The sequence below is a fragment of the Schistocerca serialis genome, chromosome 10 (genome assembly GCF_023864345.2).
Source record: "Schistocerca serialis cubense isolate TAMUIC-IGC-003099 chromosome 10, iqSchSeri2.2, whole genome shotgun sequence".
In the NCBI taxonomy this organism is placed as follows: domain Eukaryota; kingdom Metazoa; phylum Arthropoda; class Insecta; order Orthoptera; family Acrididae; genus Schistocerca; species Schistocerca serialis.
The window spans coordinates 145,924,597-145,996,685 of record NC_064647.1 but is presented as its reverse complement, the minus strand read 5'-3'; the positions used below and the strand labels follow the sequence as shown (position 1 = coordinate 145,996,685).

The 72,089-nt window shown below is 42.7% G+C and overlaps 1 protein-coding gene across 1 annotated transcript; it reads right to left on the bottom strand.

Moving 5' to 3' along the window:
* Window positions 1-18,891: 18,891 nt before the first annotated feature.
* Window positions 18,892-51,541, bottom strand: LOC126424915 (uncharacterized). The gene is made up of 7 exons (XM_050087757.1): window positions 51,403-51,541; window positions 30,702-30,759; window positions 27,450-27,502; window positions 26,407-26,442; window positions 25,107-25,233; window positions 24,173-24,255; window positions 18,892-19,198 (listed from the first exon to the last, which is right to left on the bottom strand). The coding sequence occupies exons 1-7, from the start codon at window positions 51,529-51,531 to the stop codon at window positions 19,151-19,153; spliced, it is 534 nt and encodes a 177-aa protein (XP_049943714.1). The 5' UTR covers window positions 51,532-51,541; the 3' UTR covers window positions 18,892-19,150.
* Between the last annotated feature and the right edge of the window lie 20,548 nt (window positions 51,542-72,089).

Below are 72,089 nucleotides of genomic sequence, written 5' to 3'. Positions count from 1 at the left end.
TTTGCTTTACAAATAAACTGTACTTTTGGAAAGGATCCGCTTTGAGCAAAACATAGTTGTTTCTTTTTGTGCTATCACTCAGAGATGTTTAGTTTTCAGCATCATCGCTGGGCTTTCATTTGCTTAGTTATACAATAGGAAAAAGATTCGTTAGTGGTATCTCCTCTACACTTTTACTTGAAGTAAACTTCATTCTTTAGCGACTTCCTAAACTGCATAATTCCTTGAATATGCTCAAACAGATCAAAGATGACTTCAAAGCAGCAATGTTCATGTCAGTTATTTGTAGGGCCTCGTCTCTTAGATCCCAGTCAGTAATTGTGCGCTGCCTCTCAAGAACCGCTCTGTATGGTTCGTGTCCCAAGAAAAACTGCTCCAAAGAACTGCTGTTCATGTTATTTAAGTTTACGAATTTATGGAGGATAATGGGACTTTTTATTTATCCTGTACAGAAAAACTTTGACGTAGTTTTTCTTTCGCAATTTGGCCGCAATTTATTACATCGTTTAAGTCGTTCCTCCATTTATGCTGTTCACGGTCAGATTTTACAAAGTAAAACTGGGTTTGCGCTCTGCTTAACATTAAGCGTTAAACACAATGAATATTAATTCAGTTTTTTCTCCATTGTTATTCTTACACTACTGTAAAAGCAAATCGTTATTATTTTAGATATTAAATGAGTTGCAGATCTGAGTGTACAGTAACAGCAGACAAAGTTCAAGAGAAACCAGTTCATGACGTAACTCTGAACCAGTCATGTGACGTACAATTAGTGGAAACCTCTGGACCAATGGGAGCACATTAAAATGGCGGAAACAACCTCCCAATCTCACTCTCCCAACAGGAGCACTGTGAAATGGAGGGAAACCTCCATGGAATAATTAGATCCGATCTCTCCTTCTACCCCCTTATCGCCCTTTATAATTAGCTCAACTGTGTAGACCTCTCCATTCCAAGTCCAGGCATCATGGGGACAGGATCAGGGGTGTAACTGATAATAACTATAGGTAATTGTTGTGTACATAGTTCCGCGTAGCCAGCGCGTACACAACTTTCCCACTAGAGCGCGCCCCGCTAAGCACAACGGCGCAGGCGCAGCGCTTGTCCGTCTCCGTACTACGAGATGGCGCTGTCTTAGAGACGGACCAAATTCAGCTTCCGCCGATCTGCGTATTAATATGTAACGCAGCCAATGAGATTGCTGCTAACATAGAACCTTTTCTCCTCGCGGATCACACTCGCACAGTGATACCCGAACGCTCGATGTATTATAACGAGTGTACAGACCTCCCATTAGTCAGTCTGCATTAGTCTGTAGTCAAGTTTCAGTCTGCACCTAATAAGATTACCATATTCCTGTACATAGCCATGAAGAGAAATGTATAGACACTTTGTCAAGTATCAGAGATATGTGAGAATAAGATTAACATACCAATACCAAAGGAACTTCAGATTGTCAATTGTAAATAGCATCCAGAATCAAGTTAAGTAATTTTATGTTTTTATTATTTTAATAAATGTGTGTGAAAAATAATCAAGTTCTGTTTAAAGTTGGTCACCGTCAATCTGCTACTCTAAACGTGCAAGTGGCATTTCTATCGTCTGACCAAACGGCAGAAGATAAACACGCCACGATAAGACCACGAGACACATTGCTGACACTCGCCTACTTCGTTAGAGCGACAAGTCAAATAATCTGATGGTGTGTGCACCGAAGGTCTTACTGTACGCACACCACAGTAATGAATCCAGGCGGAAACAAAGATTGAAAGCCAGGTCTCTTGCTCACTAGGCAGATGCACTGGCCACTGGCAACTGGCAACTGCTCCATCCTGGCAGTGCAGTTAACACAACTGCATGGATTTCCCTAGTGCATCTCCCTTCCTGATACAATCTCCAGTTCACGCCTCAGGCCATCTTGATGTTAACTTTTGCAACTCGTGTCAGTACTGTCGAGGCTCTCCTACACTGGAACAGTACTTTAGCACTGAATGAAAAGGGGATAATCCTGCCTGTACCACAGTTGCAGGTGATTCATTAATAATACGAAATTATATGTTACAGAGAAATATTAAGTTCAAAATGGCTCTGAGCACTATGCAACTTAACTTCTGAGGTCATCAGTCGCCTAGAACTTAGAACTAATTAAACCTAACTAACCTAAGGACATCACACACATCCATGCTAGAGGCAGGATTAGAACCTGCGAACGTAGCGGTCGCTCGGCTTCAGACTGTAGCGCCTAGAACCGCACGGCCACTCCGGCCGCCAGAAATATTAAGTCTCAACTTTATCTATGATAATGAACACTGGCTGAAGTAGTGAATTAAAATTTGTGCTAAGGCCAAGGTCATATAATTTAATATGATTAATATATCACCTACATCTGAGGTACAGGCAGAATTATCCCCATTTCGTTTAATGTTAAGATGCTATTCCAATGTTGTAGATCCTTTGCTATGCTGGTAAAAGTTGAGAAGAGGAACATGAAGATGCCCTGAGATGTGAACGGGAGTTTGTATTACAGAGGGATGATTACAGGATAATCCATGCAGGTGTGTTAGCTGCACTGCCAGGGTGGCACAGTGATTAGCACATCTACTAGTGGGCAGCATACCTGTGTTCGAGTCCCAGCCTTCATACAAATTTTAAATCATTGCTTCAGCCTTATTTATCATAGGTAGATTGAGACTTAATATGATTAATAATTGTAGAGTGGCAAGGTTTGGAAATAATAATAGTACAATTAATAAACTAATCGTTTATTACAAACAATTTCTCTTTTGCAATGTTCGAGGGTCGTTCAATAAGTAATGCACAAGTTTTTCCTCAGAACATATTTATTGTTAAAAGTCAGAATTTGGTGACAGTATACATCAACACGTCTTGTCCAGATCCTGTTTTTCTTTGTAGTCTCCATCACGCTCCATGGCTGTACGCCAACGTTGTGGAAGAGCATGTATTCCCTGCTGGTAAAACCTCCTGTTGGTGTAGCCACCTTTCCACTGCATGACTGACACTCTCGTCATCTTCAAAGTGTGTTCCCTGAGGCCTCTCTATCGGTCTCAAAACGCTCCAACAATTCAGATGAAATGGGCTTTCTTTGAATCTTGTGAAACCCATCGTAAGCACCTCTTTGAATATCCGAGAGTTGTGATCACTGCAGATGCACTTCCAATGCTGACCGACAACTGTAACGCAAATTGTCGTGATGCAAATAATGGCATCCAAACGATTCAGCATGCCTGGAGCAGTGGCTGTGACAGAACGTCCCGAGTGCACTTCATCATGAAGCCCTGTTTCCGCATTTCCTGAGGCAGTAACTTTCTTTTCCCATCGCCCAAGTGTACTCCTATCAACTGCAGCATCGTCATACACTGCACACAATAGTTTATGGATTTTCACCACAGTTTCTTTTTCTGCACACAAGAATTAAATAACACGCTGCCTTTTACGTGATTCGTATGTAGACGCCATTTTGACGCTGTACTACGGCTCTGCCATCAGCCAGAAATGTTCGAAACTTCACCTGCGCACAGAACAAACATCAAATGTGAAGCACCAACGGCCTTTTAAAAAGATGTGTGGCATTACACACTGAGCGACCGTCATATTATTTTCAGTTGATTTTCTTTTTCCAAAGCTATTAGTTATAAACAATGTTTATTACTTATTTACTCATTTCTTATTAACACAGACTTTTTACCAAGTTATTTTCGGTAATGACTTATTTTGAAAGTTTTTTTTCTGAAGTCAATGACTATCAGTTACAAGAACAGTAACACTGTTTCCCATGATTTATCTATTTACATTTTTTTCCTCGTTGATTTCATCACTTTTATATATACAGTATTTACTGTTCCTTCGATATGCACAATATTCACATTTAATCAGTGCTAATCTACACATAATATATACATTGTAAGCAAGGATTAGCACCATCAGATGAAGGTATCTGGCTTCCCTTCCGCCCCCCCCCCCCCCCACACACACACAAAACTATGACAAATGGTTCAAACAACTATTCCGCATATACTCGCAAATACACACATCCACTATTTACAAATAAACACACGGCCACACATTCAGTCTCTCCAGTGAGTAATGTAAATATATCCCCACAGATGAGCAGTTTGTCATCAGATGCAACAGCTTTCCTTTCAGACACAATGCAGTATTTACATCATGAACACGTGATCAAAAGTTTACCTGGTGCACCATACGTGGATCTGCGCAAACACACACGAGGAGGCACCCCGTGTAATCTCCAAACATGAGAGCCCTTGGTGTCACATGATGCACACCTTAGCCTGCCTCTGCGTGGCACCTGCTTCTGTACGGTACACTGCAGAATGCAGTAACGTCTGGTAATGTTACTTCATGGAGTCTTGCATCAATCCACGTATTCGGGTGGAAAGGTCACTTCTTCATCACAACCTGACACTTTGCATCATAGGGTATGCAGCTCTGGTGATAACGCATGCCCTCATAATCCGTCGTCTCAACTAATTTCTGAGGAGATGCGTGTCTCAATCGAAGCGAATCCAGGAAACAGCCAATGAATCTTGGATTCATTTTCCTGAAAAATGAAAGGGTTATTGGGGTTGGAGTCATACAAGCAGACAAGTTGATACACTGCTACATACGTACATGACGTCATGTGAAGATAGTGTGCAAGGCAGTGGAGTCATCTTCACGGCACACCACAGAAGCTACGAGGCACTTGAAGTCAGCTTAAACTACGATGGGACATCACTCCTGGTGGTTGACGTTCTTAAACTTTCAAGAACATTTTATCCTCGGAAGGTATCTAAACACATGCTGGTTCCTGGCTAGCGCAATAAATGAGGTGCCTTTCAGGGCAGTCATTCGTGATAAGTGAACTGAGACATCTCTAACAAAAATGTCATTTATCTTCGCCTTCACTCATTTGGGCAGAAACTAGGTGTGACGTCTTTTTGATCTGCACTGTGTTGCTTCTCGTCCCCCCTCCCCCCCTGAGAATAGCAACAAATTTACATGAGTGGCACACTGACTGTCTAACGTTGAAAAGTAGAAGGGTCAGTGGTAAGGCAAAGTTCGTTCTAAGACAGTTTATTTGTGCAGTTTCCCTACATCAGAGGCAAGTATGCAGTTAGGGCAAACCTATTATTTTCCTTTGATTGACAGGGAATGACCCCTTGGAGATAATCTATTCTTTTGATTGACAGGTCCTTAACCTGTTGTTTTCACTCCCCCTCCCACTCCCCTTCCCATTCCTCCTCCTCCCTACCTCCCCAAACTTTCAGGAAACCTTCAACCTAGCCCCTCCCCCTCGCTGATACAGGTACACTTTCAGGTCTGCATTATTCGAATAACCCCTTATCACTCTTATCAGTTTGATTATATTAATCAATTAATTAACCCCTCCCCTCTGGTAATACACCCCCTCTTCCCCCTCCCCCTTCTCCCCCTCTCCCACCCCCTCTGCCCCCTCCCTATTTGAAGATGTGACCACACCTCACCGGCCTGAAGAAACACACATTATTAAAAAATGGCAGCAATATAACCAATATGTGTGGTGTTTTCAGTTAACAAACAAGAGGCAGTACATAAATGGATTCAGGGAATTTATAAACCAAAATGTGATTCCTCTTGATCTGAAACCATTACTGCAAGCTGCGCACAGAGTTCCAGTGTTGACCTCTAAGTGTGATGTAACAAACTCCTTTCATTGGTCCAAACTATTATTATCCTTGTAACTGAAAATGTTATTAATAGCACACCTTCAATTTGTAATTTTTCCCCTTGTGTTACCAGCCAACCACAAATAATGTGACAATAGGAATAATTCACATATGTTAACATTACCCATCTGACAGCAAAATAATGTGTGTAAATCCCATACAATCGTTGAGGTGAGCATGTGTCAACTATCGATAACTGTAGCCACAGAGGAGACCCTTTGGTCAGTGGTGGGTGTGCCTGTAGTGAGACTGTTTGGTTGAGCACTTTGTTCTGAACAGTAGTTGTGTGTGGACAGGTTTTTCTTCATATTGTGATGCCAGTAATAAAGTGCTTATTATCTGAACTAGCTGCCTTTTTGTTCTGTAATTAGTATTCCTTCTCAGATGCACCACACTGGTGACCCTGCAGCAAATGTCAGCAGCTGCTGTTATTAGTTGGTGTACTTTACCTCATCACTCACATTCTGACATTGGAGCTGTCACCCGACTACGGTCCTAATGAACTGTAGGCACAAGACAGAGATTTCCACTATGCTTTGTTTAGGGTCTCAAACCAGCAGAAACAGTCACCATTTACATGTTAAATGTGAAAGTGACGTCTCTATGTGTCATGGCATGAATAACAATGATAACTTATGGTCAGGTGCACATGGAATGTTCCTGACACAGCTGCCCAAAGAAATGCTTTGGTCATGTCACTGCACTGCACTGCTTGTTGGGACTAGCCAGCTGGGCCACGTCAGAAGATTCTTCGATTTTTCTCCAATCCCATGATTAGACTTGTGGAGCTTACGTGCCTCAGTTGCCACCACACATCTAAAACATAGTTTCTGTGAATCATTTGTTCAACCAGGGTCTCACAGCCAAACTAATAACAGACCGTTTTGTATGACCAGATGTCAACTGGTAAATCAAGAATTCAACACAAAATTGTACAGCTCATGTACACTGTAAGGTAAGATGACATATAGAGCTACAACGAGAACAATTTTTGACGTCTAAGGCCCACTTTCAACATATTCACCTGGACTTAGATAGGCCCCTCCCAGAATGAGGATGCTTTCTGTACATTCTCTCTGCAGTTTACCATATCACCTGCCAGGTTGAAGCCATACCTCATCCTGACATCACAGCAGAAATCGTGGCAAAAGCAAATGAAGAATAATGGATCTCACATTCTGGCTTCTCTGCCTCCATCACAACTGAGCAAGGTCATCGATTCAAGTCGTAACTATTTACCAAACTCTGTAAACTCGGGGGTGTCCTTCACTTCAACACTACCTGCATATCACCTCAAAGCGATGGGTTGGTGGAATGCTGACGCCACACACTAAAAACAGTATTCATATGTCATGGTGGTGAGTGGACAAAATCCTTACTGTAGATGCTTTTAGCTATGCTTTCTGTGTGTAAGGAAGCTCTTCACACTTCATTAGCAGAAATTCTATATGATGAACCATTCACCCAACCACTTGACTTCGTCCTGCCGACACAATCGCCAATGAATTCATCTGCAAAGTGAAACAGCTTATCAGAATACCATCTCCACAGGCACATGACTCAACCAAAATATTTGTACACCCATTTCTAAAAAACTGTGACTGTCATATTAGAAGATGATACAGTCTGCCTTGCTCTGCAGCCACCAAATTCAGGCCCCACACAGTGATAAAATGTGGAGCCAACACCTTGCTCTGCAGCCACCAAATTCAGGCCCCCACACAGTGATAAAATGTGGCGCCAACACCTTTGACATTCTTCTCCAAGGAAAACTCAGCACAGTTACAGTGAATATCTTAAACTTGGATGAGCTCTACAGGATACCAGTGGCACAAACGATAAAGATACAACACAAACTGTAGCAGTTCGCCTACTTTTGTTTTATTCATTTGTTGTCCTCAGTGTTAACTTACTGTGTTGCTACACTGGCTGAAAAATGGGGTTTGTAATTTTGACACTGACTATTGTAAATAATGTAGCCGACATGTTGTGCACAGTTGCGTTTCACAGATGTTTTACTTTCACTTTTCACAACTCCCCCCCCCCCCCCCTAATTATGCATTTTTTTGGCTAGTGCACTATTGTTTAACTTTCCATAAGCCTCATTAATAGTTTTCAGGCGAACATCCACATACTGCTACAACTGTTGTACATCTACAAACAGTAAAAAGCTAACCACACAGTTCAGTCTTTCAAATAAATAGAACAGTCACTGTCATTGCTTTAACACTGTCCGTCGACGGGTGTCGTCATCAGATATCATGGGCTGAGAACAAAGCCCACAATATCAAGAAGCGTGCCAGTTTCGTCTTAGTAAAGAAGCACATTCGCTTCACTCGAAGACAACTGGATCTCATATCCAAGGATTTACTTTTCTTGCACTTGGAGTTATCGTTGCTGCTGTCGGCTGCATCCTGGGAATGGGTGGATAGTTCTTGGGCACTATCACATTGGACGCATAGGAGCGCCGTCATGAAACAGTATTCGAAGTTTCAACAGCTTTATTCTCAACCCATATCTGATGACACCCCTCGACGGACAGTGATTAACCTCATGAGTAAAGAACTGGATGACGCCACGCTGTCAGTGTTAGACAAAGGCCTGAATTTTGCCCCTACACCGAGGACTGTGCCTATCATCGAATTCATCTGCGCCGTTGAACAAGCTGTGTCCATCTTTTCTGAGGACCAAGCTGAAGAGATTAGGAAAGAGGTCTTACCTTGCGGCGGGCGCCACCTCCACGGAGTAACATCTCCTCTCTCGAAAGGGCAGCAGTCCGGTCAATTAGAGAAGACGAAGATCTGATAATTCTACTAGCGGGCAAAGGCAACGCAACGGTTCTTCTGTCACGGAATGACTATCTGGGAAAGATGGATCACTTACTTGAGAACTCAGTATCCCGAACATTGCAGGACGACCCAACTGAAAGGATAAAACAGAAAACGCTTTTACCTGACGATGTTTTCAAAAACTTCGTCCTGGTGCTGCTGTTCCTCCGAGATTATACAGTCTGCCCAAGATTCATAAGCAAGGGGTTCCGCTTCGACCGATCGTGAGTAATTTGGGTGCTCCTACCTACAATCTAGCCAAGTATTTAGCATCTGTTCTTGGCCGTCACGTCGGTAAATGCGAACATCACATTCCCCATTCTATGGTGTTTATTCAGAGATTGAAGTCCTTGTCGCTTAGTCCCTGCGATTTGCTTGTGAGCTTTGATGTCGTGTCGCTTTGATGTCGTGTCGCTTTTTACCCGGGTTCCTCTGGAAGAATCCTTGCAATTAATTGGTGAGAAACTGGATGAGGAAACAACCAGGCTTTGTCGCGACATGCTGACGTCGACGTACTTTTTATTCAATGACAAATATTTTGAACAGACTGACGGAGTGGCTATGGGGAGCCCATTGTCCCCAATAGTCGCCAACCTTTTTATGGAAGATTTGGAGGACATGACGCTGAAGACGGCGTCCTTAAAACCAACCTGTTTCTGGAGGTACGTTGACGATACGTTTATGGTGTGGCCTCATGGGAGAGAAGCTCTTGATCGCCTCCTAGATCATTTTAATTCCCTGCATCCTAGCATCAAGTTTACCATGGAGGTGGAAAGTGATGGAAAGCTTCCGTTTCTGGATGTTCTGATGTACAGAATGAATGATGGGACACTGGGACACAGTGTTTATCGAAAGCCTACACACACGGAGCGTTACCTGCATGCTTCTAGCTGTCATCCATCGTTCCAACGTATGGGGGTCCTGTGGACGTTGGTGAGAAGAGCTTATGCCATTTCAGATGGAGAAAGCTTGACACAGGAATTGGACCATCTGAAGTTTGTGTTCAAGCAGAATGGCTATACAGATAAATAGATCCATTGTGCTTTCCAGTTTGGACCTTCGCCTGAACCACCAGAAGATACCCGCAAATCAGTGGCTTTTCTACATCTTGCTGGGAGCATTTCCTCGAAAATAGGAAGAATTCTAAAAAGATAGAAGCATTTTTCGTCCGCCAGCCAAGATTAGAGCCCTTCTTGGCTCAGTTAAGGTTGACTTGGGTTTGAGGAAGTCCGGTGTGTACAAGATCCCTTGCTACTGTGGTCAGGCAATCCGGACCATTCAGGACCGATGTGTTGAGCACCAGTGCCACACACAGTTGCGTCAGCCTTAGAAATCTGCAGTGGTGGTGTGCTGTCACCGCCAGACACCACACTTGCTGGGTGGTAGCCTTTAAATCGGCCGCGGTCCATTAGTATACGTCGGACCCGCGTGTCGCCACTGTCAGTGATTGCAGACCGAGCGCCGCCACACGGCAGGTCTAGAGAGACGTCCTAGCACTCGCCCCAGTTGTACAGCCGACGTTGCTAGGAATGGTTCACTGACAAATACGCTCTCATTTGCCGAGACGATAGTTAGCATAGCCTTCAGCTACGTCATTTGCTACGACCTAGCAAGGCCCCATTACCAGTTTATATTGAGATTGTAATTATGTACCGTCAAGAGCGATGTACACCAATTATGAATTAAAGTTAAGTATTCCAGCAGCAACGTACCTTATTGGCTATATTAATTACATTGTCCTGTTCCAGACCTCACGCCAGTTTGCGTGAGCTTTAACGCGTGCCTTTCGGCTTCCTCCAAACTCCATGAATTGGCACCTGCCAATTCACAACAGGTGGAACACTGTCTTACCGACGGACATAGAATGCTGAATGACGAAACACAAATTGTTGCTCCTGCATCTTGATATTGGGACTGTGTTTTTAAAAGAATCCATAGAGATTCGATTATCTGGTAATCATATTAATAGAGACAAGGGTTACCTTTTAAGTAAGACTCGGAGCTCAGTGTTATCAGACATTAAAAACAACGGTCTGTTTTTCGATCATGGGAATAATTTTTAATTTTTGATAGCTGTATCTCGATTTCGCGTGTTTCCACCACTGGGGCGCTGTATGTTTACTTGCACTAGAGGGCAGTTACGGCACCTTCTCGTGCACGCATTGTGGGCCTTCTGCGGCCCATGCAGGGGCTGCCGCTTGTGCTGAGAAGTCCCCCCTCCCCAGGGCCACCTTTTTCCTCTCCCTTCCTTCTCCCTAAAGCAGATTTTCCTCCCCCACCCCTCCCCCGAGCCCCTGGACACATCCATGCCTCTTTGCCTCCCACGTCCCTCCCTAGCTGGCCCTCTCTGGCACACACCCCACCCATCCCCCCTCTCTTCCCCTCCCTCCCTTTTTCCCTTCTCCCTCCTCTCCTTGCTCCTGGCAGATCCTCCATTTTGATCATCGTCAGTGTGCCACGCCAGTGTTGTGTTTAGTGCTGTTTCTCCTGTGTGTTGAGAGCTGTGATTTTAATTGTGTGCTGGCCGTGTACTTAGTGGTACTGTCAGTGTTTGTTATGTGCTATGCCATCCATTGATACTTTTATGCTCGGATCATTCTGCACCTTGTTTCTATTAATTGTCCCAGTGTTTTTTTTTTTTGTGTGTGCTACTTTTTTATGGTTTTTATCTCAATTTTACAGTCGCCTCCTTTTTTGTCTATTGTCTTCCATGTTGTTCCTCCTTTTTTGTATCTATGTTCATCATGTTTTCTCCTTTATTATTTTTTAAGTTTCTTGTTTGTTCTCTGCCTTTTGGATGAAGAGCAGTGCATATGCTGCTGCAAGCCTGCCCCGATGGGGAATTGAAATACAATAAAGGAAAGAAAAAAAAACGCTGCAAACTCAGTTCTTGCGAGATCATGTACCAGCACCCTCACCTGAAGATGGTGGCCAGGTGGACTGCTGAAATATTGTGTGAAGAAGACGTTATGATCCGGCTGCACACCCGAGAAGAATATTATCATGTAACTCTTTAGAATTGGTTGTGAATAAATAGTTCTATTATTTAAGTTCCAAGCCTCCTCTATTCCTCATGTCAGGGCACCACATGTAGCAGTTCGCCTACTTTTGTTTTTCTTCATTTGTTGTGCTCGGTGTCTATGTACTGTGTTGCTACACTGGCTGAAAAATGGGGTTTGTAATTTGGACACTGACTAAGGTAAACAATGTAGCAGACAGGTGCACAGTTGTGTTTCACCGATGTTTTACTTTCCACGACCCCTCCCCCCCCCCCCCCCCCCTCTCACCCTACACACATTTAATATGGCCAGTGCAATATTTTTTAACTTTCCACAAGACTCATTAATAGTTTTCAGGTGAACATACACATAATGCTACAATAGTGTACTGTTGTACATCTACGAACAGTAAAAAACTAAACACACAGTTAGTCTTTCAAATGAATAGAACAGTCAGTGTCATTGCTTTAACACATGGTCTATTGGTGTAACATTTATTTCACTGTTAAGTTGATGCATTGTTGTCATTCTCACCAACACAGGATTCTTGTCTGCGGACTGACTGTCTTGAGACCACAAACTCGGCCCATATATATCCTCACAATAATAGGTACTTAAACTTCACATTATTTGAAGTTAAATTTACAGAAATTACAATTAAAACTTAACTCATTAAATTAACTTAATACATAGAAAAATTGGTTCCTTTTAACAGTTTCTTCTGCTACGAGGGTTAAGCCGAATTATTTGTTTAAATCATGAAATTAACATATATATGTAAACAATACTTTTGAGAAAACTGTTAAATACTTTAAGAATACTATTAGTTTTTCCTCCAAATGTTTATAATTAATACAGAATTTATATTTGTTTATATGCCAACAACAGAATTTAAATTAAGAAACAATTACTAGTTTCACCCTTTAATGAAAGATACTAACTAGAAATAGCTGAAATAAATTAGAAAATCATTTGCCTACATGAAACTAAGCACAAAATTAGATCTGGTGTTATATTCATTGAAAATGATGGTCAACCTTCCTCATTTATGAAAATGCAGATTATATTTGCGTATGCCAATGGTAATTCATTGGAAGTGAAAAAACGAATTTAAGGAAGCAGATGGCAAATATCCCAGCACGCTTCACCACAAAATGAAGGCCATTCTCACACCCTTCAAGGAGCACACCCGTGCAGTTTACTCGAACAAAAAATACTTTTGTAGTGAGACACAACATGCAGCAATTTCAGCCAAAAGAGGGAACAATGAATGTTGTTGATGACTCCATTGTCATCAAAGGGCAGCACGAGGAATGGCAGGTAGACTACAGGTTCCTCTCCAGACAATTCACTTGCGGCTAGACTCCACCACAATGTCAAACAAACCACTATGACGTGACAGTTCAAATGGCTCTGAGCACTATGGGACTCAACTGCTGAGGTCATTAGTCCCCTAGAACTTAGAACTACTTAAACCTAACTAACCTATGGACATCACAAACATCCATGCCCGAGGCAGGATTCGAACCTGCGACCGTAGCGGTCTTGCGGTTCCAGACTGCAGCGCCTTTAACCGCACGGCCACTTCGGCCGGCCAGACGCGACAGTTATCAGCTGGAAGCACCCCTACCATCAGATGCAGCATCTATTTTCACACACACACAAATAGAGGTTGAGGCAACAGCAACTGTGACCCTGAAACCTAGACCCTCTCCTCTCCCACCTAACTCCAACCCAGACCAAGAGTTATGCTATGGCTGGCCCCACCAACTCCCTCTACATCTTATACAATAACACCTGTTGTGAAAGAGGGGTGAGGGTAACAACATATACTCTCTTTCATTTTCTCACTGGGAAACATTACAGTCATGCCTCGCATAGTAGCCAGCCACCCATGGCACGGCTAGTCACATGCAGCTGTGCAAAGATTACATCATCCACAGCGACTTCAGCAAACTTGCCCTCCCCTACTTCCCTTCCAGTGCCCTGCGCTCCTGGAGGAGAGTAAGGAGCACTGTGGTGACTCCACCATCAACAACCACAGCAAGGGGGAAGGATCTGCTTTGGTCAGGAGTGAGTGCACCTGCAGTGATACTATCTCTGGTAGAATCAGTTCTATCTGGACAATAGTTGTGTGTGCACAGCCTCTTCTCTGTGTCACAGTGTTGGTAATTAAGAGTGTATTACCTACACTGGCTTCCTTAGATATTCAGTTAGGAGTATTCCTACTTGGATCTACTAGGTAATAGGTACCTATTATAAAGTGGTAGCGATGGATAGCATATTCTCCAAATTCTTGTTATGCTTAGTATTCAGCAGCAACAAAGAGTTTCATTCTGTGGCTTCAACGTCAGTGATATTTCAATGGCTGGTATATTTTTGTTAAAATGTAAAATCTGAATATATGTTCATGTTCCAAACAAATATTTTCAAATTGTTTTGTACTAGTCTCATTCTGAAACAATGAATGTCCCATTCAGTAACTTGAAGAAATAATTTTAATATTAAAGTAACAGATGAGAATAAAACTAGTTAATTGAGATTGGACTACTGGCTATACCTATCAAACATAAAAAAAAAAATAAAAAAAAATAAAATAAAATAAAATAAAGGTCAGAATCTGACTTTATGTACTTTAATGGCATTTTTATACTATAGTACCACAGATGAATTTTACATCATGTCCATGCTCCATTCCATCACGCGTATCATTTTACTTATTTACACAATACTAAATAACATTTTTATAATTTCATTTTACTAAAATTATGGTTAGGCATATACCATTTTATGATCACATAAAGAGTTCCCTTTTCAGTAAAAACTAAATTTTGGAGTGTGAAAAATCATATGTAAAATGTTACCAATATGTATGTGTCCCATTCTATTACACAGAATGGCCTATGCACTACTTTGAAAACTGTTGTTCTAAGAAATTAACTGTTGGAAACAGATTAAATGCAGCTAAAATCTAGATTACAAATGAAATCAGGATATCATGGAAAGCTATAAGAAGACCATTTTACATCAAAAGATGGTGACGGGGATAATTACATTACAAAATGTATCGTAAAATTCTAAGCAGGGTCATCAGAGCACAAAATTTATGTACTTTCAAGATAAAAATAGCTTCGCCCACCACCAAGATTAAAAACTATTTGAAACATAGTAATCTTTAGACGGGAAAAAGAAATCAAGAAAATGAGAGAATTTCTTTAGAAGTAGATAGTGAACTAATCAAAGGTAGCCCTAAAATTGCTTAACATCTAATAAAAGCATTCCAAAATAAGCTTGACAAAATGGCAGGAAACAGTATGTATCAATTCCATGTCAATTGGGTAACAACAGGTACACAGAATTTGAAGCGGTTACTAATAGTGCATAGAAGGTTTGAGTTTTAGTTTTTATGTTTTTGGTATACATAAATAATCTTCCACTTGCAGTTTCAGAAGATACATATTTTAAATTTATGCAGATGATAAAAGAATAGGGAAAAAAATAGTACCAGTCACCTTACGAAAAAGGCATCTAATGAAATATTTGAAAACTTCAAGAGATGGTTCATGGCAAATGGATTTTCACTGAATTTTTACAAGACGCAGTAGTACAGTCCCGTACGTCTCACAGAACTTGAGAAACTATAGAAATATTTTTGAAATTGTGAAATTCAAGACAAAGTGTTAAGACTTTTGGACTACAGATAGTTCATATCCTCAACTGCAAAATCTACTGCCTAGAATTAATGAAGTGCCTAGAGCTGACTATGTTTGCATCAAGCATGATTAATCCTATAGGCAATTTAAAAAATGACGAAATTAGTTTGTTCTGTGTATTTCCTCTCACTACTGATTTATGGAGTCATCTGGGAAAACATGATGTACAGAAGCAAAATTTTCAGAATACAGTGCGATGTTGTAAGAATTATGTCTGGTGTTAATTCTAAAACATCCTGCAGAGACTACTTCACAATACATACAGGGTTATTACAAATGATTTAAGCGATTTCATAAATTCACTGCAGCTCCATTCATTGACATATGGTCACGATACACTACAGATACGTAGAAAAACTCATAAAGTTTTGTTCGGCTAAAGCTGCACCTCAGGTTTCTGCCGCCAGAGCGCTCGAGAGCGCAGTGAGACAAAATGGCGACAGGAGCCGAGAAAGCGTATGTCGTGCTTGAAATGCACTCACATCAGTCAGTCATAACAGTGCAACGACACTTCAGGACGAAGTTCAACAAAGATCCACCAACTGCTAACTCCATTCGGCGATGGTATGCGCAGTTTAAAGCTTCTGGATGCCTCTGTAAGGGGAAATCAACAGGTCGGCCTGCAGTGAGCGAAGAAACGGTTGAACACATGCGGGCAAGTTTCATGAGTAGCCCGCAGAAGTCGACGAATAAAGCAAGCAGGAAGCTAAACGTTCCACAGCCGACGGTTTGGAAAATCTTACGGGAAAGGCTAAAGCAGAAGCACTTCTTAAACAGGAGATTGGAAAACCGATGGATCGGTCGTGGTGGAGATCATGATCAACAATTCATGTCATGGCCTCCACGCTCTCCCGACTTAAACCCATGCGATTTCTTTCTGTGGGGTTATGTGAAAGATTCAGTGTTTAAACCTCCTCTACCAAGAAGCGTGCCAGAACTGCGAGCTCGCATCAACGATGCTTTCGAACTCATTGATGGGGACATGCTGCATCGAGTGTGGGAGTAACTTGATTATCGGCTTGATGTCTGCCGAATCACTAAAGGGGCACATATCGAACATTTGTGAATGCCTAAAAAAACTTTTTGAGTTCTTGTATGTGTGTGCAAAGCATTGTGAAAATATCTCAAATAATAAAGTTATTGTAGAGCTGTGAAATCGCTTCAATCATTTGTAATAACCCTGTATATTTGTCAATATCCATTGTGATTAACAATATTTCTCTTTTCATAAAAAAATAGTGAAAAGCCTGAATATAGCACTAGGGCCAAAAAACCAACTCTGCAAATATGTTAAGGGATTAGTATTAGACCAGAAAGGAGGCAGAAATGTGGTACTCATGTGAGGAACAGTTTACCAGAGCACATTAAATATTGTGTAGTGACGTGGTCTAGTTTATGACCAAACTAAAGAACTTTCAGTTGGGCAGCTCCTTCTACTCCATTGGAAGTTAGGTGCACAGAAACTCTCAAATTTAATGTTTCAAGTTAGTTTAGTATTATAAGTGGCACTATAGCACAGTTATGTAATGTCATTTCAATGTATTTCATTTAAATTAGATTAAATACACTTCCCTGACTTCTTTCCACATCCCAGAGACCACTCACTGTGGGATCCATGAAATAGTACTAATGTGATGAAATGGAAAAAAAAGTAACAACTCAGATCAGTCAACTCATATAAATACCAGAGTGTAACAGTTTGTGGTAATATCAGATGGAAGGATCACTTAGGCTCACTCATGGGTAAAGCTGGTGGCAGACTCCAAGTTACTGCGAAAATTTAATCTGTCTTCCAAGAAGACTACTCCAAACACTTTTCACCCATCTTAGAATATTGCCTAAGTATTTGGGACCCATTTCAAATACTATTAACGGGATATTTAATGCACACAAATATGGGTAGCACAAAGGATCACAGATATGTTTCAGTCATGTGAGACCATAATAGCACTAAAGAAACATGAAGTGGGAGGTATTTGAAGATAAAAGCCTACCTACAAAGTTTTGAAAACTAGTGTTAGTGAGGAATCTAAATACTTGCTAAAACTTTCTATGTGTAAATGTGCACAAAAGCATTTAAAGTCATTTTTCTAACATTCGATAAATGAGTGGAACAGGGAGGAGTGTTAATATGTGATACAATAGAAAATACCATTTGTCATATGCTTCACAGTAATAGGCAGAGTGTGCATGTTGATGTCAATGTAGAAGTTCTTGGGTTATTTAAACTTGCTTCAGTCCATTTAAAATTTTAATATCTGTCCTGTCATACATTCTGTGGTGTCACCGCCAGACACCACACTTGCTAGGTGGTAGCCTTTAAATCGGCCGCGGTCCGGTAGTATACGTCGGACCCGCGTGTCGCCACTGTCAGTGATTGCAGACCGAGCGCCGCCACACGGCAGGTCTAGAGAGACTTCCTAGCACTCGCCCCAGTTGTACAGCTGACTTTGCTTGGAAAGGTTCACTGACAAATTATGCTCTCATTTGCTGAGACGATAGTTAGCATAGCCTTCAGCTATGTCATTTGCTACGACCTAGCAAGGCACCATTATCAATAGATATTTAACTTGTGATGCCTGTACCGTCAGACCGATGTTCTCCAATTGTGGATTAAAGTTAAGTATTCTACCAGTTACCTCCTGTTTTGCTAGTCTTATTTCCCTTAACTGTTCCAGATCTCGCGCCAGCCTGCGTGAGCTTAAGCGCGTGCCTTTCGGCTTCCCCTCATAGTTACTTGGCTGTCTTGCCAAGTCACAACACATTCTTCATATTACTCTTACAAAATACTGTAAAAGACCCTCATCGAGAAAGACCTGAAAAATATTTTGGTTCTTTTACCTTCAATATGCAATGATTTTTGTCATGCTTATATCCAATCTCAAAAACTGCTGTAGTACACATACAAAAATATTCATGTGTGTCTTCCTGACAATAAAATGATATAGGCAAATCTCACACAAAAAGTACTCTGTGTTAAGCACATTGTAACTAGTAGGTAACTATTATAAAATGGTTGCATTTGTATGTTTGGTGTTAATCCCATTTTTCAGTATTTGGAAACTGCTGTAGAGATATCATTAAAATTTTTGGCTTTTAAGTGAGATTCAACACTTCTGCAAATTATCAGTGCAGTGGATTGGGCCTGGCACACACACATGGTGAGTAGAATGATTGACAACCATTGAAATTGCATTGGACAGCAGTATGATGTATATTTTGTTGGATATTCAAAGATGTGTGAACCAAGTACTGCAACTGATTCCAAAAGAACTCCTTAGGAGATTTGCAATAGCTTTATGAATGTTTCTCAAAGTTTATTACTGTCAATGGAGATTACGTTGAAGGCAAACATGTTCATTTTGATTGTGTCCCCCATTATTTATGCATGTGCTGAATATTTCAGCTGGATATAGGGATTTATATTTTTCTAGTTTCATTGCAAGTTGAGTCATCAGACAAACTTGTGTTTTCAAGTCATCATTATAAGTATTTAATGGCAGTTATTTCTTATATATTTGTACATTCAACAAATGTGTAGGAAACCATATTACTAGATATTTGTGTGTTAATATTTAAAAATTAATTATAGATGAGCTCTAAAAACTGAATTCCTCAAAGCAAGTGACTCTATTGTTCATTTATTACTTTTTTACAATGTAGGTACATGTAAGCATGAATTGCTTATATAAAATAGACGTGTTTGATAGAGAATTACATTTTTGGTCTCATGTAATATTACATCAGCACTTATCAAAATATTTAGACAAAAATTTGCTATCTTTTAATCTTCATCCAGTCACATTTTCTTTGAAGATTCTTTCTCCATATTTCGGGATACGAAATTTTTCTCTGTCCATATACTCACTGCATAATAAAGGACACTATCCATCAAGTTTTTGTAATACTTTGTCAATTCTGGCAAATGATTCCTGGAAAAACAACAACAAAATTAAAATGTGTGTAGCATTAATGTTAAATTTAAAGACTTTTGTTTCCTTTTTTTTCTCTCTTTATATGACTAAAAGATCAACATATCTTATCACTTTTGTTCATTACTGAACTCAAATTTCATTAGACTTATTTGCTATTATGTTCTATGAATACCTGTATCACTGCTATTCCTTTCTATTGTAGCAAAAAGTATAGTGAATATTATACATTAAGCTTAAAAATATTAGAGAAAATTATAAAGATTTGTTATCAGAAAAGACCCGAGTATTTTTATATATATATATATATTATCCTTGATTCTTTCTTGTTTTCCAGGTCATGAGAGTTTTGTGTTGACCAGATATGAATACTCCATGTGTTGCAATAAAACCACAAAAAACATGGACTGTGTGCCAGATATATCCCAGAAAAGCATTATCATCAATAGAAGCTTGTCATACTTATCTCCAAAAGTTCATATAGTTTTCAGAGCCAGCTGGTACATATTTTTCTGATCCATTTTGTGGGGTACATAGGGCATTTTGTTACCTTCAAAAAGAACAAAATAACACAAGCTCAGACTTGCAAGTTCTGATCTGCAGTTGATATATCTTGAATGATTGTCCAGGGATCAGCCCTGCCATACATAACATATCCTCTGTTTTTCTTCATATTACTTTGTTCATAGCATTTTTAATTGCTATGTGGTGTATGACATCAACTCTCCTTTAAACCTTGCTGCTAGCAGAAAATTCTCTGTTTCTGAAAGCCTCCAATTTCAAAACCTTTCTTCATAGAATTGGCTCCTCCTAGCCCCTACACTAGATGGTTGCCTGCATTGTCATCATTCAACTACATCTACAAAAAGGAATACATCATGATTAATGGAAAATAAAGGTTAAGTTTTCTGTGCTTGGCACAGTATCATCCCACAGACTGGCATGTACAATGCTTGTGTAGAAGACAGTAATACAATGCTAGATAAACTTTGATCATCAGGCAGAATTGGCAAAAAGACCAAAGAGTTTTGACATTCTTGCCACTTTCACAGCTGAAACTTGCACTGGATTTTTCATCAAAATTCCTCATTTCAGCAACAGGGCTCTATAAAGCATGTAGAATGAAATAATTAGAAATGTATTTTATGAGATTTAGAAATGATTGTAGGAATTGGGTTGTGTGCAAAAGGGCACATAATTCAGCAATTTCATTTTGTATTATTTCTTTACATATCATCTCTTCTGTGACTGCTGCAGTGTCTTTATACGAAATCTGTTCAAACAACGATGGAACATTCATAATTTTACACCAATGGTAGTTGAAGCAAAATGCAGTTGGCATCCCTGCATTGCCTGTGCTTAATGTGCAGTTGCTAGAAGTTTTATTGGCGTATGTCTGTTATTTTTCAGTGCTGTATTGAGTTAAACATTGTGTTGCACAGCTTGCAAATTTTGAGATGGCAGGGTTAGAGGAGCAATGCATCTACATTAAATTTTGTGTGAAACTCAAGTAAACCTTTACACAGACACACCAAATGATGCAGGAAGTCAATGGTGATGAGTGCTTAAGCCATAATTATTGCTATGCATGGTTCACAAGTTTTAAAAATGGCTAGATGGAAATTAAAGATGATCCTCAATCAGGACACCCTACGATGACTACCAATAATGTTTCTGTCAGGTATGTCAATGAAATTGTGCATTCCAACTGAAGACTGATTGTCTGAGAGATTGCAGAAGAATGAAACATTTCAGTTGGATCGTGTAATGAAATCCTGATCACCATCCTGGAATGCATCCTCTTACCACCAAGTTCACCCCAGGGCTCATGAGTCAAAATCAGAATGACCTTCACCTCGCAATCAGTGAAGAGCTTTTGGTTAGTGCAAATGAAAATGAGATGTTCCACTAGAGAATCTTAACCGATGACCTGGTCCTGCAGATTTTTTTTTTTTTTTTTTATTTCCAAAGTTGAAAGCCCCATTGAAAAGATGATTTGCAACAACAGACAAGATAAAAGAAAATTCATAGACGATCCAGCAAGAGGTGTACCGAGACTGCTTCCAGAAGTGGAAAAGGCATTGCGACTGGTGTATCAATTGTGGAGGAGAGTATTTCAAAGGAGGCCATGTATAATAATTAAAAGGTAAGCGCAGAAAAATTTTGTGGACAAAGTTCCAGAGTTTTTTGAACAGACCTCATATATTTACAGAGAACACTGCTTTGTGTAATGTTGTTGCTTTCCTGGCTGTGATATGCAATTACCATTTAACTCCTACTGTTTCTACCATATCGATTTATTAGTCTGTAGAGAGTTTTTAAGCTGCATAAAGTATTGTCTCCTGTTACACATACATAATATGTTATATCTGTTTAAATACAGGTCACATAAGCAAGCACATAATTGCATAAACACTGATAGAGGGAACGACACATTTTGTTTGAACATAGATTAAGTTATCAATGATCACATGATTGGATCATATCTCCTGTGCCAAAGGAAGCTTTTGAAAGTCAGGAACAGCAAGGACACTCACTGCACATATGCCTTAAGTTCAAGATAATACATTGTTTCTTTGTACGTACAACTGCTTGTCATTCAAGTACGTTCTGCCCTTTGTCACAATGTTAAGGTCTTCTGTAACAATTACTGTGTATGAACATCTGGTTTTCATTTGCCCAAAGTGGATGTTTTGCATTGCAGTACTATCATGGATTAGTAGCATAGACTTCAGCATTCCTGAAAGTAATTGCAGTGTTTGTGATACATATAGTGCTTTGCAAAATGGAAGTGTTTGCAGAAATGCAAGGCCTCCATTTCATGTATGATGAGACACTGGTAATACACATGAAGCTTGACACCTGTACTGCAGTCAGTACAGAAACAGGCATCAACCGCAGCCTTGCATATTTAAATCATTTTACCATATTGGGAGACGGGTCCCTTACATCCAGTGCATTTTGTGGGCCACCAACAGGGTGCTCAGAGAGTCAGTGTGGAAGAGGAGGCACTTTCACATGTGGAAGAAAAGCCATCAGCAAATATATGTACCACGACTCATCTCATGGATATATCTCAAAATAATGTGTACCATTTCCTATGTGACAACAAGTTACACCCCTATCATAAATAGTGAGTCCAGTGTTTTGTGTGTGGAGGATTTATGAGTGAGGTCAGTTTTGTGAATACATTATGAGAAAGAGGCCAATTTTCTATGCAACATGCTGTTCACGTACAGTTCACTAGAGATGGTTTCTTTAATTGTCTTAACTGACCCATCTTTTTCAAGCTTGGGCTGACATTACCTGTAATTGTGTGATCAGACCAGACCACCATGTTTGAATGGAGTGAGGTGTAAGGTCTCCACTGAACAAGTTCCTCCACAGCTATTACACGCTGTACTACTTAATGTGTGTCATCAGGTGTGGATGCACATAGAAGGAACATCTGCCCTCTTTTCTGTGCAAGTATGTGATAAATTCAATGGCACATACCCTTTGCAGAAGTGGAGATTCAACAGCATGGCAAGCTTGCTCTCCTAATATGATGTTTCTCTATTTTCTTTTTATTGGGGGGGGGGGGGGGGGGAGGGTTGGCATTTCAAAAGCCTTATTTACAGTAAACCATTCATGGTGAAGAAACACTTCTTGCTACCAGAATGTTTGCAGCATATAATGAGGTATAGCCAAGGTGTAGCATACTTGATAAAGCAGGCTAGAATTTTCTACCAAGATATTATGCTTGTTTCAGTGTAGTGGTTGACGTTTTCATTGCCCTCTGTAGTGTACAGCAATGTTGAGCAAAGAGTACATTATCTTTACTGAACATAAGGTGTGTGTGCGTTGATTCCCCTTGTTTTTCCTACATTGAAAAACTTTTACAGGCTCTGGATTACTTCCAAGATCATGAACTCCTATTACAGAGTTGTTGTCTTTCATTCAACTACTCCATCAGCTCCTCCAGTTTCTATGTAACCTTTTGAATTACCTTGTATTCTTCATAATTGCTATACACATTGTCTTAGGAAGAATGGAGAAAGAAGCTATTTATTTATAGCTAAATTAATAATAATGAATTTACAAATTCATCAACAGTAAAGAAAGCCAGAATTATATTGCCTTTCTGATTACTAATTTTCAGCTGTCTGATCTGACTTGGTAACATGGACACTGGCAACTGATTGTCAACAAAAGACACTTTCCTGTTTACTGTCAAAATTTTGATGCAACCATAACAAGCATTATTAGGAAGCCAGCCTCTAAAACATATGGTATGGGTTGCAACACAGGCTAGGTGAATATATCACGCTCTTAAAATTTATAAATGGGTAGAGTTTACTTTACTGTGAAATGGAACTTGTATGTGTGTGTGTGTTCAGATTTTAATGATTAATGGAAAATCTCATATAAGATGTGAAACAAATACTAACAAAGAGATAGAGGGGCTGGCCAGTACTTACCTCAGCTCAGTACAGCCGATAGATACACATAAAACAGAACTGAAAATTTACATTCCTAGCTTTCGGAGCTTTGTTCCTTCATCAGGGAGGAGAGAGGGGAAAAAAGGGAAGAAGGGAAAGTGGATTCAGTTACTCACAACCCAGGTTATGAAGCAACAGGGAAAGGTAAACAGGGAGGGTAGCAAGGATGGAGGCATGCCTCCATCCTTGCTACCCTCCCTGTTTACCTTTCCCTGTTGCTTCATAACCTGGGTTGTGAGTAACTGAATCCACTTTCCCTTCTTCCCTTTTTTCCCCTCTCTCCTCCCTGATGAAGGAACAAAGCTCCGAAAGCTAGGAATGTAAATTTTCAGTTCTGTTTTATGTGTATCTATCGGCTGTACTGAGCTGAGGTAAGTACTGGCCAGCCCCTCTATCTCTTTGTTAGTATTTGTGTTCAGATTTTTATTTTTATAAATAGTCCATTTCTCACAGGTGTTGCGCATACTAAGAAAACAGTCAAATCAGTCCTTACCTCATAGCCTTTAGCCATCATACCCTTTATCAAGCAGCCAACAGTCATGGGACCACACTCACAGTAGCCATTGCAGCCAGTAACTGGAACAACGAGAGGTGGGGTGTTACTTAAAATGTCTTTGAACTAAACACGTCTCATGTACAAAATCACACACTGAGAAAAGTACTGAGGAATAAAATGTGTCAAATTGTATGACACAGGATGCGGCAAACAATTTTCATTGGTCTTTTGATTTGTTGGCAACTCCCCATATGGGCCTGATACAAGCTAATGCGTTTACTTTTCTTTTATTATTGGACTCCATATTACTTATGGTTTTTTTAAAAAAAAGAAATTCCAGTCAGCCTCTTGCTTGGCCTTTCTTCACAGTTAATGCTCCTTCTAGAATGTTTATAAAGACTTGGTTGTGGTGTAGTATGTATCCAGACCAATCACACCACCATTATTTCATATCTGTCTTGAATGTTCTTGCCTCATCATATCTTTGAATGACTTGCTGGTTGTTGCTCTGTGTATGCATGTGTTGGTGGTGGTGGTGGTGGTGGTGGTGGTGGTGGTGGTGGTGGGGTTGGGGGGGGGGGAGGGTGGGGGGGGGGAGGAATGGGGGTTAAAATTGCTGAGGGAGACCAAGGCAGATTGAGTGGGTTGATATAGGTTGCAGTAGATATGGTAACATGATGAGGCTTGCACAATGTGGACGGGTATGGACAGCTGCAACAAATTAGCTTTTGGTCAGAGAACAACAGCAGTGGCAGCAGCAGCAGCAGCAGCAGCAGCAGCAACAACAACAACAACAACAACAACCTAGTATAAAATAAAATTGTACAAACTGGAACTTTGTTGAAGTCATGGCTGTGACTAATGAAAAATCACCTCTGAGTAATAGAATTACAATTTTATTTTACAAGAAATGATGTGTTTGAAACCTTACCTGTTTTGCCACAGTCATCTGCCACTGCCAAAGCAGCACTCTTTTCATCAGGCTTGTCCTTAAGGTGTTCACAGTTGTTTATCATTTGTTTAGTGTTAGCAGCATCATACTGTCCATCTGCAGAGAGCTGTTGTGGCAGAGAATGGGTGTAAGTCAAGGAAGACATATGATGCCAGATAGCAATGGTGAGGAAATTTGTTACCATTTATGCAGAAGGGAGAAAGCTTGTGAATTTAGTCTTATGTGGTCAAACAGGACGCTGTTGAAGGCACATGATGCATCTTCAGCAGTCACACTAGGCATTTCAAATTCAGTGTAATGACATCATGTCTTGTAACATAAACTTATTATCATCTGATCATAGTACACCAAACACACCAAAAATTATATTTTTCCTGAAAATAGTCATTTCTTTAACATAAGATTGATGACTAGTGGTGATCTGCTTAAACTATATAAACCATTCTTCATGAACTCTTTCACTGAGTACTAATATTTCTGTATCAGAGTATCATGTACATTCTTACACAATACAGTAGACCTAGCATCATGTTGAGAATGTCTTTATCTTTTAGAATGCTGATAATTTCTATTTCCACATGTAGGGCAGTCTGTGCATGTGATTTTAATCAACAGACTGGAAGCATAAAGTCATCTTTATTCCTTGTGTTGTGGGAATGTCAAAATATTCTTTTCCATGAGGAATAATTCTCATTTACCATATAAAAATATTACTATCTCACAAATGAATAGGGAGGGATGTGAAAAGTGCCAGGTTTTTAAATAATTGATGATATGATTAAATTCTGATGTGAAGAACAGATTTCTGACAACTTTTTTCTAGAGTTTCAGTGTAAGTCGTATGTTACTAGGATTTCCCCAACTGATTATTATCTAGAAAAATATGTATAATGTAATTATTAAATATGTCACTCATGCTCATCTTAATTTCTTCTAAATACCAGATAATCTATTGTTATATGCAGACTGAAACCAATACTACACATGAAAAAATGTAAAAAAAGAATAAACTATTTTTATAATTTAATAGCTTCATAAATCACAATATTGATTAATATTTGTCATAATGAGAGGTCTTCCAGTCCAGTGCAAAAAAATTAAGAAAAGTTACATTACATTCTATACAGTGTCCCAGGAGAAATGCTCATTTCTGGGAATTCTGTAAATCACCAAATATAACAATTTTTATGGACTTAAATGAAATACTAAAAGTTTGAAGATGATAAATTATATTTCTCCACAATTCACATTTAAAGTCAGCAATAATATCTGTACTTACAAATTTCATATCCAGTGTCATACAGCCAAGAAAGCACTGAAAGAGAAAATGATGTACATTAGTTACAACAGTTTTCTAAAGTTCATTTCGCATCCATCAGTTACATATCTCTATTGAAGTAAGTGTGCAAGATGAAAATTAATGGCCCCAAGGTTTGGAAAGATGACTATGGGTGGGGGCATAGTGTGCTGATCCCATGCCTCCCCCTACCAAATAACTGCTGCTGACAGAGAGTGATATAGTGGCCAGTTAATACCATGTGGTCCTCTTTAAATGTTTCACAATGTTCAGTTTAGTATGAATGGATTACTGATTTGTTTTGTTATTTGTTGCTCTAGCACAAATGGAATGAAACTATAAGTGTTCAGAACACATATGTGACAAAAGGGCAACTATTAACTGTAGGCCCATTGTTTTATCACCCGTGCCCTACAAATAGATGAAGAAGTTGGCTGCTGTGTTTTCTGTGGTGAAAGATAATGCCTAAATTTGGTATCCTTGGAACACTCTTGACACTGTCATTCTCGGAATACTGAATTTCCTAAAAATTACTGAGATGAAATGTGTTGTGTGTTACTCCAGCTACTATTCCATGTTCAAAATCTGTTAATTCTCACTGTGTGGCCATAATCACATCAGAAACTGTTTCACATTAATCAGCTGAGTAGAAATAACAGCTCAGCCAGTGCACTGCCCTTTTGTGTCTTATATACATGATACTACTGCCATCTCAAAATGTGCATGCTGCTATCCCATGACATTTGTCACCTTAGTGTACTTACCTTGAATGTTAAAATGTGGTCGAAAATGAAGCAAGTATGGTGCCTTCATATGATAGCAGTGACTGAATATGACAGAATGAGAACTGTAAACATGATGAAGATTTCCAAGTGTAATAAAGGGTAACTGGTACAGCTAAACATAACCTTTCATCGTTATATACATTGTAACACAAATGTTTGGAGAACCCTTTACATCATGCATTTTTTTTAATGACCTTCAAAACATATTCAATACACTAAATGTGAATGAAATCTGTTTACCTTCTCTTCATTGGTGAAGGGTTGTCTGTTAGCCTTGATTCCATCAAAACTATCTGTAACACACAGCAATAATTATTATATTAGTTAATGAACAATTTCTCAATAGTCTATAGTTCATGTTTTATCTTTATTTGATTCAAGTTACATTGTGCACTGAAAGTTTCAATTCTACAAACAACTGTGAATATAGCAAACTGGAGAAATCAACTGCCTTGTAACACTCCTTACTTAAGTCAGTCTTGCTGAAGCATGCAGATATTTTTTGCATACAGGCTAATTAAAAATAAAAATAAAATTATATCATTTCAAACTCAGTCTTTGCCAAATTAAGTATGGGAGCTTTGTTGTTTAATGTTATTAGGATATAACTGATTTACTCAGATTTTTTTGTTTAGAAGAATTGTGAAATATTCAAAGACAATTTGGTTCTAGGTGGGGGTAATTCGAAACCTCATAAAGATAGTGATTCAACCCTCAAAAAGTGTGCTATGATTCATAATTTTATTTGCTATTAACCATTTTAGAAACTGTTGTCAAAGTAACAAAGTATGTTAATGGCTTCACAAATATTCTTGCAGGTCACAAATTATGCTATTCCTAAAGACATGGGCTACATGAGGAAAAAAGAGGTTGTGGAAGGAGCCAGCTAATCATAAGTCTTTCGTATAAGCCTGAATTGGAGTCTCATAATTCAGTGTGAACTACATAATATGAGAGTGCTGAGCTTAACTTGAAGAGCGTTAAGTCACTTCTTACTAAGCAGATGTTCAACAACTGTGAAAATATTTTGTTGTTGGCACAGAAGATGTATTCTTGCCCATATCAATTTTAAAATGTGTAGTCACATCAGAAGGCTATGTCTAACAAGTTTCAGTGCAATTCTGCAAATGAGCACATAAATATTTCAAAATTCGAAGTTCAGTGTCTGTCCTTGCCTAGATTTTCTGAAGTTCTAAATCTACAATAGTTTGGAAGAATTACAGGAATCTTCTAATTTTGCACTCAAACATGCAATTGCTCACTATGGAATATGCTTTGCAGTTGTTTTCATTTAATTTTTTCCATAGTAGTGGAGCCACAAACTGAGATGTTTGATCAGCAGCATACAAATGACACAAAAATTATATTCTTAAGTAATTGTTTAAAATGTCACCCCTTCACATCTCTAGCATTCTATATTTGATGGTACTATTATTTTCATTACATTTTGTAATTTTATTTGCTGTACTACTACATGCTCTTAGCATGTTTGCCTATAGTTCTGTAGTACACTTGCCTTGCTTAATCACAACATTCACAGCATTCTTCAGTGAAACAGTTTGGTTTTCTTTTAACCCCACTCATCTCACAAGAGATTTAAGTACAGCTATTTGTCCTAACACCTTGCCGCAGTGGATACACCGGTTCCCATGAGATCGCCGATGTTAAGCGCTGTTGGGTGTGGCCGGCACTTGGATGGGTGACCATCCAGCTGCCATGCACTGCTGCCCTTTTTTGGGGTGCACTCAGCCTCGTGATGCCAATTGAGGAGCTACTCGACCGAATAGTAGTGGCTTCGGTCAAGAATACTATCATAACGGCCGGGAGAGCGGTGTGCTGACTCCACGCCACTCCTATCCGCATCCTCTTCTGAGGATGACACGGCAGTCGGATGGTCCCGGTAGGCCACTCGTGGCCTGAAGACGGAGTGCTTTTTTTTTATTTGTCCTAACAAATACATTATCATCACCAAGTTCATCAATTAGGTTTGTGTCATTGTTCTATCTTAATTTGGTCCAGGTGGATACTCACAAATATTGAATTGTTGTAACTGATATCAGTGCCTACTCTGTGATATCTGCAAATATCTGCTGCAAGCAACTGAATGTGGTCACATATACATGGTATGTCATAGATACTAATGGTACTATCTCACAGCACTGAGGCACACATAATGCTACTTCCGTAGTTGATGATTTATCCAGATTAACAAAAATGTACACATAATGACTAAACACATAACATGTACCTGATCACTGATTGTTAGCTACGTATGAATAGTGACCTATATTAACCAAGATATTGTAAATTCTCACACACATGTGTTTTTTGAGCTAGTTTTTTTGGCTACAGAAAGGCAGGGCAGCATAAGAATGCACTCAATGTTGCACCAGCATGCAGTCTTTCTGCATTGCATTTCCTAAATCTGTCTTTTGCGTGACCCATCCACCACTCTCTCTCTCTCTCTCTCTCTCTCTCTCTCTCTCTCTCTCTCTCTCTCTCACACACACACACACACACACACACACACACACACACACACATGCACTTGGAACTGATGGAACAAATGGAAGATTTCTCAGTTGGCATCATCAAGGGGCTTTCAACAAGTAACACTACACATTTTTTCTGAAAGCAGCTTGATTTTATTCAGGATTCCAGTGCACCATATTATCTCCTACTCTTTTGGCTACGAAACCCTATTTTTCAATACAACCTCTGTTGAATGCGATGGGATTATGCCACCTTACTGTGAGGACCTGTATGGCCACATGAGTACCAGTCTACTGGCTGACCTCGGAACCAATATCCTGCTACTTCAATAGCCATCCCATCATCATCCATGTACTGTTTCGCGCAGAGTGCACCCTTCACTGGGCAATTCCACATACACAGTTCTTAGCTGCTCTATATGGCCTTCTGTAAGACAGTGAGGAACCAATAGGGGACACACCTTTGAGTACCCCAATTGGTGAACAAGTGTTTCAGCACTACCAACAGAGAGGTACAGTTGAGCAGCAAGGTGTTTGGTTGTGATACATCCAGCACCTTGGCTGAGAATGCCCCTCCATTCCAACAACACAGCAGGCATCACAGCTGTGTGCACCCGGCGAGCACATGGGAGACCAGATAGGTACACACAACCTTGTTGAACTGATAACAGATGTTACGCTGAGTGACTCACTGTGCTTTTGTGTACTGACAGATCTGCATATACATTCTGCAAGCCCCTATGAATATATTCCGCCAAAAGAAATTCAATGACAGCTCTCTAGAGCTTGGAACGCAACTCCATTACAGACGCCATTTTGACGGCTATTTGTAGCACTGACATCTATCACAACTTCATTAATCTACACGGCTAGAAGCGGAAGTATTCCTTGATGTCCCACAAGAAATTTCACATCTTTTAAATCGAAATTGGCAGAGAAGAAAGATGGATTGCATTACTTACTGAAAGTCCCTGTTTAATCACTGACCAGTGTAACTTACCTAGGTTTTCAGATGCCTTGCATTTTTCTACAGCTTGTTTCAGCTTAGCAGGGTCTGCCTGTAACAGAAAATAGAGAGATTATTTGAGCTTTGGCTCAATATTTCAGCCGAGGACTTCAAACGACTTGTTGAGTCCGTGCCAAGTTGCAGCAATACGCCGGGCAAAAGGAGGTCCGACATGATATTAGGAGGTGTCCCATGACTTCTCTTACTTCAGTATATACTAAACACAGTAGCATTAAAATTAATCATTTGTGTCTATGTTAACAAATAAAACTGGGCAAGGACATTCTCATTTCTTACAAGCTTTTTTGTGATTTTGACTCAAGCACACTGGACGATAAATTTGTTACCTGATGAGAAACCATGTAAATACTTTGTAACATCGCACATCGCCTCTGGCGTGACAATGGCCTCTTTTCAGTCAGAAATACAGTGCACAAATTTCCAAAGGTATGCCACGTTCAGCTGAAGCCACACATTGACTGTTAGATCCCAGAAGCTACCAAATTGCATGGTTGTCGACTGCAATGAATCACCTGCCTGTCCAAATAGTGACAGACTAATACTATGGGATTAACATCAGGTGAGTTAGCGACCAAATCAACGTGCAATAGAGTGTCCACAAAACCAGGAACATATCCGCAAAGTCGTTACAACACAGCTGTTGCCATTTTGGAAACGAATACTCATCATGAGTTTGTAGAGGGAAGGGGGACACTTGGTGTGGAAAATACCAGCAAAATACCAGTGACCCATCTGAAGCCTGAACTACACCCTCCACAAATTTAATGTTAAATGCATCAGTAGGTTACCAGTGGACTTGATGCACCTCATTTGAAAAGAAAGAATACTGCAACTCATTGAACCGCTCTACACGCCTCCAGCCAGCTGCTGTCCAGTTCCTGTGTTGTTTGGCCAACTGAAGACATGCCTCTGTGACCAATAGCCTTTTGTTAGATTCTCATCTTGAAATGTCCATTACATGCAGTTCCCTTCGTATCGCTTGGACTAAAACTGGATTAGAGGGACCTATACCCATTTATAACAGCAATTTCTATTGAGTTCAGAACCGATTATCGTTTACAATGAGTGGTACTCATCTCTGGTCCCTGTCGGTTAGAATCTTTCTACAGTCACTGTTTTCACGCCGTGATACATGGCTACCAGTGGTACACCATTCCTTTTAGTCATGCTGGGCAGTCCACACTGATGCATCAACAAATCAGGCAGCTTCGGTCATGGTATACTGATGGGCACATTCAAACACAATAGCTCATTTCCACCTAGACCCACGTTAACTCCGCTGATCCCATACAATCCACTATCACATACTCATCACTACACCCTCATGCAGGTAGCTTCGTTCATAGTGTAATGGTCGAGCGAGGTGGCACAGTGGTTAGCACACTGGACTCACGTTCAGGAGGACATGGTTCAATCTCGCATCCGGCCATCCTGATTTAGGTTTTCCGTGATTTCCCTAAATCGCTTCAGGCAAATGCTGGGATGGTTCCTCTGAAAGGGCATGGCCGACTTCCTTCTCCATCCTTCCCTAATCTGATGAGACTGATGACCTCACAGTTTGGTCTCCTCCCCCAAATCAATCCAACCCTCTTAGTGTAGTCATGGGGACATTCAAACACAATAGCTCATTCTATTCTGTCACGTCTCCATCTACATCCACCTTAACTGACACATACTCGTACATTTCACTTCACCACCAGGCAGAACCATACCAAGATAATCTTGCGGCCTTGACAGTATTGGTAAAGTTGCCAATCCTCTCTCCCAACCCCCTCGATCCCATTAGCTATCAGCAGCTTTCTCTATGCAGCATTAAGAAATCTTACTATTGCTGAAACTGTCTTCACAGGATACTGCAGTCAATGACTTTGTCATAAATATCGTTAAAGGTATTCCCATGTTTGGATAGGCATCTCATAGTTCGTATTTTGAGAAATCTTCAAAATATCTAATTCGGGGGACAGTGTCAGTGCCTTTCATCAGATCTTTCACCTGGAACTCGAACATAGCAATTGCGTTCAATCGTTCCGCTGTATCAGTATATCCGCAACATTTGCCACCAAACTCGGCTGCACATTTTAGCATGCCCAATATAGAGCATTCATGTAATATGTTTTCCAAATGGAAATTAAAGCTGCGTGAAATGGTATGATTATGTGAGTTCTGTTAGACATTTCAGTTTGGTGACGGAGTAGGCACCACTGTTTATGTTACAACAACTGTAAATGTCATGTTTCGATGGAGGTACACCATCAGTCACAAATAGGCACGGAAATAATTCAGTGGGGAAAGTTGATAATTTGTATCAGGCCGAGACTCGAACTTGGATTTGCTGCTTTACGCTAGTAGTCACCTTAAGCAGATTCGGCTATGTGAGTACATTTACTGTCTGATCCAAATTCTCAACCTAACACACACTATCAAGCAGTTTCCCTGTCTCTTTGTCTCATTTTGCTTGCGGTGTTTGCTGCATTCCTGCAAGAGGTTCAGACCCAATTGTGCTTGCACACTGAGGATATCAAAGCAGCCAAGCTTACATATGTCAGAAGGTTGGGCAGAAGGGAGGCAGAATGGACTCCCAGATTTGACGACTGAATTATACAAAAACCAATAAGGATAATTAAAACAGGTTTTTACTTCTGAAAGCTACATTCAATACCATTTTATTTTCATTAGGTTTTGAAAATAATATCATCCAGGTGACGATCTTGGCGAATTATGCACATATTGAGTCTTTCAAAAAAGCTTTCCAAAACTCTTCTCAGTGTATGTTGCGTTATTCCAGTGACATCTGTAATTGCCCTCTGAAGAGCTTCCAAGATCCTTGGTCGAAATTTGTAAACCTCTGCTCTGACATATCCCCAAAGAAAAAAATCACAGGGGCTCCAATCCGGACAGCAGGGGTGCCACAAAACATCCCCTCATAAGAAGATCAGGGGGCTGGGAAACTGTTCTTGATGAATTTGGTGTTAATGTTGGTCAGTGTGAGCTGTGGCACCATCCTGTTGAAACCAAAAGACTTCTGTATCATAGTCTTCACCATTTTGAGGAGTAAAAATTTCTTCACCACCTAACAATACATTAGCCGGCAGAGTTCACGGCAACATTTGCACCTCCAGATTAAAAAGAAATAAGGCCCAGCAATGCCAGTGCACCAAACTGTCACTTTTGAGCTTTGAGAGGTCTTTGGTGAAGTTCAAGAGGATTTTCAGTCGCTCAGTAGCAAAAATTTTCCTTATTTGCTGAGCCAGATAGTCGAAAATGCACTTCATGGCTAGATCACAGAATTGCGTTGGGTTACACAGACGCTTATATTGCACTGCATGCATCTGTATGTGTCACCCAGTCTTCTGGACTAAGTTCTTGAGCAACCAACAACTTGTAGGTGTGTAAGCGAATGTCAGAGTGTAAAATTCGCCTTACTGTTCCGGACGATACTCCAAAAGTAACAGCATGTTCCCACGCAGTGCAATGGAGACTGATCGATGGACACTCACACTGCCACAATGTTTTCAGGTGTCCTCACACTTTTAGGTCCATCAGTTGGTTTTCTAGGAAGTGCATATTCTGTCACCCTAACACTAGTAATCCATTTCCTAATGGTCTTAGTATCAGGGACCCCGGCATCGAGATTCAAATCAAACCGCCTACGAAAAGCCCCCTGCGTCGCTAAGACACTACTATTGTTTTTAAAAAACCTTTCTATGACAAATCCTCGATGCTCACCAAACCACGACACGGTGACTACTGAAAATGGCGTCGTTTCCCCCACCTAACGCCACTACTCCCACTCCGCTACTGCACCCGCGCGCGCTTCGGTGATCGTTTGAAACTAGGCAGTCCATTCTGCCCCACTCTGTACTATGTATGTATTACGGCGGTCGCTCGCGTAAAGCAGTAAATCCGGGTTCGAGCCCCAATCTGGTGCAAGTTTTCAAGTGTCGCCATTTAATTATTTCAGTACCGAATTGGGGTTGACGTCGGTATCTCGCTCGAAATATTTCACTGTCACTAGGTGAAATACGTTTAATCACTCTAGCTCACACAGTTCCTCCTCCTCGAATACAGTTCTGTACAGTTATGAAGGTTGCTCCTCGCATACAGTTCCGTAAGGTTATGACGTTTTATACTGCATCCTCGCTGTGGCACATCACCGGCGCGCCTCGGTGGTGATGAAACCTACCCAGCGATTATACACACATTTAACCAACAGCAACGCTGACCACCTCCATGCGGTTTATTTGTATAGGCGTACATGAACGACACTTCCATACGGGCACGGCTGAAGAACCGAACGTCCAGTAGTGTTCAAAACCTGAAACGAGGAAGCTATCGTACCACGGGCGTAAAATTATCGTAAATGGGTCAATTGTCGGACATCCACAAAAGATAATGTTATGCATTTGGTGGAACAGCGACAGTGTAGTGTGCTGTGAATTGCTTCCTTGAGGTATAACAATCACTTCTGACATTTATTGTCGGCAACTCAGATGTATTGCTGACGCAGCATAAGTGATGCTATTCCTAGATAACGCCTGCCCAATTTCTGCTACACTGACAAAAACGCTATACAGGAGTCGGATTGGGAAGTAATTCCATACCCACCTTCTTCAGCTTATGTCAGATTTCCACCTATTCCGCTCTCTATCGAACAATCTTCAAGGCACTTCCTTTCTGTATGAAAATGCGCTCAAGACTTGATGATACTGTTGTAAACAGTGAAGCAGAATATATTATTGACAGCTAAAGCCACCATTATATGTATCTGTTGTGTTTATTAAAAACTACGAACTTATGCACCAACCCAACAGTAGAAAAAACAATCCGTTTCTATGCTCACTAGATTCAGATCCATTTTTAAATATTTTACTGCTGTGTCTCTCCTACAAGATATCAACCTGTAGCGAACATCACATTCAGGTCACGTGAGTAGCCACACTTCAGGTATCTACTGCCACAACAGGCACAAGCCCCTGTTGCCAAACACTGATCCATGCCTCATATGTTGGTACACGTTTCGGACAACTGCAACACTCAGAGTTGTTGCCCACAGAGTTTCAGGCAGTTGCCACGAGAGGCGCCAGGTCTGCTACCAGTAGAGAGCGCTTCCACAATGATGGCGCTGTGTTGACAGGCTCTATATATGTGCGCAGCGACGGTATTTAGACTGGTGTGCAGCCGTGGAAGGGCTGTGTATTGGCAGGTATTCTGCTGCTCGAATCACTCGCCTTCACAAACCTGTATATCTGCATGGCGAAACGGAAGTGAAGCCACGGGAGAACAAAGTCCTCTCTTGGTTGCTGCCATCACGGAGGACCAGGGGATTGAGGCGCTCTAGTTGGCCAGCAATGTAGACTGCAACTAGAAGAAGGAGCAGTACTCTTGGTACATGTCGCCAAGTACAGCAAGGAAGATGTGGTGTGTACGATGTCCACACAAGTGCACGACGCACACGCCTGTAGAAAGACACATGAAAGTATGCCAGGCTCATCTACATCTACATCTACATGACTACTCTGCAATTCACATTTAAGTGCTTGGCAGAGGGTTCATCGAACCACAATCATACTATCTCTCTACCATTCCACTCCCGAACAGCGCGCGGGAAAAACGAACACCTAAACCTTTCTGTTCGAGCTCTGATTTCTCTTATTTTATTTTGATGATCATTCCTACCTATGTAGGTTGGGCTCAATAAAATATTTTCGCATTCGGAAGAGAAAGTTGGTGACTGAAATTTCGCAAATAGATCTTGCCGCGACGAAAAACGTCTTTGCTTTAATGACTTCCATCCCAACTCGCGTATCGTATCTGCCACACTCTCTCCCCTATTGCGTGATAATACAAAATGAGCTGCCCTTTTTTGCACCCTTTCAATGTCCTCCGTCAATCCCACCTGGTAAGGATCCCACACCGCGCAGCAATATTCTAATAGAGGACGAACGAGTGTAGTGTAAGCTGTCTCTCTAGCGGAGTGGCTGCATCTTCTAAGTGTCCTGCCAATGAAACGCAACCTTTGGCTCGCCTTCCCCACAATATTATCTATGTGGTCTTTCCAACTGAAGTTGTTCGTAATTTTAACACCCAGGTACTTAGTTGAATTGACAGCGTTGAGAATTGTACTATTTATCGAGTAATCGAATTCCAACGGATTTCTTTTGGAACTCATGTGGATCACCTCACAACAGTTACTGAAACACGAGTCCGTGCCTAGATAACGCAAGGGAAACACGAAAAGAAAGTATGAACTAACCTGTACAAATGCCTAATGACTGCGCTACAATCTACCTGAATTTACGATTACAGTAACTAAAACTCGAAATTACACCTTCTATACGAAACTCACACGCAATTTAAGTAAGACTCTACGAAGTAAACACGGAAAAGAAGCTATATACGTATCTTTCTGCGCTGTCGATGTGCACCAACTGGGAGCTCAGGCCACACTGTGTGAACTTCAGAATCGTCCACTTGCCGAACTGTCGCAGCTGCAGCTAGCTAGCTGGAGGCGCGAAAAGAAGAAAAGATGAAGAAGAAGACCTGCACACAACGCTGCCAGTCAAGATGAGGTGGCTGCCAGTGGCACCAAACAGAAGAGGCAGCTGACACTGCTCTCCGTGAGCGCCCCCCCCCCCCCCCCCCCGCCCTCTGCACTCAAGAGGCAGAAGGTGGAAGAGGGTCGTGTGTCATGGTGAAGACTTGGACACAGTCTCTGGTGGCATGCACTCCGAATTGCATTTTGCTGTATGGATCTTGTTCTTGACACTCGCAAATAATGCGACAGTTATACAGGGTGTGGTAGATAAGTAATGAGACTCAGTCTAGAAAAACAAATTTATTGATCCAATTTGTACAAAACGTTAATATTCTTCAAAGTACTCGCCTTGGGCGTCGACACAATGTTGCCAGCGCGTTTTCCAAGCTTCATAGGCCCCACTGTAGTCCGTTTGAGTTATTCCAGTTAGTGCCTTCGTGACAGCACATTGGATGTTCGGAATATCGTCGAAACGATGACCCTTCAGGCATCTTTTGACCTTCGGAAATAGGAAGAAATCAGGAGGACTCAAGTCAGGGCTGTATGGTGGCTGTGGCAAAACTTCAACTCCAATTCGGGTCAAGTAGGAGGTCACGAGGAACGCTGTGTGCGCCGGAGCGTTGTCGTGGTGGAGACGCCAGCGTTGAGCAAGGTCCTGTCGCTTCCGTTTGACGGCTCTGTGCAATCGCTGAAGGACTTCTTTGTAGAATTCGGCATTGACAGTCTTCCCCTGAGGGACAAACTCTTTGTGAATTAATCCCTGCTTGTCGAAAAACACAATCAGCATTGTCTTGATGCGGGACTTTGACATTCTTGCTTTCTTCGGCCACGGGGATGCCGGTGTGTGCCACTCCGAGCTCTGGGCTTTCGTCTCCGGGTCGTACTGGAATGTCCCCGATTCGTCGCCTGTTACTACGTTGTCTAAAAAGTGTGGATTATTTTCCAAATCAATCAACATCTCACGGCAAACGTCCACTCGTTGTTGCTTTTGTTCGGCGGTGAGCACTCCGGGAACCAATTTTGCGCAAACTTTCCTCATCATCAAATCTTGCGTAACAATTTGGTGAACTGTAAATTTATTCACGGAGACCTCATCAGCGATCATTTTGAGACTTAAACGATGGTCGGAGTCCAGGACTTCTTTCACTTTGGCCACCGTTTCATCCACACGACTCGTTGAAGGGCGTCCAGATCGTTCCATGTCTTCAACGGATTCCCTCCCGTTTTTAAATTCATTAAACCACCGCAACACTTGAGCTCTTGATAGGGAGTCTTCTTTGTAGGCCTCCGTAATCATAGCAAAAGTTTCCGAAGCAGTTTTGCCCAAGCGAAAGCAAAATTTGATTGCATACCGCTGTTCTATCGAGCGATCCATCTTCAGCGTTTTCACAAGTGTCACGGGCACACAAACAACGTAATACGCGAAGCTCGACCCTCACTGCACCAGAGCTCCGACGCGACTGCGAACCGAACCGGTTCTATTGTTAGCTCAGATCCCCCACCACGTGACATACAGGTGGAGACCGCCCTGCGAGCGACTGGGGCGCCACGCGGCGGCCAGTCTCATTACTTATCTACCACACCCTGTAACTTTCTGAGAAAGATGCAGCTGGTTGCTTACTACTTCGTTATAGATTTCACTAAGTAGGTCTACAGTACTCAGATGTCTGACATGACCTTGCTAGGTGCTACAAGGAACAAACCTGAAAACACCTAGGCCAGTTGAAAAGATCTTGTGCGAAGGAGTGGAATCGGCCTCGGTAATTCCTTCCAAACGTACACTGATGAGCCATGGCGTTATGACCACCTGCTAATGACATGTTGATAGACCTGTGTACAGAAGTAAAGAAGCGATTCTACTTGGCATGGAACTGACAAGCTCTCGGTAAGTTTACAGAAGTACGTGGCACCAGATGTGTACGCACACGTCACGCAATTCTCGCAAATGACGAACTGGTGGTTGGCGGGGCGAGCTAGCGACCGGACATCAACAGAGTTCACGATCACGCTCCCCAAACCACTGTCACACAATTCTGGTCTTGTGTTATCCTGCTTGAAGACGCCGTCGGCGTCGGCGAAGAGATCGAGCGTCAAGTGATGCTGATGAAATTCGTCATAAATAATCCATCACAATTTAAAGAAGAACAGTAAGGTCCATGCCTACGACACTAGATGGAAAAATGATCTTTATTACCTGCTATTAAAGCTGTCAGTGGCACAGAAGGGGGTCCAATATGCAACAACAAAAATTATTGACCATTTTCCCGATACTATAAAATGTCTGACAGGCAGCAAAACAAGTTTTAAGTCCAATTTAAAATCGTTCCTCCTTTCTCCTGGTAAAAATGGAAATGAGCGTTTGGCGTCATTGACGGGGAAGACCCTTGCGGGTCTGATGCGGCCGCCTTGATGCAGATCGTATTACATTCGACGCCACACTGGGCCACCTGCGCTCCGGATGGGGATGAAACGATGATGAAGACAGCACAAAACCCAGTCTCCGAGCGGAGAAAATCGCCGATCCAGTCAGGAATCGAACCCGGGCCCGTGGGGCGGCGATCCGTCACGCTGACCACCCTTTTTTTTCGGTACAGTTCGTTGCGTTTGGTCTGGGCAGACGTCAAAAGACATCCGTTCAAGTTAATCGTTCATTCCTTGACTCAGCCCTCTGACAGAACACACTGCGCTACCGTGCCGGCGCCACTCAGCTATCGGGGCGTGCCTTGTCTCCTGGTCAACTTCTTCTATTCCGCAGACGAATTTCTGTTTAAAATATGATATCCGTTAAAAACATACTTGTTTTTAAGTGTAGCTGCATGAGTAGGACTAAAATAGTGCATTCATTAATCTTAGCACTAATCATGGTTACGTATCCTATAAAATAACTCATTCCATATCAGTCCGATAAAAGAATCGTTCAAATGATCAATGGTGTGACTAACTAACTAACTAACAAATGCATGTGGGGCAGTTTGAATGAAGCCATGTGTTTTTGAAAGATGGCGTGATTCACAGTGAATAAGGGCTGAATGGGTGTGTCAGGACGCTTGTTAACAACATGCAACACTGCCCGTAGCGTCTGCTTCTACGTACTCCGTACCACGGTCCTACCATGGTTCCTGGTATAATAGTCGATGCCACTTCACGCACAGAATCCACATCCGCCACGGCGCACTGGGTTCTACAGATGATCTGGATGGTGTCGAGACCAGGAAAAGGCACATGAAACAGAAAGACCGTGTAAGTTTCGCTGTTCGGGAGGGAAGCAGTGGAACTCGCATCATCCAAATCTACATCTGCAGTTTGTAAACTGCATCTCATTTTACAGCGGCTGGCGTAGGCTACATGGCACAACACTACAATTAGTCAGCCTTCCCCCTCCATTTGCTCTTACCAATCAGACTGGCGCAGTGGGAACACGCAGGATTTAGATTCAGGGAGACAGCAGTGCGACTCCCCGTGAGGCCATACGGACTTCCTAACTCGCCGCAGCTATATGCTAGGCTGGCTTCTTTGAAAAATACGCGACCCATCCATGTCCGTGCTGCAACTGTAATGATCTTGTCGTCGACAAGACGATAAAGACGACATTGCAGTCCCCGAGTTGTTCATGTCCGAAGGAACATTCTATCGTGCTTCTGCGATAGCATATCCATCCGTCGACTTCAGGCAAGTGACTTTCAATAAAAATGTCTCCCTCGTACGGGAATATACGAATAATGGAAGTACGAGTACAGGTTGTAGACGCGTGGTTGACCACATATGGAAGTACGGGTCTGGCTATGAAGCGCCCTCGGATAGCCTATTGCAAAGGCGATCATTCGCGATAAAAGGAGGACACGGGTTCGAGTCCCGGAGCGGCACAAATTTTCACTGTCGTCATTCCAATACACAACTGATGGTTGTCCATGTTCGCAACTGCAAATACAGATCACGTAGAGGTTAAATAATCCTACGACTCTTTTGTTCCATTTGCGAACTGTGCTCTACAAGATACACTGACTGTACGCGTCTGCGACAGTTAGAATATTTTCAGTTTCAATGTGCTCGTGGTGGAATTGACTGTAGTATCAGATACGAAGTGGCTTCAAAACTTGAGTTACTTTTTTTGATACGTGAAATTCAGCACTCTCAGATTAATTGCCCAAACCTGTTAGATCCAACCGTAAAAAATTCTCGAATAAATCAACTTTGAAGTTTTCCGGCAATCTTTAACACGCTAATGCAAGGTCGATTTTTTCTCAACAGGCTGTGTGGATGTCTAGTAAGAATGCTCCCCTGCCATATGGGGAGTTTAGGGTCGATTTCCGGCTGATTCAAATTTTTTAACAATATTGTATCTCTTGCTAACAAATCCATGATATTTAAAATATGTGAAGATGAAAAAAGTCAGTAGCGCTAGAGTCTGGTAATCGCTGGTTCGAGTCTCGTTTCAGTCATTATTTGTTCGTTTTTTTCCGTTCAGTTCTCACACCTACATCATTTAAATATGAAAATTCATCAAATGTATGCTAATTAACAGTGTCTAATTGCTACTTTCATAGAAAAAGCACGTTTTCTTGTTTTTAGTTACATATTGCACACAAAAATCCGATTTTCGTTGTAAATATAAACTCTTAATTACTGATCGTTTATAAAAGGTTGTTTGCGCTAAAAGAAACATCACAATATAAATTCTTTTTCATCCTTAACTATTGTGGCCCTCAGTGAAATTTTCATGGAACATGCACCTTTGTTTGAAATTTTCACATACGAATCGAATCCACGCCAGACACATGGTAGGCGAGCACTCTATCAAAAATGGTTCAAGGGACTCTGAGCACAATGGGACTTAACATCTGAGGTCATCAGTCCCCTAGAACTTAGAACTACTTAAACCTAACTAACCTAAGGACAGCACACACATCCATGCCCGAGGCAGGATTCGAACCTGCGACCGTAGCGGTCGTTCGGTTCCAGACTGAAGCGCCTAGAACCGCACGGCCACACGGCCGGCACTCTATCACACAGCCACACTGTAATATGGAGCGGTTGTTGTTGTACCACTGAGATTCAATATTAAAGCACCGTGATCGGAAAACAATGAAGCTCCCTATGCTTTCAAGCAAATTTAGTTCTAAAAGGTAATATCTCAGTTTAACAGCGGTAGGTCCATCTTTAAAAAGTTAATAGACATACATGAAATATACAGGTCAGCCATTACGCGACAGAACATTTAGTTTAAAGAGGCATCTAACCATTAAAAGAAAATTCACCCTTACTGATGTGTCGACAGAAGTGCCGACACAGTGTGGTTGAGGGGACCGTAATGCACGCTATAAGCTCACGAAGGATGGAGTGAGGTCTGTAACAGGATACGTAATGAATGCTATAAAGGAAAGTACGTAGCTTCTGGAATACTTAACTTTAATCCATCATTTGTATACATCGTTCTTGACGATACAAGGGAGACTCTGTAGATACATGCAATGTTACTAATGGCGCCTTGCTAGGTCGTAGCCATTGACTTAGCTGAAGGCTATTCTAACTATCTGCTCTGCAAATGAGCGAGGCTTCGTCAGTGTGCATCGCTAGCTACGTCGTCCGTACTACTGGGGCGAGTGCTATTCCGTCTCTCTAGACCTGCCGTGTGGTGACGCTCGGTCTGCTATCACTGACAGTGGCGACACGCGGGTCCGACATGTACTAATGGACTGCGGCCGATTTAAAGCTACCACCTAGCAAGTGTGGTGTCTGACGGAGACACCACACTTACGAAAGATGCTTTTTATTTCCATTAACGGGCATTCAAGTGGCAAAACCCCAACAAGCTAACAATGAATGAATGAAAGGTACAACTATGTCCAAGTCAGATCTTGGTAGCAATGTTAGGACCGTGTAATGAATGTTTCCTATGGTGAAGAAAGCAGCATATTAGCAAGTGCTAATGAAAAGTGAACTCGGAAGAACATAGACCGTTCACAGATCCCACAAATCAAACAACTAGTAGCAGTCATCAGTTGTCAAAACGGCTAACTCCGAAAAGTTAACAAATACCGCGCCACCTGAACTATTTCACGGAAAACCATTACTGGCCGAATCTCTCCAAAGTTGCAGTACTCAACTGCATGTGAACGGCAGTTAACAGCGTACTTGCCTCATCTTCACGTGTGCGGCCCGCGAGGATGCCAGCAAGACCGTTGTTCGTAGACGCAGAAGGCAGAGTCTCTCAACAGAAATTCTGACTTCTCCCTCCAGTTTTGGAAAAACTCCCAAGTTAGCCACCAGTGACGGTAATGATTCCGAGAGCCGTCCAGCCCCTAGACAAGTTTTGCTGGGATCGCAAACACCGCCTCAATGAAATTTCAAAGTTTCGACAGAGCGCCAGCAAGAGTTTTTGCTCATTTTGTGGATAGGGATCAGTGATGTTAATAAAATATCGATATATCGATATTTTTCCAAAAGTAACATATATATCGGCGATATTCCCCCCCCCAATATATATATATATATATATATATATATATATATATATATATATATATATTCACAACATTCGGTACATATTTGAAGCTGCTATCTTGAAACTGTAAATTTACTTTCACTGTGTGAGGGAGCCTTACTGCTTTTTCAGCTTTCATCACGTCCTGTCTTTCTCTTTGACTGTGTGAAGCATGTATATGTGGCACAAAAGGCGAAGTCCGATTACACTAGGGGGCGGGGAGGGGGGGGGGGTGAATGGAATAAGATTATTTCCAATGCATGCAATATGTAATTAGAAACAAGAACACGTGTATTATTCATAAAAATGATGATGAATTTTATAATTGTTAGATGTAGGTATTTCAAATTGAACGGAAAAAAGATGACTTAGGCGAGCCATGAACTGCACTAGATTATCAACCTACTACGCTACCGATTCCTCTACACATCTAACGTGTGCGTGTGTCTAAGCTGTATCAAGTACAGTCCCTGGGGAAACCTCAAAGCCGATTTCTTCTGTAAATTTCTCCTACTTTACAACATTGAGAACAACCTATTTCTCGGCACTTTTCAATCGTGTTCAACATGCGTGTTTTACTACGGAACATCAGGGAGTCGCAGCCATTTTCATATTGCGTATTAACAGCGCGAAAATCAGACTATAACAGTACAGAGATTGGGACTGCAGACGATTTTTGAAGTAAAAACTACATACCTAAGGCGTGATTAAGAAAGACGTTGATGGCTGTTAATACATTAGAATAGCTCAAAGTTTCATTTAACATAACTTAGTAAAAACATATCTAATGCATAAATAGGAGCCGGCCGCGGTGGTCTCGCGGTTCTAGGCGCGCAGTCCGGAACCGTGCGACTGCTACGGTCGCAGGTTCGAATCCTGCCTCGGGCATGGATGTGTGTGATGTCCTTAGGTTAGTTAGGTTTAAGTAGTTCTAAGTTCTAGGGGACTTATGACCACAGCAGTTGAGTCCCATAGTGCTCAGAGCCATTTGAACCATTTGAACCATAAATAGGACCTACTTCCAAGAGCACAACAACATCAGTGTACGTGTGCTATGGTATCTGACCAATCGTCGCGTTTGTCTTTGTTTAAATTAGGTTCATTCTTATCATGAACAGAGTGTACGCTGCTGTGCAGAATAAACGGAAAAATACAGCTTCTCAAAACTTGAAGTGAACGGCTACTTCACTTCCTACCTTGACAGTAAGGGATATGTGGAAATACACCTGACCATTAAAATTGCTACACCAAGAAGAAATGCAGATGATAAACGAGTATTCATTAGAAAAATATATTATACTAGAACTGACATGTGATTACATTTTCACGCAATTTGGGTGCATAGATCCTGAGAAATCAGTACCCAGAACGACGACCTCTGGCCGTAATAATGGCCTTGATACACCTGGGGATTGAGTCAAGCAGAGCTTGGATGGCGTGTACAGGTACAGCTGCCCATGCAGCTTCAACACGATACCACAGTTCATCAAGACTAGTGACTGGCGTATTGTGACGAGCCAGTTGCTCAGCCACCATTGACCAGACGTTTTCAATTGGTGAGAGATCTGGAGAATGTGCTGGCCAGGGCAGCAGTCGAACGTTTTCTGTCTCCAGAAAGTCCTGTACAGGGCTTGCAACATGCGGTCGTGCATTATCCTGCTGAAATGTAGGGTTTCGCTGGGATCGAATGAAGGGTAAAGCCACGGGTCGTAACACATCTGAAATGTAGTGTCGACTGTTCAAAGTGCCGTCAATGCGAACAAGAGGTGACCGAGACGTGTAACCAATGGCACCCCATACCATCATGCCGGGTGATACGCCAGTATGGCGATGACGAATACACGCTTCCAATGCGCGTTCACCGCGATGTCGCCAAACGCGGATGCGACTATCTTGACGCTGTAAACAGAACCTGGATTCATCCGCAAAATGACATTTTGTCATTCGTGCACCCAGGTTCGTCGTTGAGTATACCATCGCAGGCGCTCCTGTCCTTGATGCAGTGTCAAGGGTAACCGCAGCCACGGTCTCCGAGCTGGTAGTCGATGCTGCTGCAAACGTCGTCGAACTCTTCGTGCAGATGGTTGTTGTCTTGCAAACGTCCCCATCTGTTGACTCAGGGATCGAGACGTGGGTGCACGATCCGTTACAGCCATGTGGATAAGATGCCTGTCATCTCGACTGCTAGTGATACGAGGCCGTTGGGATCCAGCACGGCATTCCGTATTATCCTCCTGAACCCACCTATTCCATATTCTGCTAACAGTCATTGGATCTCGACGAACGCGAGCAGCAATGTCGCGATACGATAAACCGCTGTCGCGATACGCTACAATCCGACCCTTATCAAAGTCGGAAACGTGATGGTACGCATTTCTCCTCCTTGCACGAGGCATCACAGCAACGTTTCACCAGGCGACGCCGGTCAACTGCTGTTCGTGTATGAGAAATAGGTTGCAAACTTTCCTCATGTCAGCACGTTGTAGGTGTGGCCACCGGCGCCAACCTTGTGTGAATGCTCTGAAAAGCTAATCATTTGCATATCACAGCATCTTCTTTCTGTCGGTTAAATTTCGCGTCTGTGGCACATCATCTTCGTGGTGTAGCAATTTTAATGGCCAGTAGTGTACATTTGCATTTTGCAACTTGTGTTTGTGGTCTTCAGTTCGAAGACTGGTTAGATGCAGCTTTCCGTGCAACTCTACCCCGTGTGAGCCTCTTCATCTCCGAGTACCTACTGCAACCTACACCCTTCTCAGTCTGCATAGTATATTCATCTCTTGGTCTCCCGATTTCCCCCCCCCCCCCCACCCCAACTTCCCACCAATACTAAATTTGTGATCCCTTGATGTCTCAGAACATGTCCTATCAACCGATCCCTTCTTCTGTTAAAGTTGTGCCACAAAGTCTCCTCAATTCTATTCAGAACTTCCTCATTACTTACGTGATCGACCCACGCAACCTTCAGCATTCTTCTGTAGCACTACATTTTGAAATCTAGCTTCTATTCGCATTTTGTTCTAACTGTTTATCGTCCATGTTTCACTTCCATACATGGCACACTCCATACAGAAAAGACTTCCTGACAGTTAAATCCATATTCCATGTTACGTGATCTACTCACCTATCTTCAGCATTCTTTTGTGGCGCAACATTTCCAAAGCTTCTATTCTCTTCTCATCTAAACTGTTTATCCTCCATGTTTCACTTCTATACATGGCTACATTCCATACAAATTCCTTCAGAAAAGACTTCCTAAAAGTTAAATCTATGTTCCATGTTAACAAATTCCGCTCCTTCAAAAATGCTTTCCTTGCCATTGGTTCAAAAAATGGTTCAAATGGCTCTGAGCACTATGCGACTTAACTTCTGAGGTCATCAGTCGCCTAGAACTTAGAACTAATTGAACCTAACTAACCTAAGGACATCACACACATCCATGCCCGAGGCAGGATTCCAACCTGCGACCGTAGCGGTCGCTCGATTCCAGACTGTAGCGCCTAGAACCGCTCGGTCACACCGGCCAGCTCCTTGCCATTGACAGTCTGCAGTTTATATCCTCTCTACGTCGGCTGTCACTGATTATTTTGTTGCCCAAATAGCAAACTTCATCTTCTGCTTTAAATGTCTTGTTTCCTAATCTGGTTTCCTTAGCACCACGTGATTTAATACTTCTACATTCCATTATCCTCGTTTTGCTTTTGTTGATGTTCATCTTATATCCTCCTTCCAACACATTTTCCACGCCGTTCAACTGCTCTTCCAGGTCCTTTTCTGTCTGAGAGAAATTCAATGTTATCGGCAAACCTCAAAGTTCCTATTTCTCCTCCATGAACTGTAATTCCTACTCCAAATCTCTCTTTGGTTTCTTACACTGCTTGTTCAGTATACATATTGAATAATATCAATGATATGCCATAATGCTGTCTCACTCCCTTTTCAACCATTGCTTTCTTTTCATGTCCCTCGACGCTTAAAAACTGCTACCTGGTTTCTGTATAAATTGTAAATAGCCTTTCGCTCGCTGTGTTTTACCCCCACTACCCTCAGAATTCCAAAGACAATCAACTCTGTCAAAACTTTCTCTAGGCCTACAAATGCGACATACAGTACGTAGGTTTGCCTTTCTTTAACCTATCTTCTAACATAGGTCGTAGGGTTAGTATTACCTCGTGTGTGCTTACATTTCTCCGGAATCCAAACCGATCTTCCCCGAGATCGGCTTCTATAAATTTTTCCATTCTTCTGTAATGGAAATGCCATGTAGCTAGGGCCTCCAGTCGGGGACGCCGTTCGCCCCGTGCAAGTCTTTCGAGTTGACCTCACTTCGGCGAATTGCGCGTCGATGGGGATGAAATGATGATGATAAGGACAACACACCACCCAGTCCCTGAGCGAAGAAACTCTCCGACCCAGCCGGGAATCGAACCCGGGCCGTTAGGTATGACATTCCGTCGCGCTGACCACTCAGCTGCCAGGGGCGGGCATTCTTCTGTAAAGAATTAGTGTTAGTATTTTGCAACCATGACTTATTAAACAGATAATTCGGCAATTTTCACATCTGTCCGCAATTGCTTTCTTAGGAATTGGAATTACTACATTAATCTTGAAGTGTGAGCGTATTTCGCCTGTCTCATACATCTTCCACACCAGGTGGAAGAGTTTTGTCTTGGTTGGCTCTCCCAAGGCTATCAGTAGTTATCACGGAATATCGTCCACTCCCGGGGCTTTGTTTCGACTTAGATGTTTCAGAGCTCTGTCACATTCTTCTCACAGTATCGTATCTCCCATGTCATCTTCACCTGCGTCCACTTCCGTTTCTATAATATTGCTTTCAACTTCATCTGCCTTATAGAGATCCCCTATACACTCCTTCCACCTTTCTGCTTTCCCTTCTTTGCTTAGGACTGGTTGACCATCTGAACTCTTGATATTCATATAGCTACTTCTATTTAACCCAAAGACCTCTTTAATTTTCCTGTAGGCGATATGTACCTTTCCCCTAGAGAAATGTGCTTCTAAATCCTTATATTCGTCCTCTAGCCATTCCTGCTTAGCAATTTTGCACTTCCTGTCAATCTCATTTTAAACACGTTTCTATTCCCTTTAGCCTGCTTCATTTGCTGCGTTTTTAAATTTTCTCCTTTCATCAAATAAATTCAGTATTCCTTGTATTCTAGTATTTCGTCTTTTCACCTGCCTGATCCTCTGCTGCCTTCATTATTTCATCTCTTAAAGCTACCCATTCGTCTTCTACTGTATTCTTTGCCCCTGTTCTAATCAAACGTTGCCTAATGCTCCCTCTGAAACTCTCAACAACCCCTGATTCTTTCAACTTATCCAAGTGCCATCTCCTTAATTTCCTCCCTTTCTCCAATTTCTTTAGTTTTAATCTCAGCGACACAGATAGCCGTACCGTAGGTAGAACCAGAACAGACGTGTATCTATTGAGAGACGAGCCTTTTCAGTAGCTGCTGCGGCAACGGTCTGGACGATTGATTGATATGGCCTTGTAACATCAACCAAAACAGCTTTGCTGCGCTAGTACTGCGAATGACTGAAAGCAAGGGGAAACAACAGCCGTAATTTTTCTCGAGGACATGCAGCTCTACTGTATGGTTAAATGATGATTGCGTCATCTTGGGTAAAACATTCTTTAAGTAATATAGTCACTCACTTGGATCTATGGCCGCACAAATGTTCACGATGAACAGCGGAGTGGCAGTCCCAGTACTCTGACCGACACATCGTTGATCAAGCGAACCAAAAAGTTCGAAATGGTTCAAATGGCTCTGAGCACTACGGGACTTAACATCTATGGTCATCAGTCCCCTAGAACTTAGAACTAACCTAAGGACATCACACAACACCCAGTCATCACGAGGCAGAGAAAATCCCTGACCCCGCCGGGAATTGAACCCGGGAACCCGGGCGCGGAAAGCGAGAACGCTACCGCACGACCACGAGCTGCGGACCAAAAAGTTCGAAACTATGTCTAGTGACGATTAGTTGTCTGGCTAATGAATTCCAAAATGTTTGTGGAACCTCAATTTGCATGGCTCTCACCGAACAGCTTGCATATCCCAAACTGCACGCGAGGTGGGTTCCAAAAATGTTTACTGATCAGTCCAAAGAGCAAAGAATGCTTAGTACACCACAGTTTTTGGAGCGATACAGACAAGATGGAGATGATTCGTTTTCCACAGTGTTATGGGCGGTGAGAAGTGAATATCGTGTACAAACGCAGAATCGGAACAACAGTTAATGTAGTAGCGCCGTTAAAGTTCGCCCAAACGAAAAAAGGTTAAGCAATCTCCGATCTAGAATCGAGAAATGATGGCTACTTTTTTTGGGGACGAAAGGGGCGAAGGGCTTGAAAGGGGTGCAGTAGGTGAGAAAGGAGAAATATAGAACTGCAGCCTATCCCCGATGTTATTCAATCTTCACACTGAGCAAGCAGTAAAGGAAACGAAAGAAAAATCTGTAGGAATTAAAGTTCAGGAGGAAGATATAAAAACTTTGAGGTACGACAGTGACATTGTAATTCCGTCAGAGACAGAAAAGAACTTGGAAGAGCAGTTGAACGGAATGGACAGTGTCTTGAAAGAAGGATATAAGATGAACACCAACAGAAGTAAAACAAGGATAATGGAATGTAGTCGAATTAAATTTGGCGAAGCTGAAGGAATTATATTGGGAAACGAGACACTTAAAGCCGACCGCTGTGGCACGAGCAGTTCTAGGTGCTTCAGTCTGGCACCGCACTACTGCTGCGGTCGCAGGTTCGAATCCTGCCTCGGGCATGGATGTGTGTGATGTCCTTAGGTTAGTTAGGTTTAAGTAGGTCTAAGTCTAGGGCACTGAAGACCTCAGATGTTAAGTCCCATTGTGCTTAGAGCCATCTGAGACACTTAAAGTAAGAGACGACTTTTGTGATTTGGGCAGCAAAATAACGATGCCTGCAGTAGAGGGTATACAAAATGTGGACTGGCAATGCCGAGTAAAGCATTTCTGAAGAAGTGAAGTTTGTCAAGATCGAATATAGATGTGTTTGGAATTATTTTTATGAGGATACTTGTTTGCAGTATAGCCCTGTATGGAAGTGAAATGTAGTGCTGCAGAAGAATGCTGAAGATTAGATGGGTAGATGAAGTAAGTAATGGGGAAGTATGAACAGACTTGGCAGGGAAAGAAATTTGTGCCATAACTTGACTAAAAGAAGAGACTGGCTGATAGGACGCATTCTAAGATATCAAGGGATCATCAATTCAGTACTGGATAGAAGTGTGCTGGGTAAAAAAATTGTAGAGGGAGGCCAAGACATAAATATAGTAAGCAGATTCAGAAGGCTGTAGCTTGCTGTAGTTGTTCAGAGATAAAGCGGCTTTCACAGGACAGGGCAGCATGGGCAGCGCCATCAAACCAGTCAGTGCTCGAAGATGAAACCAGCAATGAGGCTAGAGGAGCTGCTTTGCGGTATTTGTCTCATGGGTAGTGATTAATTTTTTCCAGTGTGCTTTTTCTAACAAACATGTCGGCCTATGTACAGCCAGTTGTTTTGTTCTCGTTATTAAGATGCGGTTGAGATGTGCAGTTTCCTGCCGCAAGAGCCGTGTGTTGCTTCACCACTGTGTGCACAAAACTGAGTTTATGTTTACCTTTGCGACGGCGAAGAGAGCGACAGCTGCGAATACGAAAGCGAAGTAGCTCTTCATGTCGACAAATCGCTGACGATCGATACGCGCTGGTCGTACATCAAGTGTCGCCACAGGCCAGGTCACCGCCATATTTGTACCCTGCCGAGGCTCCGGGCCTTGTTATTCTTCCGGCGCGCATGACTGTCACACGCTTCCGTTAAAACCCAGACCCTGTTATTACCGCTTCTGACGTGTGAAAAAAGGGACGAAAGCGCTAGCACAAAAAAAATGGTCATGACTGGCGGAAACGAGCGTGAAAAATCACTTGTTAAGTTGCAGGTGGCCGTTAAAAAAATGCAGACGCATTTCCTGTGCCACGTTCGGCGACTTTGTGTTTCAGAGTCTGGCCGGGATTTAGTCTGGAACAATTATGGCCAAACCGTGTACACGAGATGCTGCACTGCTTTTTAATCACGAAGAATTTCCCATCAGTTCGCCATCTTCTTGTGTGACTCACACATATTAATACACAAAGGAACTAAAGACTTTAGCTACCAGTGGGCATTTATTGTTATGGATGGAACAAGTTGAAAATTTGTGCCAGAATGGGATTCGAACCTGGGTCTCCTGATGAGGTAGAAGGGTGAGTCAAATGAAAACCTTAAATTTGTAATAACAAATCGAAATTTCGCGCCGTTATCCTGTAAGTTGTTAAGCGTGCTACAAACAACGTGCAGAATGGCCTGTAGGTTGTGAGGGACTTAGCATCTATGGTCATCAGTCCCCTGGAACTTAGAACTACTTAAACCTAACTAACCTAAGGACATAACACAACACCCAGTCATCACGAGGCAGAGAAAATCCCTGACCCCGCCGGGAATCGAACCCGGGAACCCGGGCGTGGGAAGCGAGAACGCTACCGCACCAACACGAGCTGCGGACTGGCCTGTAGGTGGTAGCATAGAGCAGATGCACACATACCTTCGCAGTATCAGTATAAAGATGGCCGCCCCAATTGCAACAGGGAAGAACAGCGTTCTGTTATTCGGTTTCTGCGTAGTGAAGGTGTGAAACCTATTGAAATTCATCGACGAATGAAGGTTCAGTACGGTGATGCATGTCACAGCAGTAAGTCTACGAATGGAGTACGCAAATGGTGTGACTTCAGTGGAAGATGCTCCTCGTCCAGGTCAGGCACAAAGAGTTGTGACCCCACAGAACATTGCAGCAGTTGAAGCTATAGTGAAGGAAAACCGCCGAGCGACACTGAATGACATTGCAGCTTGTTTACAGATTAGACATGGGCCAGCACACCGCATTGTGCATGACGTGCTCCAGTTCCCCAAAGTGTCTGCAAGGTGGGTGCCACGGCAGCTGACTCCTGAAATGAGAGAACGACGTGTTGACGCTTTTGAAGAACTTCTTCGGCGCTTTGAACGAGACGCTGATTGCTTCCTTGCAAGAATCGTTACTGGGGACGAAACCTGGGTTCACTTCCACCAACGGGAAATGAAGAGAGCGAGCAAGGAATGGCGCCATTCCTCATCACCAAAACCAAAGAAGTTTCGAACCATCAGCAGGGAAGATTATGATGACTCTCTTTTGGGACGAAAAAGGCGTCATTTTGGAGCATTACATGCCTAGAGGCACCACTGTCACATCATACACAGGTCTCCTAAAATGTCACCTGCGGCCTGCAATCAAATCACAGGGACGAGGATTTCTGTCAGCAGGTGTCCTTTTGCAACATGACAATGCAAGGCCATACACTGCCCGTACAACAGTTGCAACAATCACAGACCTGCATTTTGAGTGTCTTCCTCATCCACCATACCCACCAGACCTTGCCCCAAGTGATTTCCATATGTCTGGACCACTCAAAGACGCAATGGGAGGAAAGAAGTTCCGTTCTGATGAAGAGGTACGTCACGCGGTGCATGAGTGGTTTCGCGGACTACCAAAAGAACTTTTTTCTAAAGGAATTTATGCACTTTGTAAGCGCTAGAGGATTTGCATTGAGCGTGGGGGAGATTACGTTGAAAAGCGATACAGCTCTGTACCACTTCTGCACAATAAATAATATTTAAAAAATATTTAAGGTTTTCATTTGACTCACCCTCGTAGATGCGCTGATCAGTACGCCATCCGGACACAGTGGCCACCACAAGCGCATGGACCACCGCAGCATCGGTATAAATACACTCCTGGAAATTGAAATAAAAACACCGTGAATTCATTGTCCCAGGAAGGGGAAACTTTATTGACACATTCCTGGGGTCAAATACATCACATGATCACACTGACAGACCCACAGGCACATAGACACAGGCAACAGAGCATGCACAATGTCGGCACTAGTACAGTGTATATCCACCTTTCGCAGCAATGCAGGCTGCTATTCTCCCATGGAGACGATCGTAGAGATGCTGGATGTAGTCCTGTGGAACGGCTTGCCATGCCATTTCCACCTGGCGCCTCAGTTGAACCAGCGTTCGTGCTGGACGTGCAGACCGCGTGAGACGACGCTTCATCCAGTCCCAAACATGCTCAATGGGGGACAGATCCGGAGATCTTGCTGGCCAGGGTAGTTGACTTACACCTTCTAGAGCACGTTGGGTGGCACGGGATACATGCGGACGTGCACTGTCCTGTTGGAACAGCAAGTTCCCTTGCCGGTCTAGGAATGGTAGAACGATGGGTTCGATGACGGTTTGGATGTACCGTGCACTATTCAGTGTCCCCTCGACGATCACCAGTGGTGTACGGCCAGTGTAGGAGATCGCTCCCCACACCATGATGCCGGGTGTTGGCCCTGTGTGCCTCGGTCGTATGCAGTCCTGATTGTGGCGCTCACCTGCACGGCGCCAAACACGCATACGACCATCATTGGCACCAAGGCAGAAGCGACTCTCATCGCTGAAGACGACACGTCTCCATTCGTCCCTCCATTCACGCCTGTCGCGACACCACTGGAGGCGGGCTGCACGATGTTGGGGCGTGAGCGGAAGACGGCCTAACGGTGTGCGGGACCGTAGCCCAGCTTCATGGAGACGGTTGCGAATGGTCCTCGCCGATACCCCAGGAGCAACAGTGTCCCTAATTTGCTGGGAAGTGGCGGTGCGGTCCCCTACGGCACTGCGTAGGATCCTACGGTCTTGGCGTGCATCCGTGCGTCGCTGCGGTCCGGTTCCAGGTCGACGGGCACGTGCACCTTCCGCCGACCACTGGCGACAACATCGATGTACTGTGGAGACCTCACGCCCCACGTGTTGAGCAATTCGGCGGTACGTCCACCCGGCCTCCCGCATGCCCACTATACGCCCTCGCTCAAAGTCCGTCAACTGCACATGCGGTTCACGTCCACGCTGTCGCGGCATGCTACCAGTGTTAAAGACTGCGATGGAGCTCCGTATGCCACGGCAAACTGGCTGACACTGACGGCGGCGGTGCACAAATGCTGCGCAGCTAGCGCCATTCGACGGCCAACACCGCGGTTCCTGGTGTGTCCGCTGTGCCGTGCGTGTGATCATTGCTTGTACAGCCCTCTCGCAGTGTCCGGAGCAAGTATGGTGGGTCTGACACACCGGTGTCAATGTGTTCTTTTTTCCATTTCCAGGAGTGTAAATGTCGTGTGGCTAGGGCCTCCCGTCGGGTAGACCGTTCGCCTAGTGCAAGTCTTTCGATTTGACGCCACTTCGGCGACTTGCGCGTCGATGGGGATGAAATGATGATGATTAGGACAACACAACACCCAGTCCCTGAGCGGAGAACATCTCCGACCCAGCCGAGAATCGAACCTTAGGATTGACAGTCTGTCGAGCTGACTAAGCTACCGGGGGGGGGGGCGGACTGCAGCATCGGTGAGATGCGACGACTAATGAGGATAATAGTGAGCAGGGGCATTACGTCAGTAGTCTGTGGTCTAGTTGAGAATTTGGGTCTGACATGAGTGGTGGTAGGGTAGTCCCTGCACTTACGATGACCACTGTGTGTGGATGGTGCATGGTCAGCAAATCTGCCTAATAAGCAGAAAATCCGGGTTCGAATCCTAGTGTGACACGAACTTTCAACTTTTCCCATTGATACAAGTCAACGCCCACCAGAAGGTAAAGTCCTCAGTTCTCTTGTGTCTTGATTCATAGTAGCTGTAGGAACGGACGTGTCCGCCTTTTCAAACGGAAAGGGGGTTGTGTGAAATGTGAAACGAATATTGAATAAGGACTTGATGTTTCTTCCTTACAGGTGACGTGGAACCTGATGGGAAATGCTGATGCTAACACGTAAAGGCTAAAGGATGTGCTCAATGCATTGTGCAGCACATTGTCAAGTTGGTGTTATCCCATACTTCCCGGAAGGTGAGCACAAGCATCAATAAACTACTCTGTGAGGTGTGAACAGACGCTTGAACATTTCCACACAGATTCAAATGTAATGAATCTAAATCTGGAGAACGTGGCGTCCATTCTGCCAGACTTCTAAGACCTATTCATCCTCAAGGAACCTGGATATCCACTTATGCCTAACCAAACAGTCCTTAATGAGTAGGGACACCCTCGAGATGAAATAAAGTTTGAAACGTCCTATTTTCAGACAGCAGCACATCTTCGTCTAACAACTGCAGGTAACGGGCTGCTGTTAGTGTACCCTGAATGAAGAAAGGATCCAACAAAACGAGAATCCCATATTCCACACCACATCTTACTTGCTAGGAGCCAGTTATACTCGATGGTTCCATCCGCTGAGGATATGTGATTTTGCTCATTGACTCTCCGTTCATGTATACATCCACTTTATCCGTAAACAGTATGTCACAGTGGAAGCAACAGGTTTCGTCTCCAGCTCCCATGTCGCCTAAACTGCATACTAAACATGACGATGTGGATCGTCCTCAGTGAGGGTTATTTGGAAAGTAAGGAACAATCGGTCGCGAAATGGAAACCGATGACGTTTTGCACAGGGGTGTTGGACAGTGTCTCTAGTATGTCCGTCGATGGCGTTGCGTCGTTCTTTTTAGTTCTGAGCACACTGGGAGCACAAAAAGATACCTAGAACAATAGTGGCTCCCACCAAGTACGAGGGCCTGGTGAGAAATTTCGCCTGAAGCTATGCAGCCAACATTACATAACTGTCGTGCATTTTCTTTTTCAAGACAATTCTAGCCACATTCTGAAGGGGCAATGAAGATGCTGCTGCATCGTTTTCAATTGGATTACCCACAATACAGCCTGTAATTGTCTCGCTCTGAGTTTCATCTCTGCTCACATCAATCGCTAGCTATGAAGACAACATTTTGGCACAGACAACGAGCTGTAGGCCAGCGTAGAGAATTAGCGGGAAGCACTGGCGGCTGCCGTGTATAACGAGGGAATTGGAATGTTGGTACAACACTACGACAAACGTCTAAGTCGCATCGGCGACTATGGAGATAAGTAGCTAGAAGTTGTAACTAACTGTTGCAAATAAAACAGTTTTGATTTTCACTGTGATTTCCATTTCGCGACCTATCGTTCCTTACTTTCCGAATAGCCCTCGTAACATTACCATTTTGTAGGAGTGCATTTTATGTGGAGCCAAAATTCTCATTATTGATGTATGGCTGATCCCAGTTGTGTGTGAGATCCACTCTAGAAAAGGAGTACCCAAAGTTTCTGGGCTTGGAATCTACTACATGTAATTTGGTCCATTTAGAGAGCATCTGACTTAAAAATTCATAAAGATTTAAGTACAAAAAAATATCGTAGCCAAAATTAACCATTTTAATTACGAAAAGTACATACAACATAATTTCCTCTCAATCAAAAGATCTAGACTGATGACCACTCGATTTTCAAGATATTACACAAGTGTAAAAAAATGCGACCATTCTTACCGTATTTGAGGGAAGTGTTTCATACTTAATTTCTGTAACTGTGCTTTCAAAAGATCAAGTTTTGCACGAAGCGCTCTATAGAAAACATAAGAATTACGACGTTTGGTTCTTTGCCTTGAAGTGCTTTGTTTAATCCATTTAGTTACCTATCATATCAGTTACAAATGCCAGGTCGAACAACCGGCTCAAATCATATAGTTGTGATTTATCTTCCTCTCTTTCACACACAAAAAATTTTGTCGCTGGCAGAAGTTCTCTACATCTCTTTAGAACCATACGTTTACTCAGCCGTCGAAGTTCGGTGTGCAGTAGCAGGTCTCCATGCTGCCATGTTTTCCTGTGTTTAGCTGCACTGTTGACTACCTGTTAAACAAATTATGTAGCTTTGCATTTGCTATGCAAATATTAGCAGGTGCAACAGACATGAATACAAGGAAAATTGCATACCACAGCTACTTTCAATCAGTTGTAGGGTATGGTATTATTTTTTGGGGAAATTCAAGCAATATATTGCGCATACTAAAGTTACAGAAAAGAATAATAAGGAACATGTGTACTGCCCATCGAAGGACATCATGTCGCCCACTATTTGAAAAACAACAGTTATTAACAGTTCCCTCCTTATACTTCTATGATATTATCATCTTTCTACATAGCAATTTACAGTTATTCGAGAAAAACCGTTTCAATCACGCATATAACACGAGAAACAAAGACAATTTTATGTTTGCCACTCATCGCTTAAACCTATATGCGCAGTCTCCTCAGTATATGGCAATGAAAATTCATAACAAGCTAAAAGGAAAGAATGTTCTGAGTATGAACCTAGAGACACTGAAAACAAAACTATATGATATACTTGTCAAACGCTGCTACTACACTGTTGAGGAGTTCATGAACATTTGAGCAGGATAAATCTACATATAGTCTTGTGTGTAAATGTAGCTGTCCTTCACAAAAGGGTGGAAAGAAAAATAAAAGTTTATATTAATGTTAAAATTCTTTATACCAATTAGGCCTAAGTTGTGTTATCCATTTTTTGACGTGTCTCCTGTACACTAATCATATGATTAGAAATTGTATGTTATGAGACGAATAAAACACTATTCACTATTCACTATTCACTCATTTTTCACGAGCACACGCAGGAGGAAAGGCTGTTACTTGGCGCGAAGTTAAAGGCGGTGAAAAAAGATGCAGACGAAAGAAGTGGAGACAGTGTGGTCAAATTTACCGCCTACGAATACCATGCGAAACACTCATTGTCGACAAACTGATATTTTACAAGAACAGCTCAGTTAAACAAATTTCGGACGAAGGTTTTGGATGATTGACTTACAAAGGCAAGGCGATCGATCGGTCGATTGCGATCGACGGGTGGGGCACCCCTGCTCTAGACTCTTAACTGAACGGCGCCGGAACACCGGTTGATGGTGCTTCATCTGCATTCCTGACCATTTGGCGTCATTCACTGCGCCGACCGTTTCCAACAGTAACACGCAAAAGAAAAACCGCGGAAGCGTAAGCCGTTAAGTGCACTTTTACCGATATTTCGTAACCCAATTTTATTGATTTCTAACATATGTTGATGTAACGTCTGCCGCTGGAGTTTGACAAACATCTCTAAGACGTTTCCATGCTTACTAAACCAAATCTATATCGAAATGCTATGCTCTCTTTTGAATCTTCTCGATTTACTTACTGAATCAGTCCCACCTGGTATCAAACAACAGGCGTTTCCGCCTTTTTTTTTTACACAATACGTAATATTTATTTACGTTCAGGGTCAAACACCAATCCCTGCACCAGGAGACATTACTAGGCAAGTCTTCCCGCATTTTGCCACAGTTCTCTAGCATTCTGACGTTTTTGTATATTGCATCATTATCCGCGAAAAGCCACGTGGAAATCCCGTCATCACCCACTGTCCCTATTGCTCTCTCTCTGTAGTTCCACCAGTGCTTGCCCCGGTGTTCACAACTCGACTCCTCCAAAGACTTTCATCACAATGTCAAAAGCGCCCTACAGACGATCTGGTTGGGTCGTCAAAACGAAATCTGAAAAGGCATCTAGAAGTTCTCCTGCTCATCGACTTTTGGGTTCTGTGGAGAACACTTTCGCACGAAGGCCATGCCTTCCATTTTATTGGAAGAGAAGGGAACCAGAACGGCGGTGATAGCACTGCTAGATGCATCTAGCAAAGAAAAATAAGCATGCGTACAAAAAGATGATTATGGAATTGTAGCCAGATTAGTCACCTGAGGTTACTGAAAGTCGTTGATGGTTACAATGTCTGTGATACAGTGTATGCATCTTCAAAATACAATGTCTTGCAGACAGCTGTAATAGTCAGAGACAGTGTCTGTCCTTTCAGAGATGCATGTATTTGCCAAGGATATTGTACTGTGAAGATACAGCCCCTCATTGGCTAAAATGGCGATAGAGTGGTTGTCCCTCCTGCAGGTATCATGAATTATACGAGCATAAGAATTGTGACTACTGACATATGGAAGTCTGGATCAATCGTGGGAGCGTGCTCAGATAGTCAAAGTGGATATGGATGTTTCGTTTAGCCGGCCGTTGTGGCCGAGCGGTTCTAGGCGCTTCAGTCTGGAACCACGCGGATGCTACGGTCGCAGGTTCGAATCCTGCCTCGGGCATGGATGTGTGTGATGTCCTTAGGTTAGTTAGGTTTACTTACTTCTAAGTCTAGGGGCTGATGACCTCAGATATTAAGTCCCATAGTGCTTAGAGCCACTTGAACCATTTTTGATGTCTTGTTTACATCCTTGCCACCGAACTCTAGCTCAGAGTTGTCTGTGTCATAAACTGAAGGTGGAGGGGGACAAAGGAAAGTTAAGGGATAAGTGATATCAGCTGCATCGGGACATGACGCGGAATCAGCGGCGACGAGTGAAAATGTGTGGCAGACTGGGATTCGAAGACGGGATCGCCTGCTTACCAGGCAGCTGCGTTAGCCAATGTGCCACCCAGGACACAAGAGTTTATCGCCACCACGTGGACTATCTCGGTACCTCACGGCTGATTCACATTCCCACTGAGCGCCACCTATCTGCAGACCCTGTCCATTTCCTGCATGTCCAAAAGAAGAGGCACCAGGCATTTATACAACTGTTTGTGTCATTCAGCTTTTTTAGAAGGGGAATGACTTATTTCTGCTGCAAATCAGCACTGAAGATCAGCTTTTCGACTAAATATTCATGGTCGAAGGCACTTGATCAGTTTACCAGAGATGAAGTGTAGGTTGATTCTAACAAACTTGGTGGCATCCAACTGCCTTCAGTGAGCAGTGTGCTGTATGTGAAACGGATTAATTTTGAAGTATGTGATAGAATTCTACGAGCAACTGCAAGTGGTTTTAAACTCCGTCACGCAGATGGGCACATTGGTAAAGTAATTGTGGAACATGCAGGACTTGGACTATGGATGATTTGTGCATTTGAACTCACTTTCGAGGTCCCTTTGGAGATGGCAGTATCTGCATTCTTCTCACATGGAAAGGTGATTAGCCATAAAGCTGAAAAGTGAGCTCAATTTACCATGTAATCTGTTCTCAAAAGGGTGAGACAGTTCCACATCAAGCTGACCAACCATGTCCTACTTAGATAGAGTGTAGCAGATATAAGTGACTGGTGACTGAGAATGATGCATTGAACAACATCACATTTACGTCGTTATCAGACTAATTGTGGCCATTGCAAGTTGTATGTTTTTAGGATGAATACTACCTCCATGTAGATGTGGCAAGAGTCGTTAATGCTTATTTCCTTTTGGGCAGCCGGTCTGGTGCTGAAGTGTGGTCAGATGGATGTAAAGCAGTTAGTCTATACTGGCAGGCGTAGCCCACTTAGTGATGCAGTACGAGTGTTCAGAAAACAGCAGGTTGTAAAGTATTTGACATGTTTGTGGGAAGAATTATGCAGAGAAAAACAGCCAACACTTATTCAGATGTGTGCATATGTTAAGGTACCACATATAAAAATATCTGCACTTATACCCATTACCAGCCAAAGATGTGCTCAGGTTGTGGCCAAGAAGGGCATGTTTGTTCCTTCTGTATGTAATAAAAGATCACATAGCTACTGTCTGGGGACGAGCAAGTCTCGACCACTGCAACGCCACTCCTGCTGAAGTTTGCCGAGATTCTCCAGAACGCCCTCCAGCCACAGTCCATGCTGACTTCTACTACGTATTGCTGTCTCCAGTAGCACCTGACCGTGCTGCAGGCAGGGTGATGCATTTGCCTTTGCCACCTCCTACACTGCCTTGTGCACATCTCATGCTGTGGTGAGCAACCTCTGGTGGAGGGCATGGACCTTTACTCTATGATCGTGCCTATTGATGTTTTTGTGCCTTACCATCATGACTCCTAGGCATCTTCAGACACTGAAGCCACACGTGTAACCAATGATCCCTGAAGAGAAGATGGAAGCATTGGACCACCTCATCTGACAACTAGCGAACACCATCTCAAAACGACGAGGATCCCACTATTCAAGACCATCTCTCGAAGGATGATTCTGTGGCCGATCCACAAGCTAGCCCACCAGCTGTGGTGAGTCCACTGTCACACGTACCACGTGCTGCATTCTTGGATGTTGGACAACAGATGGGCCAACGACACTCCTCCACCATAGACATAACACCACCTTCACACTAGCCATTCACTGTATCCACACAGCAACGAATGCTGCTGCTCCAAACCATGGCTGCTAATAGACAGAGGTAGTGGATGGGGATGTGCCGCCTGCTGGGGCGACACTTATGTACATTGATGGTCTTCCTCCCTCAATGAGTGTCCCAGTAGTGACAATTCCGCTACAAGGTCATAGAATTAGCTCAATCAATGTCAACACCATTGGCATGCATGTCACAATTGCTCCCTGAAGTATTGCAGGCATCGGACCTCGATGTTGCCCTCCCACAAGAAGTTCGCCCACAGACATTTCCAGCTGTCTACAGCCATACTGTGCATCTAACCCCATGTGCTGACAGTGGCAGTGGGATGGCTAAACTCCTAAAAGAAGACATTTTGCTTGACAAGTGACTTACCTAGCACTGGCCAGGGGTCTTCCTGTTTTCTGTGGTGTCTGAATCATCAATGTCTACACTCCCTCGGTCATGGCCAAATAACAGGAATGCTTGCAATTCTTTCCAGAAGAGATTGCCCCCTTGTTTGTGGGCTGTTACGACATGGTGACATCAGTTGTGTGTTGTCTAAGAAGGGCAAACATCCTCATTTTACGAAATGCCAGGAACTGGAGCTGTTAGTGCACAAACTGAACCTTCCCAATACTTGGGGCTGTGAGCATGGTGATCAGCCATTCAGCGAGTCGTCTTGACTATGTCTATATTTCTCAAGGCCTGGCAACTGCCACACTTCACAATGAATCGTGCCTTCTCTACTGCCTACATTTGCACTGTTTCCCTCGAGTGGCAGATGGTGTAGCACAGTCAAAGCACATGGAAAATAAATGTTGCACATCTGCAGGATGCGGAATGCAGGCAGCTCATAGAGATGAGTTGGAACATCTGTGTGAGACACCTTCCAGCATATTCTTTTACACTCTGGTGGTAGGTCGAGTATGCCGAGACTTCACATTGATCCATGATAAATTATGACTGTGACAAAATGCAATGGCATCAGTATAACATGGAATGTTATTTCACAATACTCTATAAACTCTTACGCCATGCCCCATCTATTCAACGACAAGCTGAAATTGAATGGATGGTACTCCTGGGGGCAGCCTTGTGAATCTAACGAAGCCTGGGTTTATCGTCGTTGCTAGATGTCTTCTGGTAGCGAGTATGGCCCTACTGCCGTTACTGTACAAGCTCACATGTTTGGGGATCACCTTCATTCGTGATATACAGCCTCAATTAACTATAGACACCGCCTTCAATTTCCCTGCTTGAATGTTCGTTCCAGCCTCCTGTGACTACAGGACATGATACAATTGATCGATTTTGTCAACAATCATATGGCGTCACGATTACCCCCTTTGGCACAAACTTCTCCAACTGCAGGCAATGGCGTGCAGACTGCTGGCGACATTTGGTTATTATGTGAGAACAGGTCTTATCACTAAAGTCCACTATGACACACTGACTCTTCCTCAGTGAGACAGCAAACTTGGTCTTGTCAACGTCCATGCAAAAGTGGCTGCCCTTTATTCAAGTACGATGATTAAATCATTGACCTGGCACTGGATCGGATTAATGGGAACCCTGATTGATGAACCGGCTCCTTCTTCCCGAGTGCCACCCATGGCAGCAGCACATATGTTTAACTTGCCCTCATAATCCAAACTTTCTTCATCAAACACAGTTACGTCCTAGCATATGGTGTTTAGCGCTGAATGATAGAGACCATGCCCAGAATGTGATGGAAACCTGGTGTCCTACAGTCGACACACCAGGATTAATTCCCAGCTTCTTCAGTACCTAACACTTTCCAATATTACCATATTTGAATGTAATAACAGCATCATGAACTCTTAGTTTCATTGTATGCATGCCTACAAATACAGTTTTAGGAAGACGGTTCCAAATTTTTCTGTTGAAACATTCATTTGAGTTCTGTGTCTGCCCATGCAGACATTTCGTTAGAAGTTCAGGAAGAGCCGTCTCTGAAAATAGGTTCAATTGCTGTAATAACAGCAGCAGGAAGAGAATGCTGGTGAAAATAAGATTCTCCAGTTGCCTATTGTATTTGCACCACGAATTTTCTCCTGATGGACACAATCATGACATGGCTTATCATCAGTAGAGGACTTATGGAAGAATATGGCCCAAACATCTCTCTTCATTTCCTCCAGATTTTCTTTATTTCTCCTAATTTCCTGCTCATAGTATACCTGCAAATTTTCTATTTCCTGTCCAGTCAACAATTTTCCATGTTCTAATTTTTTTCCTCTCATATCAACAGTTAGTTTTCTCAGCCTTGTTCCCAAAAGTTGTTGAACATGGCGTACACATTCTATTTTGCTAATAATGGCATCTCCATATGGCTTAGAGTTCCCCACATTGTTGTATGCCTTACTGTCACCATCGCCCAAATATTTGGTGTACCGTACGCCTCCTGTTTTTACAGAGCTACAGAGCGATGAAATATTTGCTGTACTCCATGAACTTCCATACCACCATTTGTTCCTCTAAAATTAGCCATACAGTTGTGTCCTTTACGTTCATTGACTTTACAACATTTGCAATATCTAGACTTTATCTCCACATCTAACACATTACCAGTGTCTACACTCGTGGCAGTCACTACTCCATTCAGAGAAGTATGTCCTCTTTTCTGCCAACTTACGTCAAGTGCAACTGCAATATCCGAACATCGATCATTTTCTTTCAGTGCTTCCCTAGCAGCCAGTTTCATGCTTACCTCACTGACCTCACATACAGCTTTCTCTAATATTGCAGTCAGTTTTTGAAATTTATTTGGTGGTTGATGTAAGTTCATCACTGAACAAAATGTTCTGCGTGCAGCCATGCCCTTGCCAATGGGTCGTAAGGCATAAACTAATCTAGTATCGATTTCATAAGAGCCACTTGCATCTGGTTTTGAAGAACTCATAAATGAAATCACAGCTGAGCATTTAGTGAAAATTAAATCCAAAGCAATTGTTAGGCCTTTTCTGCCACTGGCACTCTCACAAATTTTCACACTCTGTGACTCACCACACTGTCTACATTGTACAAATTTAGAAATTACATCTGATAATATTCTCAAATTTATAATAATGTTACTGCACCCCTTGTCACTTACAGTAAATTCGTTGTAGCTCTATTGAAATAGTGAGAGCTTCTTTGATGATGCACTTGTTGAAGAATTACAATTAGAAACATCGTTGCCAGGTGACATAACCGCTTGTACAGAAAGCTTTCTAAACTTGTTTCATCTAAATTGTCGTTTCTTGAAAATGCCTTTACGTTTCGTCATCTTCAATAAACACAACAAAACACACGTAAACAAGCACTGCAAACGTAAGTATAAGAACTACTCGCAATCACACTTGAACAAAACTAACCGCGTGTTTGAAAGAGTGTTGTTTACAAACAGGAGAAACAAAAGCATACCGACCGGTGCATTCCAAGGATAGCCAACACACTCGGGAGTACAAAAAATCCCTAACGTGCAATGTAAGGGATATAAAGTCTAAAATATATGCAGAAAAGTGGGTGACAGAAAAGTGGGTGGGGTACATAAACACACGTGGTAGGAAAACGCTCTTTAAATGCTGGAAACAAATTTTTTTCAGAGTACTTAAAAAAAAAACCTTAATCTATCGAAATATGATGAAAACCGAAAATCGATTTTTGTCGACCTGTACCACAGTGTGGTCCCCGTAATTCCATTTCTGTCTTGTTGTTATTGATGCTAATAGCACATGTATGTGACTCCCTTATAGAGCTTCTCTTCTCACACTGGGAAGCTTTTGTCAAAAAAGTGCTTGTGCCTTGGGAATCGATGTAATACTATGCGTCTCTTGTTCTGCGGCCGCCAGTATTCATTATTTTTCGCCAAGAGGGCGTTCTCTGTTGATCCTAGTTGTTTTGTTGGTCTGGTGATGGTCACCTGTATTATGTTTTTTTCTCCCATACATGTATTTTTGTTGATTTTGTTATTTCCAAATAAAAGTCTGAAATAGGAAAAAGGGTGGTTAACGCGACTAAGGAAAAAAGTGCCTAAGGCGATAGCTCACGATAAGCGGGAAATCCAGGTTTGAGTCCTGGTCTGGCTCAAATCTTGATGTCTCACAAACAGCTGACGTGAATGCATAGTCGCAGTATGTGAAACTACACTGAGGGGAAAAAAATCACAACACCTAAAAGTAATGAATGTAGAGTAACGAAGTTTCTGGAATATATTCATCTAGGTAAGATATTTTCAGTGATGAACAATTCAAGATCACAGTTTAATGTAAGCACGAAATAGTCCATTGCAAATGTGAAAGGTCTGTACATTAATAACACGTGAAACCTCCAGAATGTTAAATGCAAGCATGCAGACGTGCATCCATTCTGTTGTAAAGGTGCCAGATGTCAGTTTGCGGTATGGAGTTCTATGCCTGTTGCATTGGTCGCTCAGTACAGCACAGTTGATGATGGTTGTGCATGACGCTCTAATTGCCGTCCGGTGATGGCGCATATTTGCTCGAACGGAGATAGATCTGGTGATCGAGCCGGCCAAGGCGAAATGTCGACACTTCGTAGAGCATGTTGGGTTACAACAGCGATATGTGGCCGTACGTTATCCTGTTGGAAAACACACCCTGGAATGCTGTTCACGAACGGCAGCGCAACAGGTCGAATCACTAGAGTGACACACAAATTTTCAGTCAGAATGAATGGGATAACCACTGAGTGCTCCTTCTGTGTTGCGAAATCTCACTGCAGACTATAACTCCAGGTGTAGGTACTAACAATAGCACCACTTGCAAAGTAGGTTAGAAATCTGATTAATAATGTTGCTCACACAGCATATGTTCACTTTATCGGGCAATAACAAAGTTATTGAGTGTGGATGGTATCGTCAGAATGGAAATAATGAAGTCACTGTAAGAAAGTCATTAATTTTGGCACTTATCTTGAATGGATTCCCACGTAGATTTCGTCGAAGTTGTTATGGCTCATCTTGTTGATTCTTGGGTGATTCCATTTTGACTGCTAGAAGGTCCAGATCTGTATTTTAGCAATATTTGAAGACCTAACAAATGCGTTTTTCAGGAAATTCTTAATTATCAAACAATCCCAGATCAGAACAATGGTATGGTAGAAATAATTTTTGACTTGGTGTTCACGACCCACATTTTTGTTAAACTTCTTGTAAATTCACATATACTTCTTCTTAATTGTCACATCATCAAGAAAACAGTTTAGTATCAATCTTCATATATTTAATTTCCACTTTAACAAAACACAAGACTTGACTATTCTATTACAAAGCGAATAACAACTTAACTTCTACAAAGTGAAACAGAGACTGCTCTGTGCGCATTCGCACCAAAACGGTTACAAGTAAGCAAAGATTATGACAGTCTCACAGAAATGAATACACATAAGAAGCATATTACTGTATTATATCGATACATCGGAGTACCTATACATTAATAAAACCAAATGTGAATATTGTCACAAAAATATGTCTGTTACTTCACAGAAAAGTGGTACGATATTACTGGTATCGAGAACTGGGGTTTGAGTGCCGTAATGGTCACGTAAATAATGAACCATTACGAGGTACAGTGTGTCTAGCACACAGACAGGCTGGTTAAGGACCTCAACTGATCTCCTACTAACCAACATATGGCCGTCACTGGCACCAAGGCTGAATCAGGTTTCATGAGAAAACACAACAAACCACCACCCTGCCCTCCAATGAGCTATTGCTTGACACCAATGAAGTCGCAAATGGCGGTGGTTTGCGGTCAGTGGAACACACGCTACAAGGCGTCTGGCTCGGAGCTTTCCTTTGAAGTAACCGATTCGTAACAGTTCATTGTGTCAGTGTGTTGCCAGCTGCTGCTCAAATTGCTGCAGATGCATAACGATGCTCCAGGGCCATATGCCGAACACGACGGTGGTGACACGTGGCCGTCAGAAGTGCGGTCTTCTCGCGACCGTACATTCCCGTCACCACCGCTGCCAGCAGTCATGTACAGTGGCCACATTCCTGCCAAGTCTTTCTGCAATGTCACGGAAGAAACATCCAGCTTCTCGTAGCCCTATTACACGACCTCGTTCAAAGTCAGTGAGGTGTTGATAATGACGTCTTTGTCGCCTGAAAAGTAGTCTTGACTAACGTCAACTAACCGCGTCCATTCTCAAAGGCAACTAAAGCCGTCGGCACACGGACCGTGCTGTCGAACGTCAACGTTGAGCGTGCCAAGTTCAACGTGCTGCTGAACGCTCAGGAACTATGCGACTTGTGCATACGGTACGTGGGCCCCAACGTGGTACACGCGATCGCAATGCACTCCAGCGGCAGTTGCGGGATGTTTCTAGTTCGTAAATCACGCTGTTTACTCAACGGGCGCGCGTAAAATTCCGACGTTAGCTCCATTAAAACGCACATTTCCTCCATCGTCCACCTAAAGGAAAATACCATGTCCATTCAGTAAGGACACAGGTTTATAAAAGTGCCATTACAAATAGTGCGGTACAAATTTGGAATACTTCTCCGCATAAGATAAATATTATTTCGTCATTCCTACATTTTAGTAAAACTCCAAGGCCAGTCTTACTTGATCACTGTTCCTGCCCAGCAGCAGAATCTATGCAACATGTGAATTACGAAGCTTAAAAGGAAAAGGAGCAAAATACCTTTATACAAGTAGCGCAAGCTGTCCAGTAGATTAAGTCAATGGAACAAAGTCACCCTCAAAAAAAAAAGGTGAACTTATACACTCCTGGAAATGGAAAAAAGAACACATTGACACCGGTGTGTCAGACCCACCATACTTGCTCCGGACACTGCGAGAGGGCTGTACAAGCAATGATCACACACACGGCACAGCGGACACACCAGGAACCGCGGTGTTGGCCGTCGAATGACGCTAGCTGCGCAGCATTTGTGCACCGCCGCCGTCAGTGTCAGCCAGTTTGCCGTGGCGTACGGAGCTCCATCGCAGTCTTTAACACTGGTAGCATGCCGCGACAGCGTGGACGTGAACCGTATGTGCAGTTGACGGACTTTGAGCGAGGGCGTATAGTGGGCATGCGGGAGGCCGGGTGGACGTACCGCCGAATTGCTCAACACGTGGGGCGTGAGGTCTCCGCAGTACATCGATGTTGTCGCCAGTGGTCGGCGGAAGGTGCACGTGCCCGTCGACCTGGGACTGGACCGCAGCGACGCACGGATGCACGCCAAGACCGTAGGATCCTACGCAGTGCCGTAGGGGACCGCACCGCCACTTCCCAGCAAATTAGGGACACTGTTGCTCCTGGGGTATCGGCGAGGACCATTCGCAACCGTCTCCATGAAGCTGGGCTACGGTCCCGCACACCGTTAGGCCGTCTTCCGCTCACGCCCCAACATCGTGCAGCCCGCCTCCAGTGGTGTCGCGACAGGCGAGAATGGAGGGACGAATGGAGACGTGTCGTCTTCAGCGATGAGAGTCGCTTCTGCCTTGGTGCCAATGATGGTCGTATGCGTGTTTGGCGCCGTGCAGGTGAGCGCGACAATCAGGACTGCATACGACCGAGGCACACAGGGCCAACACCCGGCATCATGGTGTGGGGAGCGATCTCCTACACTGGCCGTACACCACTGGTGATCGTCGAGGGGACACTGAATAGTGCACGGTACATCCAAACCGTCATCGAACCCATCGTTCTACCATTCCTAGACCGGCAAGGGAACTTGCTGTTCCAACAGGACAATGCACGTCCGCATGTATCCCGTGCCACCCAACGTGCTCTAGAAGGTGTAAGTCAACTACCCTGGCCAGCAAGATCTCCGGATCTGTCCCCCATTGAGCATGTTTGGGACTGGATGAAGCATCGTCTCACGCGGTCTGCACGTCCAGCACGAACGCTGGTCCAACTGAGGCGCCAGGTGGAAATGGCATGGCAAGCCGTTCCACAGGACTACATCCAGCATCTCTACGATCGTCTCCATGGGAGAATAGCAGCCTGCATTGCTGCGAAAGGTGGATATACACTGTACTAGTGCCGACATTGTGCATGCTCTGTTGCCTGTGTCTATGTGCCTGTGGTTCTGTCAGTGTGATCATGTGATGTATCTGACCCCAGGAATGTGTCAATAAAGTTTCCCCTTCCTGGGACAATGAATTCACGGTGTTCTTATTTCAATTTCCAGGAGTGTATTTACATAACATCAAATATTATAGTATGTACTTATATTAAACTAATAATAAAATATCAGAATCTAATAAAAACGCGAATGTTGGGAAATAAAAGTTGGAAGTGTCAAGACGCGAACCACCGCCCGAACCATCATATCAATACACGATTACGCTTTTTTTTTTTTTTTTTTTAAATCGTTGTGTTCGTCGTTGCGGACGCCGCAAGACATCCCGTTCAAGTTAGGTGGTTGATCCTTCCACTCAGTTTTTTATTACAGAGGCCCACCGGCTCTCTGGCCGAACACGCTGAGCTACCGCGCTAAACCAACAACACACCTATTTCAAGTAATCATAGTATCTTACCCCTTGCAAAAAACCTTATCGTAGCTATGTTACTAATTGAAATTTAATTATAACAAATTGTACCAAGAACAATGCGTTTTGGGTGGGTCTTCAGTGTGTCGCTGCCTTCAAATAGCCTACTCTCATAATATGCAAGTTACAATAATTCTTTTGCCACGAATATGATGTTTCTCATTATTTTATTGGAACGAATCACACAGTTAACAACGGGTTTTCCAGTGATTCTCAATTTGCTGGTGCTCAGAAACGGCATATACACATATAGGCTTGAAATGAATGCCAATGTGCCGCGTCACAACTCTGTACTGAAGGGAGACGGCGTGCGTGTGACGTAGGTGGCGTTGTGCCATCTCATTGGTCAACGCTTAGACGCACGCTCAGAATATCTGACATGCCAGCTATTGCTCTGCACGTTCGGAAAGACTCCCGAACGTGCTATTCCACGCTATGAGGTCAGAAACTCGGCACGCTCAACGCTCAACGTTCGGATGCACGGTCCGTGTGCCGACGGCTTAATGCTCACGACCGTTGCAGCGTGTATTTAAAGCAAACCTGATTTGCATCCCCACAGTGACGCTACTAGCGAAACTCTTATGCGACTGGCGCGAAATTCGAATAGACACCATCTTCCATATGTTGAAATCCGCGTACCAACTTTCGTTTATGCCACACAACTGCTTCTTGGTGTTGCGATTTTTATCCCGTCAGTGAAATTTGTATGTCACTGAAAGAAATGAATGTTGACGATTTTCGCAATTATATAGGGAATTACAGCTTTATTAGACTACTACGTTTGACCTATTTATTGATTGCGAAGCAAAAGAGTGTCGCCAGAGAAGCAATTCTGGAGAAATACAGGTTGCCACTTTAATTTTTTTGATTACTATCTGATCTAAAATATATAATTTCACTTTCTTTGCACTTACTTTCAGGAATAAACGCTGAAACTTGTATATATTTTTTCTGCTAACAAGCACCAATGTTACTCAATGTTTGTTTCATATACCTTTATCTGCCCTTTCTCTCTCTCTCTCTCTCTCTCTCTCTCTCTCTCTCTCCTCTCTTTCTCCATTTTCGTAGTCTTAATCTATCGAGTGTCTGTCGTAAGAGTCGAGTCGATATGTTGTTGTTGTGGTCTACAGTCCAGAGACTGGTTTGATTAAACTCTCCGTGCTACTCTATCCTGTGCAAGCTTCTTCATCTCCCAGTACCTAATCCTTTCGATATAGCGCTCCCAGTTAAGTCCGTTTTGTCGATATGTATCAACAAGGAGAGTCACGCACTCAGAATAAAGAGCAATGCAGCAGCGACTCACAAGGAACCCTTTGTGTGCGAGGTGACAAGTTCAATCTTGAGTAAGGTTCATTTGAAAGTATTGTGTTAGCAACTATGATAGGAAAAATATTAGTTGTTAATGAATCACCATGTGCATCAGAAAGGCAACAGAAAATGAGCATCTGGGAGGTGCAGAGATCAATCTTCTATAGTATTTATGTATTTATTACACTCCACAAAATGCATATCGTCGACAGTCAAGAAACGTTCGAAACAAAGCAGTAACTTTCACCTTGAACATCCAGTGAGAAATAGCGTGCCATAGTGATAACAAAGGTTCGCACGATCGAGATCGAAGGTAACCT

What these genes read in the sequence shown, in the direction of transcription:
- LOC126424915 (XM_050087757.1), bottom strand. Translation starts at nt 51,531, where the DNA reads ATGGCGGTGACCTGGCCTGTGGCGACACTTGATGTACGACCAGCGCGT. An exon ending in CTCTCTTCGCCGTCGCAAAG is followed by an intron (nt 30,760 to 51,402) that starts GTAAACATAAAC and finishes TTTCTGTTACAG; the next exon opens with GCAGACCCTGCTAAGCTGAA. An exon ending in TGATGGCTAAAGGCTATGAG is followed by an intron (nt 19,199 to 24,172) that starts GTAAGGACTGAT and finishes TTGTTTTTCCAG; the next exon opens with GAATCATTTGCCAGAATTGA.